The sequence below is a fragment of the Cajanus cajan genome, chromosome 9 (assembly GCF_000230855.2).
Source record: "Cajanus cajan strain Asha chromosome 9, NIPB_CcT2T_4, whole genome shotgun sequence".
Lineage (NCBI taxonomy): Eukaryota > Viridiplantae > Streptophyta > Magnoliopsida > Fabales > Fabaceae > Cajanus > Cajanus cajan.
The window spans coordinates 8,229,893-8,301,981 of record NC_138525.1 but is presented as its reverse complement, the minus strand read 5'-3'; the positions used below and the strand labels follow the sequence as shown (position 1 = coordinate 8,301,981).

General features: G+C 32.5%; 5 protein-coding genes across 8 annotated transcripts; 4 read left to right on the top strand and 1 right to left on the bottom strand.

The window, feature by feature from the left end:
• Nucleotides 1-8,923: 8,923 nt before the first annotated feature.
• On the bottom strand, nucleotides 8,924-12,843 carry LOC109795273 (protein neprosin). The gene is made up of 7 exons (XM_020354726.3): nucleotides 12,613-12,843; nucleotides 12,417-12,503; nucleotides 12,141-12,326; nucleotides 11,880-12,047; nucleotides 11,705-11,758; nucleotides 9,543-9,689; nucleotides 8,924-9,362 (listed from the first exon to the last, which is right to left on the bottom strand). Exons 1-7 carry the CDS (start codon nucleotides 12,757-12,759, stop codon nucleotides 8,988-8,990), a joined length of 1,164 nt encoding a protein of 387 aa, XP_020210315.1. The 5' UTR covers nucleotides 12,760-12,843; the 3' UTR covers nucleotides 8,924-8,987.
• A 21,440-nt stretch (nucleotides 12,844-34,283) lies between these two features.
• LOC145951912 (uncharacterized) lies at nucleotides 34,284-42,996 on the top strand. The gene is made up of 9 exons (XM_083064099.1): nucleotides 34,284-35,244; nucleotides 35,316-37,300; nucleotides 37,495-37,983; nucleotides 39,448-39,726; nucleotides 39,769-40,584; nucleotides 42,544-42,627; nucleotides 42,764-42,776; nucleotides 42,872-42,879; nucleotides 42,976-42,996. The coding sequence occupies exons 1-9, from the start codon at nucleotides 34,284-34,286 to the stop codon at nucleotides 42,994-42,996; spliced, it is 4,656 nt and encodes a 1,551-aa protein (XP_082920225.1).
• On the top strand, nucleotides 41,315-47,223 carry LOC145951632 (uncharacterized). Of its 2 annotated transcripts, XM_083063160.1 has the most exons (8): nucleotides 41,315-41,427; nucleotides 41,499-41,624; nucleotides 42,544-42,627; nucleotides 43,277-45,532; nucleotides 45,627-45,965; nucleotides 46,058-46,157; nucleotides 46,243-46,985; nucleotides 47,098-47,223. In XM_083063160.1, the coding sequence occupies exons 4-7, from the start codon at nucleotides 43,290-43,292 to the stop codon at nucleotides 46,948-46,950; spliced, it is 3,390 nt and encodes a 1,129-aa protein (XP_082919286.1). In that variant the 5' UTR covers nucleotides 41,315-41,427; nucleotides 41,499-41,624; nucleotides 42,544-42,627; nucleotides 43,277-43,289; the 3' UTR covers nucleotides 46,951-46,985; nucleotides 47,098-47,223. The 2 variants fall into 2 exon arrangements, with proteins under 2 accessions (XP_082919286.1, XP_082919285.1); XM_083063159.1 differs by lacking the exon at nucleotides 41,315-41,427 and having other exon boundaries at nucleotides 41,434-41,624.
• A 513-nt stretch (nucleotides 47,224-47,736) lies between these two features.
• Nucleotides 47,737-58,236, top strand: LOC109794389 (uncharacterized). The gene is made up of 7 exons (XM_083063161.1): nucleotides 47,737-48,131; nucleotides 48,208-48,300; nucleotides 48,414-48,518; nucleotides 48,835-49,137; nucleotides 49,213-49,277; nucleotides 54,893-57,788; nucleotides 57,989-58,236. Exons 1-5 carry the CDS (start codon nucleotides 47,973-47,975, stop codon nucleotides 49,246-49,248), a joined length of 696 nt encoding a protein of 231 aa, XP_082919287.1. The 5' UTR covers nucleotides 47,737-47,972; the 3' UTR covers nucleotides 49,249-49,277; nucleotides 54,893-57,788; nucleotides 57,989-58,236.
• Nucleotides 58,237-59,652: 1,416 nt separating this feature from the next.
• On the top strand, nucleotides 59,653-69,838 carry LOC145951630 (uncharacterized). 3 transcript variants are annotated; one of them, XM_083063134.1, is made up of 3 exons: nucleotides 60,404-60,769; nucleotides 62,602-63,718; nucleotides 69,642-69,838. In XM_083063134.1, exons 2-3 carry the CDS (start codon nucleotides 62,896-62,898, stop codon nucleotides 69,650-69,652), a joined length of 834 nt encoding a protein of 277 aa, XP_082919260.1. In that variant the 5' UTR covers nucleotides 60,404-60,769; nucleotides 62,602-62,895; the 3' UTR covers nucleotides 69,653-69,838. The 3 variants fall into 3 exon arrangements, 1 of the variants encoding a protein (XP_082919260.1); XR_014429443.1 differs by lacking the exons at nucleotides 62,602-63,718; nucleotides 69,642-69,838 and adding an exon at nucleotides 62,142-62,338 and having other exon boundaries at nucleotides 59,653-60,769; XR_014429442.1 differs by lacking the exons at nucleotides 60,404-60,769; nucleotides 62,602-63,718 and adding an exon at nucleotides 67,105-68,269.
• The last annotated feature ends 2,251 nt before the right edge of the window (nucleotides 69,839-72,089 follow it).

The window sequence follows — 72,089 nt, the reverse complement described above, 5'->3', positions numbered from 1 at the left end:
AAATTTGCAAGAAATTTTAATGCAAAATTTCTTGCAAAAAAAATTCGCAGGAAAGTTTTCTACGAATTTTTTCTCAAGAAATTCTTTAAGAATATTTTTATGAAAAAAATTAAAGAAATTACTACAAATTCTATCAATAATTCTTCAACTTTCAAATGCCCATAATGAATTCATCCGAAACATTTGTTTCCACAAATTCAACATGTGATACATAATCTTTTAAACACTAAGATCGTAATTGTTTTATTTTCAATCAATGTGGGACTTGAAGTTTTTTTTTAAATATTAAACTTATAAATTTAAATATATTTTTTTATTTTCCTGCAGATTAAAATTGGTAGGAAAACTCGCAGGAAAAGTTACCTGTGAAATTTTTCTACCATTTAGTAAAGATTACTTGCGAATATATTTTTGTAAGAAAATTTGCAAGAAATAAAATAAAATTCTTATAATATTTTATGCAAACTTTTACCATGGAAAAATTTTTCCATGATCATTAAAGTTGTAGCAAAATTTGTAAAAATTTCTTGTAGATTATTTTTTATAAAAAAATTTGTAAGAAATATCTGTAAATTATTTTTTGCAAATAAATTCATAAAAAAATTTGTGAAATTATTATTGCAAGAAAATTTGCAAAAAAATTATGCAAATATTTTTTTTAGAAAAATTCACAGAAAAATAACATTTTTTTAGTAGTGACTTAAGCTCAAAGTTTCATAAAAAAAAGTTGAACATCTACTCTCTAATTCATTATCATTCATCTCTAATCACCAATAATCATCATCTAATTTCCTACAACATTTATGATCAACTTATACCTTAAGGTTACCAAACACTTCGTTTTAAAAGAACTAAATCAAAATTCTTTAAAAATAGGACTCTCGTTGGATGCTTAAAGTCTTATCATAGTCCCTCATTGAGTGAGTTACTCTTGAATTCATTATCATTCATCTCTAATCACCAATAATCATCATCTAATTTCCTACAACATTTATGATCAACTTATACCTTAAGGTTACCAAACACTTCGTTTTAAAAGAACTAAATCAAAATTCTTTAAAAATAGGACTCTCGTTGGATGCTTAAAGTCTTATCATAGTCCCTCATTGAGTGAGTTACTCTTGCTGGACAAGAGAAACTCTCCGGATCCATCCACTAGCTACAAGAATGTTTTAATTTAGAGTCGGCCAAAAGCCGACTCTAAATCATAAAAATCGACGTAATATTGTCGGTTATTCTTCGGTTTTTGGCCGATGCTAAATAAGTCGACACAATTTTTTTTGTGTTGGCTAAGTCGTCACTAACAAATTTATTTATTTTAATTTTTTATTGTTGGTTAAGCCGACACTATGTTGACATAAAATTTATTTTATTTTTTTCTTTATCTTCTTTTTCTCGCTTATCATTTATTCGTTCGTATTTTTAACATTCCTAGGACTCGATCCGTGAACCTTAAAGTCTTAAGTGAACTTGATAATCAAGTGTACTAGAGCACATTATGCGTATATAACATTGAAAAAATTATCTTTATCTCTTTCGAAGCACGTATATTATTTAAATATAACGTCCGCTTTTCCGACGCTAAACTTAAAATAAATTTAATTTAAATTTATTTGAAGTTTAGTGTCGGAAAAGCCGACGCTATTCTTTAAATATAGTATTGGCTTTTCCGACACTAACTTAATTTAAATTTAAATTAAATTAGTATCGAAAAAGCTGATGCTGTATTTAAAGAATAGCGTCGACTTTTCCGACACTATTTGCATCAACTATTATTCGACGCTTATTTTTCGCTGCTTATTCACCATTTTCTTGTAGTCCCATGCCAGTAAGCCTTGTTGATTATTTTTCTTGCATGTTTATTCCTATTTGGTTGTTTAATTTTTTTTTTTATGAAATCTAAAGTTGCTTTTTGGTTTAGGTTTTCGTTTAGGACATGTCCTAATCAAATATCTTTCGTTCCCCGACGAAGTTCATTGCAAAAGGTTTTGTGCTTCTTTCCAATCTTGCGATCTCGAATCCGTTTTCTCTTTAGTATTGTTAATTATTAGAATACTATTATTCTTGTAGATAATCATAATGCTTGGACCGTTGTTAGTGTATGGTTGTTGTAAATACATAAAAAGAGAATATTTTGTTCTCTTTTATTTTTCTTTCTAGTGGGGAAACATTCTTACTAGAGGTCCGTAAAGTATATAACATGTTTTGATTAGCTTTATTTGCATTCAAAACTAGTTTTTCAGCCAAAAGCTCTTTCTTGAGCAGTTTAAAATGATACCTTTAGGAGAGGTAAGTAATTGTTTTTGTTTAAGTTGTTGTGATTAGCCATCTGTAAATTTTGTTGGTAACATGCTTTGTTACTTTGCCCAACTGGAAAATTAGTCCTTTGACTTACAATTTGAATCCCTATTTGAAAGTCATGATTTAGAGATTATCATATTTAAGATAAGGAAAGAAAGGATTAGAAAAGTACTTGATTTATATTTAATTTTTAGGATTCCTTTTCTTTTGATTTGAAAGGTCTCGCAATAAATTATCTAATTAAGTTAATCATGCACTTAGTAAGTAATTAGTTTATCCCATGGTAAGTAGTTTGTAATCTCGATATGCCTAAAAATACTTTTTATTAGCTTAATTAAAAATTACTTATACAACTCAATTTGGTATTATTTTAGATTAATCTTCAATAAGGAGGTTACAAATATGGATACTACATGATGAATTGGATGTTAGACACAATTGAAGAGGAAGTAACAAATGATTGGGTTGAGGTAATATATATATATATATATATATATATATATATATATATATATATATATATATATATATATATATATATATATATTACTTTTAACAACATTGATTAAATTCTTTTAATGATTATGATGTAACTAATATATCATGATGTATGTAAATTACAACTTTTTGATGATGTTGCAATGTTGTCGAAAACTAAATTGGAAGACATTTAGAGTTAATGGAAAAAATTCTTTTTGGAAAAATTTAGAGATGGATCATGATTTTTCATGTAACTAACAGGTAAACATTTCAACTGAGTTGTATTGTTAAATTTCATTACTTAAACTATATTAATATTATGTTATATAATTATTTTAATATTTTAAATATGTTTATTATATAATTTTGATATTATTTAATAATTATATGAACTCTATTTTATTTATGAGACATGATTTGTAATTATTATTTTAATTAGTGATATATAGGTAATTTTTATGAAATGTATTTTGTTAATAATTGTGTTTATGTTATTTAATTAAAGGGAAGGGATATGTTTTAATTATATTATTTTATGAGAAAGGAAGGAATGATGTAGTAATCTTTTGGTAATTATTATTATTATTATTATTATTTTATTAATTGAGAAAAGGGAGTTAATTAGAGAAGTTATCAAAAGTTACAGAGTCATTTTTCACGTATTTACTTTTAAGCTAATTTCCTTCTTACGTCTTTTGAAGAATAAGGAGAACCTAGAGAAGATGAACAATCAGATTTTATTGAGCTTCGATTTCTGGTCATCAAGGTAAGGGGAGTAAGAGACCTTACTTGGGGGTGTGGGAATATATGTTGGGTAGTCAAATTGACCCTCAATCTCTTACCTGATGCATGCCTATAGGAATAGGCAAATTGTGAAAGTTTTCTGTTTGAATGTTTGATGTTTCTGTTGTGTTCCTTGATGAATGCTGAACATGAATGTGTGTTTAGTTTTGAAATTGGATATGTTTGATAGCAAGATTAGACCCAATCCTTTGACTGTTGTATGCCTATGGAAACATACATTTTATGAATGTTTTCTATTTTATTTTTTGACTGTTCTATTGCGTTCCTTGTATGATTCTGAGTATGAATATGTGTTTAATTTTGATATTGGATATGTTTGATAGTAGAATTGGCCCCCCAATTCCTTGTTTGATGTATGCTTCTAGGAACAAACAAAATATGAAAGTTTTCGGTTTGGATGTATGATGCTTCTTATGTGTTCCTTGTTGGATGTTATTCATGAATATGTATTTAATTTTGAAAATAGATAAGTTTTGATATGAACTAGAGTGCTCTGTGAGTTCTTGTGGGAAACCTTATGAGGAACAATGAGGATGTAACATCCCAAATTTTATACAATAGTTAATTATTATTTTTTATATTTATGAAAATTATTTTTCTATAGATATTAATTAATAAAAAGGGTAAATAAATAATAAAAAAAAATATATATATATATATATAATATTTTTTAAAAAAATTATTATTTTATTATTTAAAAAAATTATTATTTTATTATTAAAAAAAATTAAATTTGTGTAGAAAAATCTGCTCCCTGAAAAAAATTTGCTGCCCACCTTATCCTCTTATCCCTTAATTAATAAACTTTATCTCTAAGTAACTAAACTGTAAAGAGACTTTGAAATCAAACTAAAATACACAAACTTTCCATTAAAAACTAACTATGTAATCATTAAAATTGATACTATAAATAGGCTTGAACATGGAGTGAAAATGTGAACACAAGTTTACTGAGAAAAAAAAATAGTGAGAAGCAAGAGAAAAGAGAGAGAGAAAGAAAGAGAAAGAAAGAGGGAAAGAGAGGAAAAATGAGTAGGAAAAGGATCTTAAAGTTTTTACGCAGATAAACCGATGTTCTAAGGTAAGGGGGAGGAGAACTTTACCTCTTTAAAATTTTATATACTACTATGTTTATTTATTTATGTTATTTTTTTATGTATATTTATATAGTGAGGTGTCCCTAACCTCATTTATTTGCTTAACCTATGATTATTTTTATCCATAATAATTATTAAGGTGTTCATATTTTATATTGTTTAATTATTTTATAATGATTGTCATTTTTACTTATATCATTGGTACTTTTAATATATTCTTTTTACGTAAATATATTTATTGTAAATATATTTTATATAATCAACTATAATATAGTTGTGATAACTTGGACTCGTCTTATTGTTATTTCTTCATGTATTTATGAAGATAAATATTGTTCTATGGCCATAAAAGATAAAGTTTGAATTATTTATAACTGAAGGTTTGACCTTGGAGATTTAAATGAGTAAGAACTTATGGTGAAATATTCTTATGAGTAAGGAGTTAAGGTGAAATATCATTTTGATGGTTGATATTATGATGATGCTCATTTATCCTGACTAGTCACTACAAGTATAATTCAAATTTTATTGTATCATGAAAATCTAATATATGATCTGTATATATGTTTAATATTGATTATAAATAATGTTGTATATTCTTTTGAATTATTGTATTTATTGGATATTGTTCTCACTCCTCTTTTTTTTTGTTTTTTTAAAATTAAATATATTATAAAATAGATGGATCTACTTGGGATTCCAGATCATTTTGCAGTTGTTATTACTGTTGTCCTACTTGGAAGAAATTGGAATATGGAGGTTATTTGATGGATCTGTGATAATTTTATTTTCCAACCATATTATTTCAATTGTAATTTTCTTTTCACTATCAATGTAAATATTGTAATAGAAGTAGAAGAAAGAAATAATGTGTAAAATAATACATTATTGTAAATATTTTAGAATGATATGTCATGTAATAAATTCACAAAATATCCTTTTTCTTTATCTTTATCTTCATTAAACAAATATTGTTAATGATATAATTGCGGAAATATTATATAAGAAAATATATAATTATTATTATATAAATCGGGCATTACAAGGGACATGATCTTTTAATGAGATTTGAGGTGTTTAAGCAAAATTGAGTATGGATTTGTGTTTTAAGTGTCATATGAAGTATTTTTATCGATCAAATTGTATGATTACATGCCTTATTGTGAAAATCACATGGTTGGGGCACGTTGGGGGCGACCCCTGTTGATATTTACATGCTTTATTGTGCATTTGAAGGGTGAATCAAATGTAAATTTCCTTATTATCGATTCATTATGGATTATGCTTTTCTATGAACATTCTAATGATGAGAACCTTTATGTGCGTGACCTTGTGAGATGATTATGAAGATGTGAAATGTGATAAGTGATATGAGATATGATGAGACCTGATAAGTGAAATGTTGAGTCAATGAAATAGTGAATGCGTGACATGCATCATGTGCATATATGACTCCAGGTGTGCTGCTTAGGCCGCATGCCAGTGATGTATTGAGCTATTCCAGGTGTGCCGCTTAGGCCGCATGCCAATGATGTATTGAGCTATTCTAGGTGTACCGTAGATCACCAGTGATGTATTGAGTTATTTCAGATGTGTTGCTTAGGCCGCATGCTAGTGATGTATTGAGTTATTCCAAGTGTACCTTGGGTCAGCAATGATATATTGAGCTATTCTAGGTATGTTGCTTAGGCCGCATGTCAGAGATGTATTGAGCTATTCCAGGTGTACCTTAGGTCACTAGTGATGTATTTATGAATGAATGTGCCCCCAGGTATGTTGCTGTAGCAGCATGCCAGTGATAAGAAATGTGAAGCTTCTGTATGGCGCCACATGCATGAATTTATGAGTCGAGTCCATGACATCATTGCATGATAAGTGAATGTGCATGTGTTCTAATGTATCGATAACTTGAGAGTTGTGCTTGGTTATGTGTAACTTGTGTGGTATTTGTTATGGTTATGTGTGTTACTCTATGTGTATTTTTATTGTGTTGCAGGTGATCATCAACATAAGGATGTTGGTGATAAGGTTTAAGTCTCATTGTGGGGTGTGCTCTGATAGGACATGTGACATCGAGGTTTAGTTAAGATCAGCATAGGAGTTTCATTACTGTTATTGTGTTTTGGAAAGACTAATGTTTTATTTTGTTATCATTTTTGCATTGAACTACGATTTGTGAAATATAAATATGAACTCTATATCTATGTGTGTTGGAACCTTGTTTCGATTAAGAACTTATTTACTCAAGAAATATACTTTATATTTATTGTGTAATATGTATGTGAGGTAGAGGGTGTCATAAATAATTTTTAAATACCAATCTACATCGGTTCATATTTGAACAGATGTAGATTTGTCCTAATCTACACCAATTTTTATATAGAATTGATGTAGATGTGAATATTCTATATTGGTTCAAAAATTGATGTAGATGTTTATACATTTTCTAAGTCACCTTGTTTTACATTAGTTTTAGAACTGATGTAGATACCTTCACAAATTTGATGTAGATAATATGTCGTGTAGTAGTGCATTGTGAGGTTCTGAATTGTGGTGCTCTAAGAGTCCAATAATCAAAACCTTTAGTGAAAAGGTTAGCTATTAAAGTGATTAGTTTTTTTTTTAAAGTTGTCCCCTCTAAGTTCTTAAGTTGAATATAGTGTGGGAGCATGACCGAACCATACTTGTTAGAAGCAGCCAATAGATTAAGGTAAAAAGTTGGGAACCAAAATCCCTAAACGAGTGTTGGAAGGGTGCGTGGTACCAAGAGTATAGGCAACAGACTAATTCCATATGAAGAATTGGTTGATGCATACTAATATTGTGGTAAGTCCACACCCAAGTTGTATTATATGTGACATTTATATTGAACCTTCCTAGTTTAAATGGTGACATTTGAGAAACCATTCATGTGTTGTTTATTACCATTAAGCCACCTATGTTGTTAAAATGACCTAAAGAAAAAAGGTCTACTACATTATAGGTTCAATAGAGTCAGGTCTTTTAAACTGTTCACTTGTGTTGTAAGAAATCTCTTAAGTTGAAAATGTGTGGCAACACATAGTGTTCTTGAGTTGTATTACATTTGTCGCTAATAAGTTGCATACTTGAGTTATTGAGATGTATATATTTGTGTTGTTGAGCTTTATAATCGTTTTGTTGAGTTGTGTTCTAGTGTTGAAAAGTTGTGAAGGTATGGTGAAATGTGAATTGAAATGTTTATTGGTGTTGATGTGTTTTCTCTAACTTGAAGTTGTTAAGTTTGAGAAGTGATTTGAAGTTGATATTTAGTTTTTAGGTTTCTATCTTATGTTGTTGTTTATAAGTTTATCCTTGCATTTTCATGTATTGGACTACAACAATGATATTTGGTATATGAACAAGTCCGAATTAGGGTAGAGGGCAAGTCTAAAGTTGGATAGCATTTTGTAGAGTTGTTTTGGTACAACTTTTGTAGTTAAAATTGTTTGGGCCGTAATTTAGAATTTTATGTTTTGAATTCTTATAGTTATACATATTTTGTTGATATTTGTATATATGAAAGATGATTGTAACTTATAAAGGCCTTTATGTTTTTAGCATGATGAGAAGGAAATATTTTTATGTTTTTATTATCCATGTATATATTTGATGATACATATATATCTAGGGAGTGCTTGCATGAGAATCTAATATTAGATGACTTTTATGATTTTCGTTGCAATTATTTTAAGTTATTGTGTCATTCAAGTATGATAATCTGTCGAGTGGTTATAACAATTTTTCGTCAGTAATTATATGTCATTTTTATTATAATGTATTAACTATAAGTTTTTAATTTAACATTTTTTTGTTGGAGCCCACAATGGAAAAGAAGAAAAATCATATTATAGATTTTTTTCTAAATTGGGCCAGAACAATGATAAATGGACTTTTGTTGATTTGGTTTTATTTTTTTATCATCATTATTATTTAATTATCTTATTTTCCTTTAATGTTTTCTTATTTCTTTCTTATTTTTAGTTTTATTTAACTAGATGAAATTGGGTATTTGTGTTTTTTTACATGATGATTATAACAATTTAGATACTTTTAGGATTAAACAATTTCTTATGTAACTCATTAGTTTTATATTTTATAACTAAATGCTTCTCAATTATTTAATAGGAGATGTTCAACTTCATTTGTGAAACTTTGAGCTAAAATTTAAGATGTAAATGAATAGCGTTGTGAAATTACCAATATAGAGTGATAGAAAAAAAATCTTTAAAATAATGATAGTAACTATTTATTTTTTAAATTCATAGAATTACATTGAAAAACAAATTAATCACCACAATTGCCACCGGGTCCTCCAAATTGGAGAGAATATCCAACATTTGGTTTTGATCTAAATCCATAGTATATAACACCATAACAATCAGAGTTGTCCGTGAATGGTTTTACTCGAAATTTTTGAGGCCCATAATGTTTTCCTGATGCATCTTGAAATGAGAGAAAGCTAAAATAACATGCATGATCAATTTTATAGTCAGGAAAATGTCCGGATCCCATGGGAGGACTAGGAGTACCAGGAGGAGTTCTTGTTCTCCCACCCCACCCCACCACATCGGCAGAGGCCAAGTTGGAGAACAATGCTGCCGGAAAATACCCAACATTTATATCATTCCACTGGAACCACCAATTTTTGGTCACTATGTCCTGAAAACATATGTAAGCTTTTGTTTGTATATGGCGTTACATGTATCATACAATATTAAAAAGTTATTATTATATTAACTTAAAAATGTGTGGCTGGAAAATTAAAATAAATATTAAGTCCATGAGTTGTGTATAATTTTGTCTTTTCTTATAATGAAAATTTTATAGCATGAACAATACCTGGGAAATAGAAAGTTTAACCTCATACATAACTCCACCATATATAGATACATTGGGTGCACGTGCTCCAAGGTAAAACCCTTTACTAGTTTGAACAAAGCCCGGACATCGAAGATTGTAGCATCCTGTCCTCTTGTAATTATCTGACTGTGCTAATTTTAAACATCACATTAAATTTTAAAGAAATAAAATATTTTACATCCCAAAAATAAGAATAACTAGATTAATAAGATAAATAAATAAAATGAATGTTAAACTTTACTATTAGCCTCCTATTCCTGTAATATCTAATTCACAATTTTACTCCTCTAATTTTTAATTTTATAATTTTATAATTTTAATTATCAATTGTATAAAATTCATAATTTTGGTCAAACTCATTACTAAATGTCCATCTATTTACCTTTAAAATTTTAATGTTGACAATAATATAATATTAAGTAGATGGCATGCTATTAAATTATATTTTTTAATAATATTTAAGCTAAATTATATTTCATTATATATTTTTATCTTATAAAAGTGATAAAAAAATAAAGAAAAAGGAATAAAAGTGAATTTTAATGTAAAGAAAATTAAATATTAATTATTATATCATATTCTTATTATTTGATAATAGAAAATATTACAACTTTATCAATTAGCAAATAAATATTTATTAATAGAACCACAATTATAGATTTTATAAAATTAAATACTAAAATTGTGAAATTAAAAAATGAGGAACTAAATATTACGAATTGCGATTGAGATTGTAGTATTAATTATTGTACAGATCTAATATTTGAATTATAATAATATTATAATTTTAAAAATATTGTATAATACTAAAATAATTTTGTATTATATAGTTAAAATTCTAATTTTGTTAATTCGTAAAATTTAAACAATTGAATTATAATTTATTTAAAAACTCATTTGTAGTTTTAATGAAAAAACGTTGTTGTTATTTAAAAAAATTTATATCATGTCATAATGAGTTATTTTAAATACAAAATATTTAATGTTATATGATTTATTATCATTATGAACATTAAATAGCATTAAAACTTATTTTATTATCATTATATCTTACTTTTACGTTATGATATTTCATATCTTATATAATCTAAATCACCAAATAAACCTACAACGGTTATATGTATGTATAATTTTTTAATCCAGTAAAATTTAATGTAAATTTATGATGATACCTTCTTTGGTGTTACGAAGCATGTTTCTTTTGTTAGCCTAAAGAGAAAATAAGATTTGGTTGGAGTGAAATTGAAAATATTTGATGTCAGTATTTTTAGTCTGTAAAACGCATAAGTTAAATATTTACTATGTAGTTAAAATTTATAATAAATTATATATTTAAAATTTGTATAAATAGATATTTTAAATATATAATTTATATTTTAAATTTATAATAAATAATTTATATTATAGTATAACATTATTTTTATTTTCAGGTAATTTATTTTAAAATATTAAAATTTAATTAATAAATAATTATAATAAATAAAAACTAAATTATATAAAAAATTAAAAGAATTCATATAAATCATCTTTTTCAAAAAAAATCTCTTAAAGTTTTTTGCGTAAGATAATAATTTATGTTTTATATCAATTTTTTTTATATAAACAAATTTATCACACACACACACACACACATATATATATATATATATATATATATATGGATTCAAATAATATTGGTGTAATTTTTTTTATCAACTATTACATTATTTAATAATTTTAAATTAAATGTAAATTTTATAAAATTTACCACTAAATTTAAAGTTACTTTCTCCTAAATAACATATAAAAAATTTAATATTAATTCAAGATGATTTAATATCTTATTCTTATAGAAGAAAATGACATAATATATACGTTTTAAAATATACTAAAATATGAATATTTTGATTATCTTTAAATTTTGTTTAATTTTAACAAAATTTGATATAAATATATAAGGTGATATTAAGTTATAATTTAAATAATTAGATCAACAAAATTCACCTTTCATATAAAGTTGTTGAGAAATATAATAATTAGTAAAAGTTATAACCCCATCTTTTATATATATATATATATATATATATATATATATATATATATTATATTTCTCTTATAAGTGAAGCTAATATTAATAAAAATGTAATGGCATCTTTCCTTACCGTCCATGTCGAGTAAAAATATGTTGCATCATTACCATATAAATTTGGAAGTACCTGGTGCCAATGTGTGAGATTAATTAGGTATAATTTTCTACATCACCAAATTGACACAACTTAAATAACTCAAGTATAAATATTTTGACAAGTAAACAAAATTGTAGCAATTAAAACTCACATGCCAACCAACAGAGATTTTGTTACCAGCATCTCCTTGTCCATTCTGAACCCATAAATTTGAAAGGGAGATTTGATCCGTCCTATTAAGTTTTGGATTGTAAATACTATTTGTTCCGGTGACTCCATAATAAGGACCATAATACGACGAGAGGGATACTTCTGCAAGCTACAAAATTCATCCTATTAACCCTTAGATTTGATGTAAATTATAATAAAAAAATCATGAACATTTGAAATTTAATTTTACAAGAGCACTTACATGAATACCAGGAGCTTTTTGAGTCATGATCATATGATCATTTAATAATGATTTTTCTCGAATTAGATCATCTTTTGTGGTTCTCCGAATAGGAACTGTCCCTAACGGACATTTGTCCTTATCAAGCCCAAATATGGATCTAGCTGGTGAAGTCTTCACACTTGTTTTTCCAAAGTTGGGTTTTCTCTGTAATAAAAGAAATAGAAAACAAATATTAAAACTAAGGAAATATAATCAAGGTTAATTATATTTGAGGCAATTTAAAGGAATGTATACTTGCAACTTATGATCTTTTAGTAAAGGATGGTCAAACGCTAGTTGCTTGTTAATATCAATGCAATCAACAATATCCCCAAACTTTGTCTGTAGATTTCAAATCACAACAAATATAAATCAAATTATTAAAGGACTTAGTGAGATTGAATTCAACAAAAAATATTATATGATGATATATAAAAAGGATATTGAATACATGAATACTCTTGATTGGAGGCTTGTTAATGAGTTTTAGTTGTTTTTCCAGTTCTAGATCTTCTTTGAGTCTATTCTGAATATCATAAATTACATGGCTAACACTGCCAGTCACCAAACACAAGACAACGATCAATGTACTGATCATTTTTTTTTCCAGATTCTATTGAAAATTAAAATGTCTCAAGGATCGATCCCCTATCGTACTACTTATATTTATGCTGGAGAGTTAAAATATTATTAAATTTAAATAATATGATATATTTATAAATATAGTATATGTATTAAATGCGACATTATAATATTAAATTTAAATAATATGATATATTTCTAAATATAATAAATGTATTAAATGTTACATTTAATATATATATATATATATTAAATTTAAATAATATGATATATTTTTAAATATAGTATATGTATTAAATGCTACATTTAATATATATATATATATATATATATATATATATATATATATATATATATAGACTTGTGCTCGTACATTGCATGGAAAATAAATTATTTTAGTTAATAAATTTTATTTTAATAATTAATATATATAAAATTGTGAAAATTAATTAAACTCAACGCAGCATAAAAAAAGTATTTGAATATACAAATAAAATGACAATGATAAATGATTGAAAACATGATAATATGAAATATTAGAAAAACTAAATTGTATTGTGTCTCAGCTTCAAAAACATCAACATCTACAATATGAGATAATGCATTAACCTGAAGAAAAAAAATCTTATAATTAACTTATAAGATGTGTAATATTAAAATTTTATAAAGATGTAATAATTCAAATAGAAAGAAAACAAAATTAATTTTTTACCTTATACAGTAATTATGTAATGACTCCTGAACACATCCATCATGGAAAATAAACTTGGTGAAATGCCTGAATAATTGGTAAAATTAGAACTAAAGTAGACATGTTTTCCTTTTATAATGTTATTATAAAAAAAATGCAAGTTACCTATGTCAGAGTTTGAAAGACTTCTTTATAAACTAAATTAGTAACAGATGTTGAACCATTTACCTCATCGTCACAAATAAAAATTTTCAGACCACTGTAAGATGTGACTCGAGATATTGCGACATTTAATTGGCCATGTGAGAAAACAGGTTGTGGAAGATAGATGACAACATGCTTCAATAATTGTCATTGGCTTTTATTTATTGTCATGACAAAGGAGACATTTATTAGAAGTTGTCTATATTGAAATTTGGAAGGAATTCTCTTATCTGATAGAATTAAAGACAATCGAGGAATAAAAATCTTTTGTCCAATATATCACTTTTGCCTCCAAAACATATTTACCCAACTGAGTTATGATAAGTATAGTTCCATTACACAACCTAGAAGATTGATCTATATTTCTCAACAACATTATTAGAACACCAACTTTCAATTTCATCTCATGATTTGGAAGTCCGGAAGCAGTGATAATATTAAGGAATTCAGAGGTATGAACATCATTATGTGTACCTAATTGCCCTTTAGTAGAACATGTAACACAAAGAAAATCTAGGGTTTGTTGGATTGTAACACTTTTGCACTCTCTTAGAATACTACATCATTGTTCCACATTCTTAGCACTCACAAGTAGGATCACCAATATTGTAATAAACAGTTTATTATTATAAGAAAATAATAAGCCTTCATGTAATAAATAGATTAATGGTTAAAATATGAAACTTAGAATAAAATGCAATATTGAAGACATACAATCAGTAGTGAAAACATCTTCATGTATATACCATCAATGAGTACATTTTGCTTTGAAGTTCTAATTAATCTACCATTTTTCCATATTAATTTTTGTGGTCTTTTTCCTTGTGCATGGTTATTATGATTTGATTCATATTCTTTGAACAACATGTCATCAAATTCATTGTTTTGATTTGATGTGCGGTTTGCTCTTTGGCTAGATAATATATTAACTATAAAACAACAAAATAAAAGGATAATCAAATAAAAAATGGTAAATATAAATATTATAAAATTAAATAATATAATTATATCAAAAGACATAAGACTCTATAAATTGTCATTTGTGACATTACACAATGAAGATTGAGTAAATTGTTCTATCATACATACACTTCTTCTAACAACTCTATTTAAGACAGTGTTAGATCGATATGCATTATGTCATTATGTATGCTATCATTGACTGAAAAAAAAAGCCTAACCTTGTAAATAAGTTTCTCTATAAATATTTTTTTTAGAAATAACAATATATCAAAAAAAATTTGTTAGTATTAACCTGTTAACCTGACAATTGTTACATAGGTGCAACTTTACCAAATAATAGTTTATCTCCAGCAAAAGAGGGAGAAGCATTTTGACTGTTGGAGCCTAATAATAATGATAACAAAATATGAATAATCATTAATTTTCAAACATATAAATAGAATGAGATATCTTTTACAAAATTTAATTTTACCATTAGTAATATCCGACAATGGAATACTACATAATTCTACTTGATTAGATGCACTTCCTCTAATAAAATCATTTAGATAATGCTCACAGGAATGATCACTTAGAATATTATTTCCTGTAATTGTAGAATACACACTCATATATTAATTACATTTTAAAGTTCTTTATATTATTAAATACTTTGGCAGAAAAATATTTCTTATTGTTAATATGTAACATTGGGACATATTATCACTCACCATTGGTGTTGAATGACACACTTTGACACATTTACTGCGATTACAATATTGAACATCTTCACCAGATGATTTTGAGTTATTTCATTTGTTTCCAATATTATCATCCATAACATCGTTTGTCTATGAATACTCAAAATCTAAATAAACTAAAGAAAATGTTAAATATCTATTATAAACAATTTATAATATTTAGCATTGAAAGAAAATTTAAGAAGTTCATCCTGTCAATAAATAATTATTTATTTATTTTCTTAAATAACTCTCGCTTGGGAGCCAAATCTAAAAGGACAATACTACTGGGAGGGTATGCAATGTATTAACAAAAGCCAAATGCTCACCTATTAAGTTCCCTTTTTCCTTTTAAATTAACAATTAAAATCTTCTAAACAACCATAAAGAGTTAGTGGAGGTTTTTACCCTCCGCAAAATAAATCGCAGAGGTTTTTAAAAACCTCCGCAGTTACATTCGCCGCAAGCAATTAACAGTGTTTTTTAGAAACCTCTGGTATTGTGAGTGTTTAGCGGCGGTTTTGTTAACGGAGGTTTTAAACCTACACTAATAGTGGAAGTTTTTTAAAGGAGGTTTTAAACCTACACTAATAGTGGATGTTTTTTAAAGGAGGTTTTAAAGATATGCTAACTGTAGAGGTTTTTTAAAAGAGGTTTTAAAGCTATGCTAATTGCAGAGATTTTTTACTGGAGGCTTTGAAGTGGAATAACAGTAAAGATTATTTAGTGGAGGTTTTAAAGTAAATTAATTATTACGATCATTAATCAATATATTTTTGTGGAGTTTCTAATCCTCCCTATTTTCCTGTATAATAATTTTTATACTCATTTTAATTGTATAATCTACATGTATTACAATTTCCCATTTTCACTTTTGATATTTATAAGAAACTAAATGAAAAAAAAAAACACATAAAATGGATGAAGAAATTCCATTAATAACCAAAAACACAACATATAGTTCAAAGATTTATAATTCAAACTTCTATTATAAATCCAAGTACAACATAAAATCCATAACATTGTAAATTAGCCTCATACTAAACTTTAAATCCAAAATACATTATATGCAAACTAAGGGTTGCTAGCACCAGATGATCCTCTTGCATCCAAAGGTGTATTAGGAACACTTGAAGCATCGTTTGGCTGAAATAAGAAAAGAAAAAACACTCAGTCAGGAAAAATATATATAAAAACATTATATGATAATGACAATTCCAAACACCCATGACTATATTAGCCAAGGACCAAAACAGACCAACCAATTAATGTAACCAACAACATAACCCATAGTTAAAACTAGAACTACAAACCAACAACTCCATGAAGCCAAAACCATAATAGCAACACCAAACTAGAGATGTGTAGCAGCCAACTAGTTCCCAACCCAATAACCAAGGACTGAGAGTAGTCCATTCAGACTCTGAACAACCAAAACTAGAACTAAACCAACAAAACATCCAGCCAAACCAAAAATTGTAATAGAAATCATGAGTGATGAGGCAATATGGGAAACTCTTCCTGTAAGGATTTGTAGAAAAAATAGGTATAGGCTGCAGTGTTTTCTTTTTATGAATGACCTAAATATAGTTTATTTTTCATGTTCTTTGTTGGGTTCTCTAATATAAAAAAATAGAGAAATCAGTGCAGTACAATTATTATTAATTGTAAAGATCTCAACAAAAATGATTTTTTATTACTGTTTTCTATTAAATATATTTTAGAAGTTGTATTTAATTGTAAATAATTAGAATTGTGCATGTCCATACGAGAAACACTTGTCACTTCTCAATGTTCTCATTCCAGATATATAGTTTGTATTCCATAAAATTGACAGCGGAAAAGGTATTAAATAAGGACAGAGTAAACCATACCAAATTCAAAAGCAGCAAAACAGTAATTACGTAGAAGCTAATGAAGTACAAATAGGTCCAAGAAGTTCCAGTTAATTCCTTGTAGCTCTGAAAAAGAAAATCACAGAACCTATGTTGTAAGTGCATATTGAAATCATAATTTCGCAATTTTAAAGATGAAGATTTCATATAACAAGTGGTTGCAGCAACTAACAGATGTGAATAAGCATCCTATAATAATGCAGCAAGTAATTTATGCATATATTAGATGTATTATTGTTAATTTCAATAATAGTGCTTTACAAACAACCCAACATTGAATGGTCAATGCAAAAAATGCTTGCTAACTATACATAATCAAATTTATCTTGACTTGATAATTCGGTTCATTATTGACTGAACTCTCTAAAGAGAGACTTGTCCTTTAGCAAAAAGACAACTATGAAAAACACTTTTTAATCCTATGTTAGCATGAAATATAGTTGAATCCATCATTTTGTCAAACACAGCCAATAAGAGGGAACTGAAAGCAGATACACTGAGACCAGATAATACTCTCAAGGTATATAAATGGCCCATGATATGTTGTATACAAGAAACTTATATAGTAATTTTTTTTTAATTCAGCTTATATCAGTTTAAGTTGTCATACTGATAGTCATATTTTAGTATATCTTTCTTTATGTGTTTTTACCTTATTTGATTCTTTTTAGTATCCTATATTCATGTTTTAGTTTAGATTTTCATTAGTGAATCATTTAGGAATTAGTTATAAATTTTACTAATTTTCTGTAAGAATTTCCTATTTTGACACAGTTTCTTGTACAAGCCATATCTGGAACTATTCAACTCGGAATTTGGAAAACTTGGTGTCCCTGTAAAGATAAGACAGAGATCTACAATTCTCATGTTGGACGAAAAACCCAGTTTGGACATTTTCAGACCTAAAATCGTGCTTTAAAGTCGCGGCTCTGCACTGAATTGTTCAGCTTGTCATGAAACTGTTTACTTTAGTTAATTAGGCTTTTGAATTGTAATTCATAGGAATGATTACATAGTTCAGTTGTAACTGAACTCTAAAAGAATCAAAAACAGAAAACTAAGAAAAGATACAATGCAGCACGTCTCTATAATAAGAGCCTGCACCAGCTCTACTTAAAAGTTAAAACGAAATAAAACTGTATTGATACAAGTGATATTCCAAGTATTTCTAACAATTCATTATTAACTTTCACTACAAGTCAGATATATTTTATAGAAATTACTTGTTTGTCATGCATAACAGCCCAAGTTAAATGATAGCTTGAAGACAACTTGTATGAGGAATTCATATAAACTATTCTAAACCTAACCCAGCATGCAACCAAAAGTAACAGGTCGATAACATAGGCAGGTTGTAAGTGATCATGTCACAGAACACAATCAAAACATGCCAGCAGGCATCATGCTTCACAAGCACTTTGGTTAGCACATCAAGTTTTCCACATAACAGCTGATGACGAGCCCATCTAGATCTTTCCCACATATAACGATTTTAATAAATTAAACCTCCTATTAAAAAGGCATATTAAAAGAGAAAACAAGGGCTACACAGCATCAGAATTCAGACCACCACATGGGCAGTATAAAGATAATGAGAATATCCACTATGGAATTAGAAAATTCCTAAGTAGAAGAAAGGAGTGAATTTGGTAAAAGAGTGACTAATGAAGAGGCAGACAGAGAAGTAGGTGGAGTAGAAGATTAGGAAGTTGCAGCCCCTCAACATTTTCTCATTTTTATTTGTTCTTTTTAAGCTTAATTCTATAAATTCTACAATTTTGACTTGGAGAAGCAAATACAGGAACATGTATATAAATACTACTTAAGCAATTTTCACTTGGAGAACCTAATATCATATTAACTATTAACTATATTCTAAATTGAAACTCACTGTTTCAGTGGTTTGAGGTGCTTGATGGGTTGTTGGGTCCGTATTGGAAAGCAGTGGGGTTGGCTTTCAAGTGTACTTTCCTTCTCTTTGGATCTGTGATTCAGCTCATAGGATGTGCAAGGTCAGATCCTTTCTTAATTTCTGCAAAAGAAAAGGGTTAATCTTATATGGTTTTGTTCTTACACAACACAACACCTTTAACACTCTCTATTGGTTCCTGTTGCAAAAACAACAATATATATTACAGGTTTCTGTAAAATAATATTACTATTATATATTCATGTAATAAAAGTTTATTTTAGAACTGTAGAAGCGATTTTGCTATGTTTTTTTTTCCATATATTTGCTTGCTGCGTAAATGCAGAAAGATATGGTACATTGTTGAGAGTGTTAATAAAGAATACAAAGTTAATCTGCTATACATTATGTCACAGCTTTGTTATGAAAACTCCACAACTTGAAAATACAGAAAAACTGTTACAGAATCCAAAGAATCACGAATTCACATGTACCTTAATCAATTCACAATCCACTTGGAAATATTTAACTAATTACATAAATAATACAAATAAAATTAGTATAAAAAATATTCCCTTCATCATTTCAAGTTCTAATATTTGAAACTAAGAAACAAATTAAGAAAATTCATTTTTATAATTAATAGAGAAAATAGGAAATGAAAATACAAGTGTTTTCCCATACACAAAAATCGATCTTTATGTTGTAAATGTGAATATTCTTGAAAAGTTTTCTATTTAACAGAGTGACAAAACCTAAGAAAATCCAATCTCCTGTTATACAAACTAGGAAAAGACATTATCTAATACTTTAGAATCATAGGTATAGCTAACTTAAAAGAATTTAGACATTTACAACTAATGTCTGTAAAGTACTGTATCAACATGTCTGTATTGCCTATTTGCTTTCAACGAAAAGTGAAGGGATTGTGTGATGGAAGAAACAACAGTCTGGCCACGAGTGAAAAACTAAGGAATGAAAGAGTAGGGAAGTCTTAAGGGTTTAGGTGGGATTGTTGAATGAGTGTTATTTACACATTCAACTAAAAGGTCACTCAAAATCCACCATATAACATAATCCATCAAAATTTATATGTTTTTTGAATGTCATAGGACTTTTCATGAATCACAAACATATCCTAGACTAACACTTTTCAGGCTCTTGGTCAATGTGAGAACACGCTAACAAAATTCGGATTGGTGCGAGAAGCAGTTGATGACACAGTTGGTGCTGCTAAGGTAAGTGTAGAATTATTGAAAGCTATTTAGCTGGTATCATTTTAGGTGTTTCTGTTGACTAATGGTCATGCTACAAAAAGAAATTTTTTTTTTCCACAAATATACTAAAATGGAAGAACGATTTCAAACTCGAATATAAAATCACATATTCAGTTTCCAACCAAACACATATTTTAACATTAAACATCACCTAATTTCCCATGAAGTGTAAAATGGAAGAAGGATTTCAAACTCGAATATAAAATCAACGCGCATGTCTACTCTGAGTCAACAAAAATAATGCAGAAAAACATACTGGCAGGAGTTTAATCTTCGACCATTATTAAAGGGTTTTCATTTACCTTTTGAAAGACAGCAGTGCGCAAGAATCGCCTGATGAGTAAGTATGTGCAAGAACTGGGCACCCAACTCAGCGTCAAAGATGACCCAATCAGCCCAAACCCCAATTTGTAGACAACCACCCAACTCAGCACGAAATGCAACAGCAGCGTGAGCACGGAGATGTAATTGCTGGGTGCCACCACGCTTCACTACGAATGCCACTCGAACGTCGTTTAGGGTTTCACATTTCACAAAAGAGAATTCTGATTTTTAAGAAGAGGGACGCGCGGGTTTAAGCGAAAAAATAATTTATTTTAGAGAAAAATGAGATTTAAGCGGGAAAATATTTTTTAATTAGAAGAGGTTAAAAACCTCCGTAAATTAATTTAAAAAAATTGCAGTATTTGCACCTAATTTAATAATTTAAGGAGGTTTTTAAAACCTCCGCAAAATAACCTCTATTATTTAATATTTTTTTGTAGTAATTAAAATCATAAACATTTAGAAAACTATAGTTTGGCAAGCAAATAAAAGGTTAGATAATTTAAAAATTACCTGCACGGTATATGTTTGACAGTAAATAAATGAGGCAATGAGATCTTTAGCATTGAAAGAGAAAAAAAAGTCATATTGAGAGAAGAATAGTCATAGAGGAAGAAATATATATACATCAGAATTTTTCAAAAAAAAATTCAGTATATGTATGAGGCATATCATGTTCAGCTTGAATGGTGATTAAATTTTAGAAACCAATACTCACTCATGGTATATACGATGCATTAAATAAATCCAACAATCGAATCATTTGTGTTAAAAGGGAGGAAAAAAAATAACATTGAGAGAAGAATATTCAGAAAAGGAGAAATAAAAAATAAAGAGAGGATAATAATATTATAATAATATATTTTAAATAAATATTTTAAATAAATATTTTAAATAAATATTTTAAATAAATAATATAACACATACCTCTTTTAAAGTATAAAGTGTCTATCATATGTCATATAAATAACTCTGTACTACCTATGACATAATAAAAAATGAATAGCTTCTAACATAACAATCTAAATATAATGGGACTTTAATATTTTAATATGAAATACCTTTAATTGTTGTTGCAACCATTAAAAATAAAAATGAAGAGTTACTCACCTTTTAATCATGAGCTGCAAGAAACAAACACCAAATGCTCATCGAAGAAAGCAAAATCCACATGCTTTTATTAATTGAATTTATCTAAAAAAAACTATCCACCAAATGCTAGTAAAGCCTGTTGAGATTTTCGTTGACATTAGTTTTTGTCTTTGTTGTAAATCCTTTTTATTCTATCAACGGACTCAAACACGACAAGTATATCGGCCACTCAAGTAGTAAATTTAAATCATATCCACAGGGACTAGTAGGTAAAATAAGCATTTATTGACTATTTGTGACTAAAGAATAATTCCAATTTTTCATAGATTGTCATGCAATTCAAATAAAGGTTATGACTATTGGAATTTCAAACCTATAATATACTTTGTTTTTGTGTGGAAGGGATAAGAAATGTATTGTGATTTTGTAAGATTGTGGGGTTAGACATCACCGAATTTCACATTGATGAATCTTTATTCTCTTGTTACATTCATTGCTTAATCAACCCATAAGTTTACTCAAACCTAATCCCTTAGAGCAAGAGCCTAGGTGCAGGTAATGAATATCAATTCCTTGAATATCCAATACATACACCTGCATTATAGGTTAGGGTTTTAGACTATTAATGAGCCACGCTCCATTCCTAGATACATTTTCCACTAGGCATTTGTTTCAGAGCTAGTTTCAAAGGTTACTTTCCAATACCCAATGGACTCTATATCAAGCAAAGGAGAATCAATCTAAAACAAGCATTAAGAATAGAAACATAACACAACAATGAATGAAACATCATATATATATATATATATATATATATATATATATATATCATTGATAACATGAAGATTACATAAGAGTTAAGTTAGTTACATCTAACCCCACAAAATAATGGATAAAATCGCTAAAAGATAATGAGGGTAAAACAAAAATAGAGATGGAAGAACCGAAGGAAAGACCTACACATGAACGGTCTCCAGTACCGAGAATCCCTTCCACAGCTCCTAGAAGTCGCCCAATGTGTGAATGAGGGAATGAGCCTCGAAGATTTGATCAAATACGAGCTGGGGAGATAGGATAGGGTTTACAAGCCCGACGCGTTATACTTTGCGCCCGATGCAAGGTCTTCCAGAGAGGTAATTACTCTCTATCTAGAATCACACCCAGCGCGAATGAGCCTACGCCTGGTGCAATGTCTTTTAGAGAGTTTTGAGTGCTCTTTGTTTTGAATCACGCCCGACATGGATGCTCTTGCACTCGGCGCAATGATGCTTCTTCTGCTCCTTAGCTCTTTCAATTTCTAATCTAATGGGTCTTCAACCTCAACTCTGTAACTCAATACCTGCACATAAAATGAGGTGTATCAGGGTATTGTTAGATGAGTTTTGGGTTAGCTATATCTGCACAAAAATTGAATAAGAAAGAGAACAATTATATTGTAAGAGTGCATGGGGTGAGTGGAATTATTCAATAATTCCTATATAAACATATGTATAAATGAGACTTAACAAAGCCACCCTTCAAAAGTTTTTATTTTGTTACTTTAAAGCAACTAGCAACCAAATGCTTTAATTATCTGATGAGGTAGTGATTATTTTGGCTTATTTTCTTTAACCAACCATCAGCGATCAAAAAATATACTAACCTTTGAATTTTTTTCATTTTATTTGTGTAACGTTTTAATTTTGTAGTAATTGTTTGATATTCATTTATTTTTCTTTTTTACTTGTGTAACATCTTTACTAGTAGAAACCTTAGTTTAATTTTTGAATCAGTAATCAAAAGTATAAAATCTAATTATTTTGAAACTTATTACAGAAAAAAAAAACTAAACAAAATTTATAATATTTATTTAAAAATAAATTGTGTAAACACATAAATATAATTAATATTACAATATATCTTTATACAATATTTTTGAATAATTATAAATTATTTTTATATTTAGAAATTTTATAATAAAATTTAAAAGATAATTAAGAAAATATGAAACAATATTATTTTTTTTATAACATATACGTTTGGTGTACATTTATATTCATGGTATTATATGATTGTGTTCAGATCTCGTGCAATATTTCTCTGTTAATAGGAATTATCAATTGATATTAAAAAGTTGTAATCAATACATAAGAAGTTACGTATAAATACTTTTCATTCATGTTAAAACAATATTATCAAAATAAAAATTGAAGTGAAGGACATGTAATAAGTTGGCAGCAAAATAAAAAGGTCAAATTGGAAAAATCCAACAATACTACAAAGAAATTCATCAATTAAAAATGCAAGAATACAACATGACTATTGTAGTAATTAGCCTTAAACAAAATGATTTGTACATACAAAAGTGACGGTAAGTCTTTTTTTAAAAGATATTGAGTTGTAGGATTTGGCTAAAAAGAAAAATTGAAAAATTTGTATTAGACTAATTTCATTTGTTTTAAAATAAGGTTATTATTTGAATTATAATAGGTAAAAAAAATTAAAAGAATAGAGGGAAAAATACATTATCTTCTAAAAGGTAGTCATGTTGTATTTTAATAAAAAAAAATTGATTAAAAATATTATTTCATATCTTAATTGAATCAAATCAGTAAATTAGCAATTACAATAAGGTCATTAGTAATTGTATGTGATCAGTGTTAACTCACGTTGTAACATCCCAAATTTTATTCAATGAAAAGAAATATTTTTTTATGTATTTATTATGTGAATAAGTATTTTATTTATGTATTTTACTATTTACGTATACGTATTTTTACTATTTATGTATACGTATTTTACTATTTATGTATATGTATTTTACTATTTACGTATACGTATGTATGAATAGTATTTCACTATGCAATTGCATAGTGAAGGGGCGGCTGCACGAGGGACGCGAGTTCAAATTTTTTAATAAATTTGAATATAATAATGAATAGTGCATAGTAACTTATAATATTATTTTAATGAATAGTGCATAGTGCATAGTAATTTATAATATTATTTTAATGAATAGTGCATAGTGCATAGTAACTTCAAAAATTCTATAAATAGGGACTTAAGGTTTTGAAAATTTAGAATTCTAGAGAGAAGGAAAATTCTGGAGAAATAGAGAGAGAAAGTAAGAGAGAGAGAAGGAGAAAGAAAAGGAGGTTCTGCTCTAGTATCTTGTTTAAGGAGAAAGAGGAGGAGATTCTGCCCAAATTTTTGTAAACCCAGGTAAGGGGGGAGTGGGAAAGCTCGCTTGGGGGTGTGGGAATAATTGTTAAATAGTTTGTTTGTTGGATTGGCTCCCGATCCCTTGCCTGTTGTTTATTTCTTTGAATATGTATTATTGATGTGTTTTGTTTTATATCTTATTTATTTACATATTAGAATCTGTTATTTGAATGGAAGGCTAAGCCTCCTAAGTATTTATAAATTTGTCATCTATTATTTAAATGGAAGGCTGAGCCTCCTTATTATCTTATATTACCTTTTAAGCTTCCTACTTTACTTAAAAGATCTTAATATATTATTATTGAAAAATATGATACCTAAGCAACCTCTGGACTGTTGGATTGTTGGACTGTTGGACTGTTGGACTGTTTGGACTGTTGGACTGTTTGGACTGTTGAACTATTGGACTATTAAATTGGATTATTGAAATAATTCTTAATTATGAAATATGAATATGATATGTGTAACATGCTAAAGGTTGAGTCTGTGAATGTATGACATGCATCATATGCACATATTACTCCAGGTGTGCCGCTGAGGCCGCATACCCACGACTAACAAGGTGTACCTTTGGGTCACCCACGATATGCTAACGAGGTGTATGAACACCAATGATAGGTGTACCTTAGGGTCACCGACAATTGTATAGGTGTGCCTTCGGGTCACCAGTGATGAATTCTGCAACTTCCGTATGGCGCCACATGCATACATTAGTGAGTCAAGTCAAGAAAATCATTATACATAAGCATATATGTGAGATTGATTATATATGTGAATTATATTGTGTGTGTGTGTGCTATTTAACTTTTATTTCTATATCTGCAACTGAGTGAGAAGTTTCTCACTCCCTTGTCATTTTTGTGTATATTTAAATTATGATGCAGATAATTAGCATGAGGCTGAGAATGTTGGTGGTGAAGCTTAGGCTTCTGTTTGGGTTTCGCTCTGATAGGATGTGACATCGGGATTAGCTAGACTTATTGTTAAATTATTATTATTTTTCTTTTGTAATTTTTATGTTATTTATGTTGAAAGTGTGTATTTTTGTCATATTATAATTTTACTAAAAGATTATAAGTTAATTCCTAACTAGGAGGCTCTGCCACCTTTACTGGGATTAATCTATAATCTTTATTTTATTATTTCTTGACAATTTGATACTTACAGTTGAAAATTATGAATGTGCATCTTTTACCCAATGATACTTGAGATAATTATTTTATATTAGACTAAGAAAGAATTTATATATAGATGGTTTATATCTATTGTATTTATGTTGGGGTAGAGGGTGTCACATTTAGTGGTATCAGAGCAAGTCGAGTTTATCAACCGTGTGTGTTATGTGCTTATCATGACTCTGTTGTGTACTCTGACTATGTCTTGTTTGTTGTGTACTATGATGATGATGTTCGTCCTGTGTTGATATTGTTGAGTTTGAGATTGTTAAGTTAGTTTGTAATCAGAGGAATGATAATCATGATAGTGTTAGCCAACTCGAATTATTAGAACCTTGGATGGGAGGTGATATATTGAGTGTACTAAGAGTTTATGATTGGTGAAGTTTCTGACATCTATAGTTGTAGCAGGTTGAATCTAAAGGTGGTTGTCTCTTTGGTGAGAGATCGAAATGATGTTAATTCCCTTAAGTGTTATTATTGGTATGTTAATTATTTATGGTTTAGGTAGCATGTGAGTTGTTTTGATTGAGAAAAGTAAGGAGAGACTTGAATGAGAAATTAAGTAGTGAATTTGGAAAAAGTTGAGGTATTTTGTGGCATTAGATATATTGATACATTATTGCTATTTGGTGTCGAAAATATTTTCATTATAGTTTGTTATGATAGTATGAGTATTATATCGACAAAATTTATATTTTGAGGTCTTTATGAAGAATATGGCTTTAGATATTATCTTTTCAATAGAACTAGGATAAGATGAAACAAAAATCTAGAACTTCAAGTTATGACTGCCTTGGTGATTAGAAATTTAGTAAGCACTGAATTTATTAGTGGTGATATTTGAATCTTTAGCTAAAGAGATGATCTCTTGGAAATTTTATGTCTTCATAAAGAGTTGTAGCTTATTCACTTAACTTTCGTTTGAGATAGGTTTGAAATCACTTGGATGAATACAACTCTGTGTGTCAGGCAGATATATGCTATCATGATATTTTGAGTTGTTAGGCATAAAAATATGATTATGACTTGGGTGAAGATGAAATGGTGAAACTAGAGAACTGATATGGATACCGAGTGTACAGTATGCTTAGGTACCTGATCTTTAGAATTGATCATAGAAGAGTTTGAATTGGTTGTAGATAGAGTAGTAAAATTAGTGATCTGATATGTGTATCTAATGCTTAGGTGTTGATGTTGTGGCAAATATCTGGATTACAATGATAACCAAATTATTATTCTGATGATTTAAGGATTGAATTTGATTGCAGAATTTAGAAACTTATGCTTGATGTGTAAGATTACCCTAGTAGCATTGAATTATTTATGTTGGAAGTAACTATCAGATTAATAGATGAGATTAGAGGAACTAGGAGTTAGATCCTTTATTAGTGACCCAAATAAGCAAGAGATTAGAAAGGACACAGTTGGATGTTTAGTTATAAAACTTGAAAGGACATAAGAGTACTCTTAACATTTATTTAGGAGTTACTAAAATGTATCAGAGTGGCGCAGGGGAAGCGTGATGGTCTAATATGGAAAGAGAAGTAGAGAACTTGAATCAAGATATGGAGAGTGAGTTTAAATTTGGAGTGGATGGAGTTTTGAGATTTAAGGATAAGTTGTGCATTCCTAGTGTGCTAGAATTTTATAAAGCAATCCTAGAAGAAGGTCATAAGAGTATCTTTAGTATCCATTCAGAAACTACTAAGATGTACCAAAATCTTAAGAAGATATTTTGTGACCTAAGATGAAGAGAGGAGTAAAGCAATTGTATATTTATGGTTAGCATACTAGAAGTTTTTAAGAATCTTGTAGCACTTAGATGCTCCATTTTGGAAGTAAGATGGTGAATAGATAGACCATAGTGGAAGATTTGTCTAAGACGCTTAAGAAATTGATTTTGTTTGTGTTTAAGTGGATAAATTCGTCAAGATCTTTCCCTAAGCAAATCCTTTGAGGAAATTGATAAAAGTTGTACATCAACAAGGTAGTGATGTTGCATAAGAATTAGAAGTAAGAATGCGAAGAGTTTACCATTGCAAAAATTTCGGGGACGAAATTTCTAAAAGGAGGGGAGAATTGTAACATCCCAAATTTTATTCAATGAAAAGAAATATTTTTTTATGTATTTATTATGTGAATAAGTATTTTATTTATGTATTTTACTATTTACGTATACGTATTTTTACTATTTATGTATACGTATTTTACTATTTATGTATATGTATTTTACTATTTACGTATACGTATGTATGAATAGTATTTCACTATGCAATTGCATAGTGAAGGGGCGGCTGCACGAGGGACGCGAGTTCAAATTTTTTAATAAATTTGAATATAATAATGAATAGTGCATAGTAACTTATAATATTATTTTAATGAATAGTGCATAGTGCATAGTAATTTATAATATTATTTTAATGAATAGTGCATAGTGCATAGTAACTTCAAAAATTCTATAAATAGGGACTTAAGGTTTTGAAAATTTAGAATTCTAGAGAGAAGGAAATTCTGGAGAAATAGAGAGAGAAAGTAAGAGAGAGAGAAGGAGAAAGAAAAGGAGGTTCTGCTCTAGTATCTTGTTTAAGGAGAAAGAGGAGGAGATTCTGCCCAAATTTTTGTAAACCCAGGTAAGGGGGGAGTGGGAAAGCTCGCTTGGGGGTGTGGGAATAATTGTTAAATAGTTTGTTTGTTGGATTGGCTCCCGATCCCTTGCCTGTTGTTTATTTCTTTGAATATGTATTATTGATGTGTTTTGTTTTATATCTTATTTATTTACATATTAGAATCTGTTATTTGAATGGAAGGCTAAGCCTCCTAAGTATTTATAAATTTGTCATCTATTATTTAAATGGAAGGCTGAGCCTCCTTATTATCTTATATTACCTTTTAAGCTTCCTACTTTACTTAAAAGATCTTAATATATTATTATTGAAAAATATGATACCTAAGCAACCTCTGGACTGTTGGATTGTTGGACTGTTGGACTGTTGGACTGTTTGGACTGTTGGACTGTTTGGACTGTTGAACTATTGGACTATTAAATTGGATTATTGAAATAATTCTTAATTATGAAATATGAATATGATATGTGTAACATGCTAAAGGTTGAGTCTGTGAATGTATGACATGCATCATATGCACATATTACTCCAGGTGTGCCGCTGAGGCCGCATACCCACGACTAACAAGGTGTACCTTTGGGTCACCCACGATATGCTAACGAGGTGTATGAACACCAATGATAGGTGTACCTTAGGGTCACCGACAATTGTATAGGTGTGCCTTCGGGTCACCAGTGATGAATTCTGCAACTTCCGTATGGCGCCACATGCATACATTAGTGAGTCAAGTCAAGAAAATCATTATACATAAGCATATATGTGAGATTGATTATATATGTGAATTATATTGTGTGTGTGTGTGCTATTTAACTTTTATTTCTATATCTGCAACTGAGTGAGAAGTTTCTCACTCCCTTGTCATTTTTGTGTATATTTAAATTATGATGCAGATAATTAGCATGAGGCTGAGAATGTTGGTGGTGAAGCTTAGGCTTCTGTTTGGGTTTCGCTCTGATAGGATGTGACATCGAGATTAGCTAGACTTATTGTTAAATTATTATTATTTTTCTTTTGTAATTTTTATGTTATTTATGTTGAAAGTGTGTATTTTTGTCATATTATAATTTTACTAAAAGATTATAAGTTAATTCCTAACCAGGAGGCTCTGCCACCTTTACTGGGATTAATCTATAATCTTTATTTTATTATTTCTTGACAATTTGATACTTACAGTTGAAAATTATGAATGTGCATCTTTTACCCAATGATACTTGAGATAATTATTTTATATTAGACTAAGAAAGAATTTATATATAGATGGTTTATATCTATTGTATTTATGTTGGGGTAGAGGGTGTCACACACGTCTCAGCAAAGAGTAATATATAAATCAACTAAAAAGAATAAATTTATGTCGTAAATTAAGAAATTTGAAATGAAAAGGAAATAAGAATTACTTAATTTTAAAACCTAGTAATATCAATCTACTTAATTAATAGTAATAACAATGAACTTAAAAAATATATTAAGGAAAGGCTAATATCTATTTAATATACAATCATGTTAAAAAGTGTTTCAAGTTATGTATAAATACTTTTCATTCAGGTTAAAACAATATTATCAGAAATTTTTTTTTTGAACTTTAGGTCATGTAATGATTTGACAGCAAGATAGAAAAGTCAATTTGAAAAAGTATCTAGCAATAATAAATAAGATTTTATCAATTAAAAATGCAAGAATATAATCCAGAAATAATAACTATGAAGGAAAGGCTATTAAGTAAAAGCTAATATATTAATATGAATAAAAAATAAAGAAATACAGAAATATATTTACAAAAGGGTTATTATTTGAATCATACTAATTTCATTTATTTTAAAATAAAGTTATTATTTTAATTATAATAGGTAAAAATAATTAAAAGAATAGAGGAAAAAAATACATTAACTTCTAAAAAATAACATACGTGCAAAAAAATTTATCAATGTCTTTACTAAAATCATTGACTCATTGCAATTGATTCTAAAAATAATATCCTTACTAATCATAATTTTTTGGTAAAGATGAAAATTTCAAACAGAAACAAAAACAAAAAATTACACTATTCAACAATGAAATTTATAATTGTTATAATTTGTGAAGAAGAAAAAACCTGTTCATCCACTAAAATCATCTCCAAGAAATTTGTTTGCAATAGATTCTTAAACTCTTGTAGCCTCCACAATCTTATTATACGAACTCTTATCTTCCAATCAATTTTCCCTGCTGCAATATTCTTTAATAATGTAAACTTCTGAGCCATGTCCTTTAAAAAGAAGATGACAGTAAAAAAGGATTATTTTTAAAAATAAAGCTATTAAAGAAAAAATATATTAATATGAATAAAAAATAAATAATTAAAGAAATATATTTACAAAAGGGTTATTATTTGAATCAGATTAATTTCATTCATTTTAAAATAAGGTTATTATTTGAAGTATAATAGGTAAAAATAATTAAAAGAATAGAGGGAAAAAATACATTAGTTTCTAAAAAATAACAAACGTGCAATTTTTTTTTATCAATATTTTTATTAAGATCATTGACTCATTGTAATTGATTCTAAAAACAATATCTTTACTAATCATAATTTTTTGGTGAAGATGAAAATTTCAAATTGAAGTATAAACAAAAAACTACACTATCCAATAATGAAATTTATAATTATAATTTGTGGAAAAAAAAACCTCTTCATCCACCAAAATCATCTCCAAGGAAATTTGTTTGCAATGAAGTTTTAAACTTTGGCAGCCTTCACAATCTTATTATACGAACTCTTATCTTCCAATCAATTTTCCCTGCTGCAATATCCTTTACTAATGTAAATCTCTGAGTCATGTCCTCTAAAAAGAAGATGAAAGTTAAAAGGAAGAAACTTTTAATAATATGTTTACTATACATCAACATTGAAACAACCAACCTTTAAAATTAAAACTTCATACAAACACACCTAAAAATGATTTTCCTATGATTGATAGAAAAAAGTGTGAATCCTCATAAAAGTACCTAAATCAGAAAGTAGACAATTTATATATGGAGAGAGTACTTTTAGAAATAGAGAGTATGATGGAATAGGACAATCAGAATGAAGTTTTGAAAATAAAAATGCCTTAAATATTACAAGATAGTTGAGATCAATTGGCATTGAAAAACTGGAACCAATACATAGGAAATAAATATTCATAATTGCTTCTCTGAGTGGAAGACAAAGTGCGCAAGCAATTTGATGGGAAAGGTATGAAACAGAGAGGAAGAGGAAGGGTTTATGGTATTATATGCTTGAGTTCAGATTTCGTGCAATGTTTCTCTGTTAATAAGAATTATCAATTGAGATTGAAAAGCTGTAATAAATGCATAAAAAATAAATATCAATAATTACTTATTTGAGTGGAAGCAATTTGATAAGAAACGTATAAAGTAAAGAAGAAGAGGAAGGGTTTTTCTTCTGTTCAAAAGTACTAAAGGTTTATAATTTATTAAATTAAAAAATAAAATTTAGAATAATTATGATAAGATAAATTTAGCAGGAAAAGAGAGTCACAAACTTCCTTTCTTTTATTATAATAAAGAATAAAGATATCAAAATCAATGATTTAAGTGAGAACACTTGTTAATATGATAACAATTAATAAATTTAGATTAAAATAAATAATTTAGATGAAAAAATTATAAATAAAATTACCATACATTGTTATCATCGTAATTATTTATATCATTATTGTCCTTATTTCCATCATATCCACTTCTACCGCACTTCTAACACATCATCACCACCTTCATTGCCACCATTACAACAACCGTCATTGACATTATCGTTGTCACTACTATTGCCACCACCACTTCTACTATCACCATTGTCACCACCATCGTTGACGGTAGCGATGATGATAATGATGATGACAGTGGTGACAACAATGCAATAAAAATGATGATGGTGATGACAATTGCAATAATGAGGATAAGAACAACATTGATATAAAGAACTATAACGACGACAATATGTAATAATTTTATTTGTATTATTTTAATCAAACAGGTTTATTTTAATTAAGAATTGTTATTAGTTGTTCTCTTGTCACATTAACCAATGTTCTCACTTGAATCATTTTCTATATCAAAACTGATATGTTTTAAATATTCTTTTATTACATATAAAACATGCAGGATTTGACTGTTTAAGTTTGATCTTTGTAAAAAGGTTTCTTCAGTTTCCATTCATAAACTCATTATTATTTTTGATACTATAGTCATGTGAGAGTTGCTAACTAATCATGTATTTACTGATATGGTCAAGTAATGATTTTAAGCAACATCCACTAGTACTATTTGTGTTATCATATTAGCACGTGACATCTCTATAATTTTTTTAAATTTTTAAAATCGATGTTATTAATCTCTATTAAAATAGATGTTTGGGAACAAAAATATTAATTTTATATTTTAAAGAGATAAAAATTTTAAAAAAATATTTTATAAAAATATAACCAAAATTTTTTATAAAGAAAAACATAAATATTAGAGAATTGAAAAAAAAAATAGAGGTAAATAACAAAACTCACTATTATAGGACCCAAATACTTGAGTCATAATATATTATACTACTTTCAGTCTTTATTATAGGATCCAAATTAAATAACTAATTCACCATAACTAAGAAAAAATTAATCTTTTTGGTTAAGATCAATAAACATATTTTAAATTTTTACTTCTTTCCACCACTCCTAAATTAGTAAGTCACAATATATATTTGAATTTATTATTTTACATTACTAGAATAAAAATAGGAGACTATTTGTATTTTAAAAAACATAAATTAAATAAATTTCACTTGTTAAATTTAAAAAATGCTTTTAATAAAGTTGTTTTTGTAAAAATAAAATAAAATAAGAATATATTGTAATAAATTGAGTCTTAGAGCATCTGTAATGGGGGTTGCTTATAAGCAACCCCCATTGCAGATGCTCTTATAAAAAAGGAACAAGTCAATTTAAAAATATTTAAGTCTTATAATAAGGATAGAAAATAGTATTTAAAATTCACTATCCAAAAACAATTAATACTATATTTATGATATATTATTTAATATAAAGTGTTTATTATATAGTCTTTATTTTTTTCACCATATATAGTCATTATTATATAGCATTTATTTAAAATATTTATTATAAATTATTTATTATATATTATTCTGATAGAGAACCAAATAGTCCAAGCCCAAAAGTGAATAGGCCCAAAAGTGTCATATCCAAACCTTGTTGGATGAGAGACTATGTCTAGTTATTAAGATTTTATTTGGCTTTTAATAATTGCTAGTCCTACACGTGTAGGGATAGATTACATGGTTATTTTACATATATATTGTAGTGTTTATCATGGAGAAGGGCATGAATGAATTTCCTGAGTTTATTTTCTTCTTAGTAGTACTAGTGTAGCCCTAATTCTCTTTCACTCATCTATCATTTGGTGCTTTCATCGTCGTTCTTCATGCCTCCAAAAAAAGATGCGGACTCCAAACAAGGTGATGATGTTATTTCTGCTTTATCTGCCCAAATCAGTGCTCTTCAATCTCAAATTGAACAACAAACCCTTATCCATGATACACGACATGATTCATTGACATCCGTGATTGGTTCTCTGGTAGATCGTATATCAAACCCTACCCAACCAAACCCTTCATCCCTTCCTTTCTCCCATACCCAAAATGCCTTTATCCCTTCTTCCCCCACCTTTTCACATTATCATCCGCCCTTCATACCACCATCATTATCCCAACCTTCACAAACCCTTCCCAGTACAAATCTTTTATACACTGCCCCTATTATTACTACCCAAAACCTTCCTCCACCTTTTGACACCTCTGGCCCCTTTACATCCCCTATTTCAAGTTCAGGCCCACCACCCTTTATCCCCACTGTTCCTCACCCATCTCCTTATCCTTTTCCGCATGCACTTCGTCCACCCAAATTACAATTGAATCAATTTGACGGTCTCGAGCCCTTGGATTGGTTGTTCCAAGCAGATCAATACTTCATGTTTTATCAGATTCCTTGGGAACAACGTGTTTCTATATCCGCTTTTTACATGATAGGAGAGGCACTTAGCTGGTTCAAATGGATGTTCAATAACAATCAATTGGGAGATTGGACTTCTTTCAGTAGAGCTTTACAGCTCCGTTTTGGCCCCTCTTCTTACGAGAACCATCAAGCGGAATTGTTCAAACTGAAACAAGTAGGTACGGTTTCTGAGTACCAATCTGCTTTTGAAAAGTTAAGTAACCAAGTTTGTGGGTTGCCTCCTGTTACATTTATGAATAGTTTTATTTCAGGGTTAATTCCTGAGATAAAAAATGAGTTAGCAATCCTAAGGCCCCAATCTGTTTCTCAAGCTATTGGGTTGGCTAAATTAATTGAGGCTAAACTTCAAGATTTCGTGTCACGTCAACATCGTACCAATCCATCTTCGACAAACCCATCCACCCGCCATCATCAGACCGCCCCATCTATTAGTGTTTCACAGGCCTCCACACTCAAATCATCCATTTCTACGTCTTCCTCATCCTTACACCCATCAAGCGCCTTAATACTCAACAAATTCAGGAACGCCGTGCTGCTGGCCTTTGTTACAATTGTGATGAGAAATTCTACCCAGGCCATAAATGCAACAAACCCCGATTTTTGTTACTTTTGTGTGATGAGGAGCCTAATCCTGGGCTCGAAATTGCAGATCAATTACAAGACCAACTTGAGACGGAACAGGTCTCCCCAGCCATCCACTTTCAACTTTCCAGCCATGCACTTACAGGGTCTCCATCATTGCAAACCCTCAAGTTTCGGGGTCACATTCAAGGCTTTTCAGTGGTGGTTTTGATTGATACGGGTAGCTCCCACAATATTATACAACCACGCATTGCCAATTTTCTTCAGCTTCCATCTGTTCCTACACAACCCTTCAAGGTTATGGTGGGAAATGGTGACCACATTTCCTGTACACATTATTGTCCTAATGTTCCAATTTCATTTCACCAAACTAGTTTTCCTGTTCCGTTATACATCTTACCAATTGAAGGTGCTGATGTTGTTTTGGGTCTTGCTTGGTTACGTTTGTTGGGACCTATCATGGCCGATTTTTCAATTCCTTCCATCACTTTCACTCATCAAAAGAAACCCATCACCCTCACAGGTGAACCCTTCCATACCCCCTCCCCCACTTCCTTCCACCAGCTTCGTTCCCTTATACATCAAAATTCTGTGGCTTCATTTCATTACCTCACCATGGCCCAACCACATTCACCCTACTGTCCTCCCAATATTACCATTCCTACCCTAGAGACTGAGCCTTCACCAACATTTTTTTCTTCCCAACTTACCAATTTGCTAAATTACTTTGATAATGTTTTCCAACCACCTAAAGGTTTACCTCCAGTTCGCCCTCATGACCACCACATACCCTTACTACCAAATTCTACCCCAGTTAATATTCGACCATATCATTACCCACATTCTCAGAAATCCATCATGACTACCCTTATCTCAAATATGTTACAGGAAGGAATTATTACTCCTAGCACTAGCCCCTTTTCATCCCCTGTTATTCTTGTTAAAAAAAAAGATGGCACATGGCGCTTTTGTGTGGATTATCGAGCATTAAATGCCATTACAGTTCGGGATCGATTTCCAATCCCTACAATAGATGAGTTGTTAGATGAATTAGGGGCAGCACGAGTATTTTCTAAGATTGATCTACGCTCAGGTTACCACCAAATTCGAGTTATTCCATCAGATACTCATAAAACTACTTTCCGTACTTTTGATGGCCACTATGAATTTCTAGTGATGCCATTTGGGCTTTCCAATGCCCCGTCAACTTTCCAATCTGCAATGAATGATTTACTAAGACCGTTTTTGCGAAAATTTGTTTTGGTTTTTTTTGATGACATACTGGTCTATAGTGAATCATTTTCTGCACATGTCACTCACCTTCGTTCTGTTTTGCAGCTCCTACATTCTAATCAATTTTACGCCAAGTTACCTAAGTGCGTTTTTGGTGTTACAGCGGTTTCTTATTTAGGTCATGTTATTTCTAGACAGGGGGTTCATCCTGACCCTGAAAAAATACAAGCTATCCTAGATTGGCCAGAGCCTCGTTCTCTCACGACATTAAGAGGATTTTTGGGTCTTACCGGTTTTTATAGGAGGTTTATTTGCGGTTATGTAGCCATCGCCACTCCCCTCACCGATCTCCTAAAAGCTACTCAATTCAATTGGAATACAAGTGCTCAACAAGCTTTTACACAATTGAAATCCCGAATTACTTCTGCTCCAGTCTTGGCTCTCCCTGATTTTACTTCTTCCTTTGTGGTGGAAACTGATGCTTCTGCAACTGCCATTGGCGCTGTTTTATCTCAAAAGGGCCACCCAATAGCCTTTTTTAGCAAGAAACTCTGTCCAAAGATGCAATCTGAATCAGTATATGTGAGAGAGATGTTTGCCGTTACTGAGGCGGTAAAGAAATGGCGACAATATTTAATTGGGCATCACTTTCAAATTATTACTGATCAACAAAGTTTAAAAAACTTACTCTCTCAAGCTATTCACACTCCAGCCCAGCAGAAGTGGGCCACCAAGTTGCTTGGTTTTGATTTTGATATTATTTATCGTCCTGGGAAGCACAATCTTGCTGCTGATGCTTTGTCTAGGCCTGTCCTGCATTGTTGGTGTTAGCTGTTTCCAACCCGGTGGTTCCTTTTATTGCAGAGTGGAAGACATATTTTGTTACTGATCCTGATGGCATGGAAATTAAAAATAAATTGTTGAATGATCCTAAGGGTAGAGACCTATATACCTTCCAGAATGGCTTGTTGTTTTTTAAGGGCAAGTTATTTGTTCCTGATGTTGCTGATTTTCGTCGTAAGCTGCTTTTGGAGTTTCATGCTACCCCCGTGGCTGGTCATTCTGGTGTTAAGCCCACATTGAGTCGCCTGGCTGCATCATTCTATTGGCCCTCCATGGCTGTAGATGTTCGCCAATTCATTCGTCACTGTCTTGAGTGCCAACATAATAAATACCCTACAAAAAAACCATTGGGATTACTTCAACCATTAACCAGCCCCAACAGAGTTTGGGAGGACATCACCATGGATTTCGTGACCCACTTACCTAGTTCCTTTGGCCACACCACTATTTGGGTGTTGTGTGACTGTTAAGTCTCAATTTTACCTCTTTTTGGATGAGACTTATTGAACAAATTCCACTCATCCTTTGAACCATTGCAATATAATTGTTCTCTTTTTGGTTCATTTTGTGTGCAGATATAACTAACCCAAATTTAGCTAACAATACCTTAATACACCTCATTTTTGTGCAGGTATTGAGCTAGAGATTTGAGGATTGAAGATCTTTTGGATTGGAAACATAAGGAGCCAAGGAGCAGAGCAGAGTGGCTGCGCCGGGCGCAAGATGACTCCGCGCCGGGCTTGAGAAGAACAGAGCAGTGGACTTCTGGAAGTCATACATGCGCCGGGCGCGAGACTCCACCCACGCCGGGCGTGATCGAGGCAGAGAGTACCTCAATACTCTCTAGAACGAATTGCGCCGGGCTTAATAGAGAATTGCGCCGGGCTTGCTCTAAGGCAGAGAATGCTTGAAAGCCTCTGGAAGACACTGCGCCGGGCGTAAAAGTAATTGCGCCGGGCTTATAACGAGGCAGAAAGTGCTCAGAAGACTCTGAGCCGGGCGCGAAGACTTATGCGCCGGGCGCGAAACCCTAATCTGACCTCCCAGGCTCGTATTTGAAGCCATTTTCGAGGGTTTCTCCCTCATTCTCACATTGGGCGTCTCCAGGAGCTGCGAAAGGGATTCCCAGGGCTTGGGATCGTCCGTGTGCGGATCTTTCCTTCGGTTCTTCATTTCTCCCTTCATCTCTATTTTGTATTTACCCTCTTTGTTGAGTGGTTTCACCCATTTTTGTGGGGTTAGATGTAACCAACGAATTCTATTGTAATCCTTACGGTTTTTATGATATATATACATGTTGTTTCATTCATTGTTGTTTATGTTTCTATTCTTAATGCTTGCTTTGGATTTAATCTCATTGCATGATATAGGTTCCATTGGGTATTGGAAAATAACCCTTGAAACTAGCTCTGAAACAAATGCCTAGTGGGAAATGTATCTAGGAATGGAGCTTAGCCCATTAGTAGTCTTAAACCCTAGCCCGTAATGCGGATGTAGATATTGGGTACTCAAGGGATTGATATTCAATATCCACATCTAGGCTCTTGCTCTAAGGGATTAGGTTTGAGTAAACTATTGGGTTGACTAAGCAATGAATTTAACAAGAGATTAAGGATTCATTAGTTTGACGTTTGGTGAAATCTGACCCCATAATCTCACAAAACCATAAAATCATTTCTACCCTTTCCACTCACAAACCAATATTTATTTACAGCTTTCATTCCAATAGTCTTAACCTTGAATTCACATGACAAATTATGAAATTGGAATTATTTTTTAGTCACGAATAGTCAATAAATGCTTATTTTACCTTCTAATCCCTGTGGATACGATATTTTTACTACTTGAACGGCCGGTATACTTGCCGTGTTTGAGACCGTTGATAGAATTAAACTAAATTTCAATTATAACAAAAGTACTTCAACGGAAATCTCAACAGTGACAGATTAAGTAAATATGCTCACTTCCTCGCATTGCCAACAAAGTTTAGTGCTCCTCAGTTAGCCCATCGATTTTCGGTGGAAATTTGTAGGTTGCATGGCATGCCGAAGTCCATTGTTTCTGATAGAGATCCAATCTTTATCAGCACTTTTTGGAAGACCCTTTTTCGTGCTCAAGGTACAACATTGCGATTTAGTTCGGCATATCACCCTCAGACGGATGGCCAAACAGAAGTGTTGAACCGTAGTTTGGAGGCATATTTGCGCTGTTTTACTAGTGATCTGCCTCGCTCTTAGTATAAGTTTTTGCATCTGGCTGAGTACTGGCACAATACCACCCTCCACACTAGTATTGGCACCACTCCATACCATGTTCTTTATGGCCGGCCTCCGCCTTCCACGGTGGACTTCATTCCTAGTTTGTCCGCTCCCACCTCAGTTGCGGCTATTCTACGTGAGCACAAACACATTATTAGCATTGTTAAGGCTAACTTACATCGCACTCGACAGAGAATGAAAGCTTATGCCGATCAGAGTCGCCAGGATTTTACCTTTCAAGTGGGAGATTGGGTGCTTTTGAAACTCCAGCCTTACCGTCAGGCTTCAGTTTCTCGTCGTTCTTCAGCAAAGTTGGCAAAGCGTTTTTATGGTCCTTTTCAGGTGCGACGCCGCATCGGACAGGTGGCGTATGATCTCGATCTTCCATCTTCATCTCGCATCCATTCCGTAGTCCATATTTCTAAGCTTCGTCCATACCATGGCTCAAGTCCTCTGGAACATTACAAGCCTCTTCCACCGCTTTCGTTTGATAATGAAGAAGACCATTCACTTTTCAAGGGTGGTCATAATGTGTTTCCTTCGTCAAATTCATCTACACCATCGACCCTTAATCCTACGGCTTCAATTTTGCCAACGGATCCACCAACCAACTTTAATGTTGTCCCATCAATGTCTCCCACCAAGGAAGTCCACGTGCAACCACCACTTCCTGTTTCTTCGTTGGATTTGGTACCAAGAAACACAAATACATCTCCGTCGTCCAATTCTTCAATGATTCGTGCCATTCCTCCCTCCACTTACCCGCAGCTGCCACGTCATGACCTTGAGGACAAGGTCCCTTGTGAACGGGTCGGAAATGATAGAGAACCAAATAGTCCAAGCCCAAAAGTGAATAGGCCCAAACGTGTCATATCCAAACCTTGTTGGATGAGAGACTATGTCTAGTTATTAAGGTTTTATTTGGCTTTTAATAATTGCTAGTCCTACACGTGTAGGGATAGATTACATGGTTATTTTACATATATATTGTAGTGTTTATCATGGAGAAGGGCATGAATGAATTTCCTGAGTTTATTTTCTTCTTAGTAGTACTAGTGTAGCCCTAATTCTCTTTCACTCATCTATCATATTCCCTCTAAAAAAATCATATTTTTTTCTTAAATATAAACAAACTAGATATAACACTACAAGAAAAATGATCTATACCTACACACAATTTTACCTACACACATGAGTTAATGTAAGTAAAAACTCAAAAATACTTTTACCTACGCATGTTTAATGTATGTAAATCACAAAAACATATACCTATAGTCACTTAATGTAGGTAAAATTTGAAAATTATTAATAAATATTTTATTGATAGCCAATATTTTATTTAGTTACTAATAATTATTTAAGTAAGTTACTGAGTTTATTAATAATTATTGATTTATAAATATTAAAAAATTATGGTGTAAAAAAATATTAAGTAATTATAAATTATTTATAACTACTTTAGTCTATTTTATTTCAATTTGACTAGTCACGTATTTTTTTTCTTAATTTTAGTTAGTGTAATTTGAAAAGAGAGATTTGCGTGGAAATTGAAATCGAAATAGTCACAGTAGTAAGAGTGAGATTCACTTTTACTTTACATAAGGGTTTTTTATCACTTCAAACATAAAAAATCTAAAGGTATGATTTCAAATTCTTCCTTTCTCTCTGTTTCCTACCGTAACCACTAATTTTCACAGCTCATTAAGCAGCGGAGATCGAAATCAACATAACTTGCATTGGAGATCGAAATCAAAATAGCTCGCAGCGGAGAGAATGAAGATCACTTTTACTTTTCATAGGGTTTGTTCATCGCTTCAAACTTAAACAATCTTAAGGTCTGATTTCATATTCTTCTTTTCATGCCTTTGTTTCACACATTATTTATTCAATCTAAAGGATTGGTTCCAAATTTGTAGATCTCGTAACACTTGTGTTCTTATAATCTAGGTTTTTTTTTCTAGAATCCTTTATTTCATTGCGATTTGCTTTTTGAGTTGTTCTTTTGCTCAATCTCTTAATAGCAATATTATTTTTTATAGTTTTAGACTTTTTTTTTACATAATGTTGTAGATGTAATCACTGGCTCTGTTTTTCATCAACTACGCGTTCCCTATGTAGCTGAGTTGTTCTGTTCTGTCGGAATTCATGGTTCATTCATAATCTTTTAGGTAATAACTGCCTGTTGTGCAAATTAGTTATGTTTGATATTGATCACAAACTGTTTGATGTATGTTCTCAATCATGGACACACGCTTGAACTCTCGCACACAAGTTTCTGAGTTGGGATTTCTGGAAGGTGAAATGTATTGTTAGTTATTACTGATAAGATCATAAGCCACGCTTTAAGGATAAGCATTTGTATTACATTTTGCAATTTAACAAATCTCAGTGTTCTCCTCCGTTTTTTCCTGCAAATGTCATTTCTCATACAATGGGTGTAATTTAAGGATAAGCATTTACTCATCAATCATCATTATTAGTAGTACATGTTATAAGTTTGGGTTTTAATAGAATTAAAGCCTTGGAATAGGACCTCTATTTCTTTTCTGGTAATTTTTCCGTTTACTACAATGGAAGCCTTTATTTTTTTTTAGTAATTTTGCTTAGTCACTTATTAAATGTTTGATGAAATGTCTCTTATGTTTGATTTCAAGTAAGCTCTGTATTTGATTAGGTTCTTCTGCCAAGTTTGTATTGACATCAATATATAATGGGTCACTGAATATGTACTTTTTCATCTCTTTCCCTTTGCAGGTTAGATTGCAAGTGGAGGTGCCACCGTTGGTATGTGAGGATTGTTACAAAAGGGTCATAGCAGAGTTTATGAAGCAAGCAAAGGTGCTATTGGTTAATCTTAGCTTATGCTTTATATAGTTATATAATATAATGCCTTTCTCATATTCCGGCTCAAAGAAAATATATGCAGCAAATTATTGTTGTCTATGAATACATTGCTCTTTATTTTGTCTGTCAGGAGGATTTCCAGTGTATGATTTTTAGTTTCTAAATTTGAAACTATAACCTCTCTAGTCTTTATTGTTTTTCATATAAATATGTACATTGCTCTTTATTGAACCCACAGGCTACAAGGTTACAAAATAAAAATGATGGTTGAAGTTGCTGAAAATATATTCAATCATATAAAAATGTAGTTATGCCTTGGACTGAGTGGTGTGCTTACTGCAGTATACACTTGATTGGCTCTAGCTTCAACAACCTTGGGTAGCTATAGGATTCAAATAATATAGTGGTTTTAAATAGTAATCATTTCAGATATTGTTGTCTTTTTAGCATACTAGCTATATATGAATATATTATTTGGATTCAAATTTTGGTTTGAAAAGTGCAAATGAAGATCTTGGATTTGTCATTATTAGTTAGTTAAATTTTCTTTTTATGTCACTTAAAAATAGTCACTTAAGAATAGGAAATATGCATTTATGTATCCATTTATTTTTGCTAATTGGAGTTTTATTTTATTTGTCAGTTTGTTGTATCAAATGGATAAGAGTTGGATTTGTGAAGTCTCTTTAAATAAAGAGAAGTATATTAGAGGGGTTCTAAATTTTCTTGATTATGCTTTCGAAAGATCATCTAAGGATGGAAAAATTTTATATCCTTGTACCAAATGTGTAAATTTCAAGTGGCACTCTCGAGTGAATGTCTACGAACACATAATCAATCATGGGTTTCTAAAAGGATATATTAATTGGATCTTTCATGGAGAACAAGTTGGCTTTTCTAATTTTGTGAGTACATCTCAAGTAGAAGGGGAGTTTGAGCATGACATGGATACATTGATTCATGATGCTTTTGCTATGTATACAAATAATAATAGTGATGATACATGTATAAATGATGAGGATAGGGACTCTGGAGCATTTATTAATGAACACAATGTTCAACAATCTGATGATAGAAACAATCCAGATAAGTTCAATCAATTTTTAAAGGAGGCTGAGCAAAACCTTTATCCTGGTTGTAAGAAGTTCACAAAATTATCTTTCATCATACACTTGTACCACTTAAAGTGTCTCAATGGGTGGACTGACAAAAGTTTTTCAATGTTGTTAGAGTTGTTGAGTGATGTATTACCAGAAGAAAATACTTTGCCTAAATCATTTTATGATGCAAAGAAGATTATTTCAGGATTGGGTCTATCATATGAAAAAATTCATGCTTGTCCCAATGATTGTGTATTGTATAGGAAGGATTTGGCTGATGTTGAAATTTGCCCCAAATGTTTTTCCTCAAGATGGAAACATAACTCTGATGGTATTGAAGGTAGAAGAAAGATACCTGCAAAGATTCTTCGATGGTTTCCTCTTATACCTAGACTTCAAAGACTTTTTCTATCATCAAAAACAGCTTCTTTTATGACATGGCATGAGGATGGTCGAACTAAAGATGGGCTTATGAGACATCCAGCTGATTCTTTTGCATGGAAGGACTTTGATTGTCGATATCCTAATTTTTCTTATGACCCTCGTAATGTTCGATTAGGTTTAGCTTCTGATGGCTTTAATCCATTTAAAACTATGTCAATTACTCATAGCACTTGGCCCATTATCTTGATTCCATATAATCTTCCTCCATGGATGTGTATGAAACAACCCAATTTTATACTATCGTTGCTTATTCCTGGCCCAAAAGGTCCAGGTAATAAAATTGATGTTTATATGCAACCTCTTGTGGAAGAATTAAAGGAATTATGGGAAATTGGAGCAAAAACTTTTGATGCATGCAAAAAAGAGTCATTTCAAATGCATGCTGCACTCATGTGGACTATTAATGATTTCCCTGCATATGCAATTTTGTCTGGGTGGAGTACTAAAGGAAAGTATGCGTGTCCATGTTGTGGTCTTGAAACTGCCTCTAAGTGGTTGCGTTATAGTAGAAAGTTTTGCTATGCTTGTCATCGTCGTTGGTTAGAGCCCAACCATAAATGGAGATACAATAGAGTAGATTTTGATGGAACGCAAGAATTTAGAGCTCCACCTGAGCCGCTTAATGGAACTATTTCTTTAAGGCAATTGGAAGATCATGGATTTGGGAGTAACTTACCTTGGAAGAAGAAAAGTATTTTGTTCTCATTGCCTTATTGGCAATATAATGTTCTTCGTCATAATCTTGATGTGATGCATATTGAAAAAAATGTTTGTGATAACATCATTGGAACATTGTTGCATTTAGAAAAGAAAACAAAGGATAATGATAAGGCTCGTTACGATCTTGTAGACATGAACATTAAAAGCCAACTCCATCCAAAGATGCATCAAAGTAAAGGTAAACAATATTTTCCTAGAGCTTGTTACCAAATGACATCAAATGAGAAAGAATCATTTTTGGAAGTTCTTGAATCAATAAAAGCTTCAGATGAATATTTATCTAATATTTCAAGATGTGTACAAGTGAAACAACACAAAATATTTGGTCTCAAAAGCTATGATTGTCATCTTCTAATGCAAGAGTTTCTTCCTATAGCTATAAAAGATTGTTTGCCTAACAAAGTTAGTTTTGCTATAGTTGATCTTTGTCATTTCTTCAAAGAACTATGTAGTAAAGTGCTTAATGAGTGTAATTTGGAGCACTTGGAGCATCGAATAGCAAAAACAATGTGTCAATTAGAGAAAATTTTTCCCCCAACTTTTTTCACTGTGATGGTACATTTAGTAATCCATTTGGCATATGAGGCAAAAGTTGCAGGTCCAGTTCATTACCGATGGATGTATCCCATTGAAAGGTTTGTTTTTTCTCTCAATAATTTATTAAAATTCTATAGTTATAAAGTAAAATGACATTATCATATTACATAGCCTAAATTTTTTTTTCTTCAGATTCCTTTATACTCTAAAGTCATTTGTTCGTAATCGGGCACATCCAGAAGGTTCTATTGCAGAGGGATATCTAGCTCATGAATGTTTGAATTTTTGTTCACGATATCTTTCTGGGGTGGAAACTCGTTTTAATCGATCTAGTCGAAATGATGATTCTCATTTTGTAGAGAATACAAGTCTACTAAACCCTAGAGGTAGACCATTGGGGAGAAAGAGTCAAGTTGGGTTCAACATGAAGAAAAGAAAAAGAGTTTGTCGAGAGTCTCTTGATAAGAAAACATTGCTACAAGCACATAGATATGTGCTTTTTAATAATAGTAATGTTGACACCTTTCAAAAGTAAGATCATTTCTTTCATTCATGTATTTAGTTACTGAAATTTGGTTTGTTATACCTTCATTTGTTTTTTAATTTCTTTTTAATTTACATAGAGAACACATTAATCTTATTAAGAGACGAAATCGTCGACTATCTCCGTATGAAATTGACAAAATTCATAGTCAAACATTTTCAGATTGGTTTCGTGAACGAGTAAGTGTTTAGAAACATCCATTAATAATATTGAATTTTAGAATCATTTGAAATTTGTGATTAAATGTTATTAAAATTGTGGTAGGTTGCACGTTTGGAGGAGCAAGGTAGTGTTATTGTCACAGATGATATCAAGTGGCTAGCACGTGGTCCACTAGAAATTGTGAGGAAATATAGTGGTTATATTGTTAATGGAGTTAGATTTCATACAAAGAAACGTGAAAGATGCTTAAAGACTCAAAACAGTGGCATTGTTGTTACTGTTAAGGCAAGAAGTTATGCTAGCACAAGAGATAAGCAACCTAGGGAAGGGGAAATAAATTACTATGGTGCATTGACAGATATAATTCAATTGGATTACTCGGGAAGATATAAGGTTGTACTTTTTAGGTGCGATTGGGTTGACATAAATAGGGGTTGCAAAATTGGCAATTTAGGCATGTCATTAGTAAATTTCAATTATTTGCAACATACTGGGAATGATATTTGTGATGACCCATTTATTTTTGCATCTCAAGCCAAGAAAGTATTCTATGTGGGAAATAAAAGACAAAATGATTGGCTTGTTGTTGTGCATGCTAAAGTTAAAGATGTATATGACTTGGGTGATGAGATGTTCAATGACATAGATCAAGGGAATGAACAAATCTTAGAAGAGATAACTGGAAATGATTTGATCAGATCAGAAATTGATGATATTGATGATGTTATTGAAGTTACAACAAATATGGAAGACATTCTCCAAAATTTTGAGGATGAAGATGGTACAAGTGATGAAGAAGACTTTTTCTAAATTAATGTACTTTTTCTAATTTATTGTAGTTGCAGGTATGTTTTTTTTTAATCTATAACTTTATATGGTATATGTGATGACAATGTTTCTTAAATCCTTTACTTACCTTACAAAAGTTTAAAACTAATTTTTCTTTGATATTTGTAGGAAATACCATGAGGAGACGCAAAAAGTTGAATATTATTAAGAAAAATAACCAATCACAAGAAAGAGAGCATTCAATTGATAGCTTTAATGAAGTAATCCAAAATCATCACCCAATAATTGGAGAAGGTATATAAATTTATAAGCTCATTTTTTTCCCTTTTATCTTGATTTCTTTATAATAGATATAAAAGAAAATATAATGAGATCTCAATTAGGACAAGTACAAGATATAAGCCATGTTGAGATTCACACTTCTTTTGGTAGTACAAGTGAAAGTTCAAGTAAAGGTAATAATTTTATTGCCTATTTAATTATAAAGTATATAAATTTTACTTGAATATTTCATTAATGTGACATTCATACTTGATTTAGGTAAAAAAAGGACTAGAGGTTATACACATATGTTAGATGTGTGGGACATGCCAGATGAAGAATTTATACTTGTTGAAGTGGATGCTTTGGGAAATCCTATGGGTTGGGAAGGAAAGACTTTATTAAATGCAATAGGGAGCTTAGTAAGGAGACATCAATGTGCTCCTATCAATTTTCTTAGCTGGAAAGACATGCCCGAGTCTTACATAACTAACATGCTTGATTTGATTCAGGTATTGTATAAATTTTTATCATATCTATTTCATTTTTAAAAAATTGGATGGAAAATTGATGTCAGATGAAGAATTTATACTTGATTCAGGTATTGTATAAATGAAATAATAATGGGTGATTTAGTTTAGGAAGTTAAGTATTGAGTGATGATAACAACTTTCTAACAATTTAGTCATTAATTATTTATTTTCTAACAATTTTCATAATAGAGTAAGTTCCAATTTGTTCCTGAGTTGACCGAGGAAACAAAACAAATATTAAAGGATAACATGAGTGGTAAGTGGAGACAATTTAAACATGATTTGAAATCAAAAGGATACGATGAAAGCAAAACTGAGGTAGAAATGGCTGCCAATATCCCTGATACAAGAGTTGATCCTTCTCAATATCGTGCTTTAGTACATCATTGGTGTTCCAAGAAAGGACAGGTATGTGAATAGTATTTAAATACAATTGTGTAATTTTTTCCTTTTTTATTCTTCACTTTTTATTCAATGTTTATAGGAAGTAAGTCATATCAACAAAAATAATCGTTCAAAATATGAAGATTTACATTGCATGGGAACTAAGAATCTCCCAAGGCACATTCATGAGATGGTTTGTTTCATCTAATATTTCATTTTACTATGCCACTTGTATGACTATTTTTAATTAGTTATTGAGCATATATAAAATATAAAATAATTGACATTTTTACTTCTTAATATTAGATAACAAAAGCTGAAGGAGTGCAACCTTCACGGGCTGAAATTTATATTGATACTCGAACTCGAAAAGATGGGAGTATTGTGACTGAAAAAGCAGCTCATGTAATTGTAAGAATTTTAATTGTCAAGCATATATATTAAAGTTTGTGCAACTTAAAACTCTCCGAGATTCTATTTTTATATTCCAATCTTAGTATCTAGTTCTCCTTAATTAGTTGCTATAGTGAAAATATTCATTACTTGTGTGCAGTGCACTCCTGGAAAATCTACATTCCACTGTCATTTAATTTCTTTGATTCTTTCATATTTTGCTTGGATGTGAAAAAATGGGATGAACTTATTATACAAGCAGTTTCAATTTTTATAATAGTTATATATTATCCAAATCTTAAGTTTTCAATGAATATAATGTGTTTTTGTGTAGGATGAACTAAAGAAGCATATGATAGAGGCAGAAACCTCAGAAAACCCACATGCCACAATAGGTTCTACAAATTGGAAGAATGACATATTCTCAAAAGTGAAAGGGCCTGAAAAAAGAGGACGTGTACGTTGTCTTGGTAAGCTTCCACGACGTGTAAATTCAAATGTTTCATCTGAAAACTCCAATGCAGAAAATAGAATACAAAAGTTAGAAAAGTTGTTGGGAAATATTGTTGTGGTCTTTCAAAGAAAATTTTCAGAAGATCCAGAAATCAATAGTGTTTTACATGCTGTAGCTCAAGAGGTATGAATGCTTACAAGAAATATAATTATTACATGACATTGTATAAATGAATAACTTTTTTTTTTCTTCATTTAGATACCTGATATTGCAAATACTAAAGATTTCTGTTAGATCTTGATGATAGTAGAGACTTGGTGAAGGTACATATCATTTTTCATTTGTCTTATTTCTCAATAACGTATATTCAATGATGTTTGGGAATTACAATTATGATTTTTTTTGGGAGATTAAAAATATTATCTTGTTTGATTTTGTTTAAATTGCGATTATTTCGATCAAAAGTGTAGTCTTTGTGAAATATATAATGAAGAATGACATGATCACTTCCATTTCTTATTTTATCCATTTTTCTTTGTTTGTATTTGTTCTCTCGCTCTCTCTCTTGTATAAATTTATTTTTCAATAAAAATTTCCTGAGGGTGGCACTAGACGATGAAGAAGAATATAAAAGTTTAAATTTGTCAACTCGTGGTAGCAGGTATATATATGCTTTGATTCAACACATTATTAAAGTCTGGGCAGAGTAAAATAAATAGACATGACGGAAGAGTTAGAAGGGTTTCTGATTTGCACAATCCAAGTTAGGTCCAGTGTTGATGGAAAACTTGTTGGAGACCTGGATTGATGTTGAGTTTCCTTCAAGCTCCTCCCTAGATCTTGAACTCCTTGATTCTTCCTATGCTCGGTTAAGGTCTCCTATGGAGGAGGAGGCCTTATGACCACCACGGTTGGTGGAGAAACTCTCCCAAGAGGCGCCACTCCTTGTTGTAGAGATAAGCCCCTTCAATTCTCACCACACTCTTCTATGAAGGGATAAGAGAATTGGATGCACTCAAAGAGGTTTAGGGACTTTTGGAAGAGATAAATCTGAACTCTATTCAGAATATACAATCTCAATTACATCAAAAGTGTTTTACAAAGAAGGAAAAACGAAATTATAGGAGTAGGAAGCTTGGAGAGTAAGCTAGTCTTAACCATGGTTCACTAGGAACCATGGTAAGTTCTAGCTAACTACTCATGGTCTAGAGGCTTGGAGAGCAAGCTTCTCTCTTAGCTTGCTTGGTAAGCTTGCTAAGGAGAAGCTTGGGCTTCAAGCTTCCAAGCTTGGGCTTCAAGCTTCCAAGCTTGAGAAGCACCAAGCTATTTGGCCAAGTGTGAACACAAGTGTGAACACATCTAGGTGGGCGGCTCTTTGGAATTATTTCACTCCAATCACGTTTTAAAATTGTTAATTTGGTTTAGTTAGGTTCATCCAATGTGAATGGAACCTAGCTAAATCAAATCTATGAAAAATTAGGAGTAAAATGAGTCCAATATGTAAATTTTAGCCTAGGACCACCTTTTGGCTAAATTGCTAGGAACACTCTCTAGCTTACTAGAGACACTCTCTAGTTTGCTAATGCCACTCCTATTCCTACTACTAGAAAACTAAGAAAGAGTGTATTTCTAGGTTAGGTTAAATGGAGTCAAAGTGCCCAAGTAACCTACCCTAGAAACAATATACAATAGCTACTAGAAAGGAAATAAAGTGCCTCACAAATACAAAGGCAAAAATACACCTATACAAGTATCTACTATATACAAGGTACAAGAAAACAACTATACAAGTATGTACAATGGAAACTTAAGAGACTAATAAGAGGAACTATAATCAATGCTCATGATGAGCAAAGGTCTTTGAAGCACCTCCTCTTTAGAAGTCTCCTCTAGCTTCCTAACCATGGACCTAGTTAAAGGCCCAATGGTCTTCATGGGTGAGCCTCCTTGGATCAACCTTCGCCTTTCTTGGTCTTACTTCTTCCAAATGGATCCTTGGGGATTAGATTTCCATCATACCCTCCCCCTTCGAAAGGATTTGTCCTCAAATCCCGTGGCCCTTCCACAAGGATAGCATCACCTACAAAAATAAGAAGCAAAGCATTAGTAATAAAATATGCATATAATACATGTGGAAAGTGCACCCTATGAGGAATCCCTTCTATAGTCCTACCAAGGGTTCTTAGACTTGGATGGATGGGTTCTCTAAGCATAAGAATAGGATCCTCACTATGGTGTATTCTAAGTATAGAACTAAATCCTAAAAATGTGATAGTGCTAAAACTATAAGAAACTAATGAAGTACTCCTACATTCTAAGGTATCTTGCCTAAAGTACCCTATGTAGTAACCTAGGCTTCTACAAGAAAACAAAGTGAATATAATAAGGAAACTACCTAGACAACCTTTGATCATATTATATGTTAGATACATCATGGATGAGGGTGTAAAGAGTTTAAAAGAGTCATAGACTCTAATTTGGTCTTGAAGGGAAGTAGTCAAGTTAAGTTCAAAGAAGTTTGAACTTCCCTAAAGATCAAAAATAGAAAATAAAACACCTTGAGATGTATCTAATAAACAATATAAACCAAAGGTTGGGTGCTTTATTAGAACAACTAAAGAAAGAGAAGTCCTAAATAAACAATGGTTGTCTACTTTGGGCACCACCAAAGTAGTAGCATAAGAAGTAGAACTAGGTGAAATCCACTCCTTCTTCACAAGACTAAGAACTTGAGATCCTTTATTTTCAAAAATGTTTAGGTTGTGGATCTTAAGCTCTAAGGTTGTGGCAGCATTAGAAAAAGAGCTAAAATCTTTGTGAAGAAGAAAAGTCTTTTTGCAATCATTTTTAATAGAAAAGTGACTTTCCTTTATCACAAGATTTTTGGAGGAGACACTATCCTCCTTACTCTTTTCCAAGATTAGTGTCTTTTTAACATAGAGAAGGAAAAGAGTTTGTTCAACTAGAAGACATTGTTTTATTGAATGATTTATTGAAAATTGACTTCTAGGAACAACTTCCTTGGAAGGGACACTTCCTTCCAACTCTATAAACTTTTCTTCCTCCTTTTCAAGACTTAGGAGGTTTTTATTTTCTAATTTTTCTTTTTCTAGTGGTCTATCCTTTGAATATGAGGATTGACCCTCCTTGAAGTCCTTCCTAGGGTATGAGGTAGATTCCTTCCTAAGGCTAGGATTTCTCCTAAGTTGTTGCTCTACCCTCACACAAAGTTGAACTAGTTCATTTAGGTCTCTATAGGGTAGTAGTTCAACCTTGTCCCTAATTTCTAGGTTTAGACCACTTTGAAACCTAGCAATGGTGGTTCTCTCTTTTTCCCTAATTCCAGCCCTAAGCATAAGAAACTCCATTTTTTGCCTATATTCCTCCACACTAAGGTTCCTTTGTTGGAGTCTTTGGAGCTTGTCCATTAACTCCCTCTCAAAATAAGGAGGAATGTGCCTTCTCCTTAAGGCACTCCTAAGTTCATTCCAATATTGAATGGAGGGCTCTCTCATAATTTGTTTTTCTCTCATTAGGGAAGTCCACCAATGCATGGCACTCCCTTGAAAACTAAGGGTGGCCATGGGAACCCTTCTTTCTTCACTCACATTGTGGCAAGTGAAGAGTTGTTCAACCTTCATCTCCCAATCTAAGTAGTCATCAACATTGTCTTTTCCATGGAAGGGAGGAAGGTCAAACCTAGGTTCTCTAGAAGAGGTTGTTTCATGCCTAGGCCTATGATGCCTAGGGGGTCTTTGATAGAAGCCATCATCATGGTGACTACTATAAAACCCTTCACTAGAGGATGGGTGAGTGTGTGATTGATGACTATTGGACCTAGATGTTTCTTCTTCATGTTTATGCCTATGAGACCTAGAAGGCCTTTCACCATCATGTCTTTTGGGCTTGGAAGGCCCATGACCCTTATTGCCATGGGGTTTGCTAGTCTTACCCCCCACCACAAGCTTATTCAACAACTCTCTTATTGTTTCATTATTCTTTTCATTTTCTTTTTCTTTTCTCCTAATATATTTCCTAAGTTCTCTAAGTTCATCTTTAGTGCTTTTATGACTCTTAGGAGAATGATGACCATGCACACTACTCTTATGAGAATGATCACTCATTTTTGCAAGAGAAAGGTTTTCAAAAATCTTAAGAATTTTGCAAATGAGTGATAAAGAGTTTCACAAAAGATTTTCTCTTTTTGGTGCAATACTAAGTACTTTGAATATTGAATGAAATTTGAGAGCCTTTGGCCGAGTTTCCCCTTTCAAAGTCACCTTAGAGTTCATCTTCAAAACCTTAGGATTTCACCTTAGAATCCTCCTCTTTGAAGTGTGCTCTCCATTGATGCTTGAGCTTGGATGCTTCCCTCCTAGTTCTAGGTTGAGTACATCCGTGAGTTCTTAAGTTTCTAAGTGTTTTGAGTTGAAGAATCAAGCCTCCTTTGAAGAAGATCCGGCCTAAGCAAATCCATGGAGAAGAATACCTTTCACTTCTCCTAAGTTTGCTATCATTTTTGGTATCAAGAGCAAGGTTCTTCAAGGAGATAAGTGCTTCATCTTTTTGTGTCCGAATTTGTGTTGTTCATTGTGTTCTTCTTGTCTTCTTTGAGTTTCTATTCGGATCTAAGTGTTTTGAATCAAATTTGTTCCATAGATCCATTGTTGATTGTTCTTGATTTTCTTCCACAATCAATGTTTTAGGAACTATTTGCTTGTGCTTATTTTGAGTTTATTTTGAGTCTCTCCATTCCTTGTATGTGTCCGTGATTGGACCTCATGCATTGCATTTAGATTTTGGTTTTGAATCTATGTTTTGTCTTAGAAGTTTGTGTTTAGTCTTTATATGTTGCAAATTCCTTGAATAGCATGTTTAACCTAGTTTTATTTTGAACATTGTGTCTACATATTGCTCTCGGTTTTTGCTTCTCTTTTGCCTACCTATATGTGCTTTTTATTTTACCTTATTGTGTTCATAATTTGCTATTAGTCCTAGCAAGTTTCTTTAGAGTTAGGTTTCCATTGTGTTCTTAAGTTTTCAAATCACTTTCCATTGAAAATCTTATAAAAATTTTTGACTCAAAATTTCAAGTGCTTAATTCTACTTCTAGTGCACTCTTTCTTGTGGATTCAATTTTAAAAAAAAATTAGAGGCTGAAAACAGAGATAAAACAGAGCCTAAAACAAAAGAAAAGACCTAAAGTTCAAAAGAAAAAGAGTTCAAAAAGGAATCCAAACCAAAACCTAAAGACTAGTGCACTAGTTTCTCAAATTTACTTGAATTTTGACCTAATTTTTGGCTAACTTGTAGTCTCGGTTTCTATAGCTTGGAATCATAGAAAAATTTGAAACAAAAGGCAAACACCTTCTCTGGAGTCTTAATTTGAGACTAGAAAAAGAAAGAATTAAAAAAAAATTTATAAGACATTTTAAATTGAAAAAGCCGTGAGGTGTGTATTGATAGAAAATCATTTGATTCCTTGTTATTGTTTTGACTACTACTTTTGCTATACTTATCCAATTGCTTTCAAATTTTTTTTGTTTTGTTCATCTACTCTAGTACCTATCTAGGAAAATTCCTAAATGAGTGCTAGCTTTATTTGGAGTCTTATTTTCCAGTTTTACTTGTTGAACCTCTTTGAGTCTTGTGATATACACCTATTACTCTCAATTTTGGTATAAGCTTTCCAAATTGTGCTTCTATTGCTTGTCTAGTTTTCTTTCAATAATTTCCCTGTGCTGGAAGTGGCCTCAAATCCTTGCTTAAGGATCAAGCATTGCTCAACAAAGAGTAGGAAAAGTTTGGACACTAAGAACTAAAAATTTGACCTAAATTAGTGACCAAAACTTCTCCTAAACTTCCTTCACTTGAGTGACCATTCCTTTCACCTTGTGAGGCAGCCACCATTAACCTCTTTTGTTGTGATTCTTTGCAGGTCCAGGAGCATCAAATTTGAAGGATTAGTGGCGGATTAAGACACTTAAACAAGTGTTAGAAAAGTTGAACACAAAACCGTCACTAATTGGTCACCAAAACCGCCATTTATTGCTTTCTAGGCTAGTTTAAATTTTGCAATCTCTCTTGTATTTTAAAATCAATTTGTAAAGCTTGGAGGGAGTATTAAGAAGCTGGTCAGGTATATCTAAATCCTTGTTAGCATCCTCACGTGTAGTGCTAGTGGAAGTGGCTTGGAAATTTCATATGTTTCAAGCTTCCACTTAGGATATCCGACTAGTTGCTTACATTGTTTCCTTTAAGTTCCTTGTCTTTTAATTGCTTTATTTTGCTGCCTTGAAACGTCTAGTATTGTGTAGTTTTAATTGCTCACGCTTAGTTTAATCTCAAAAACAAACAAATTGTGAAAAGCATACAAAAAAATTTGTGAAAAGTTTTGGGGAATCAAAGATACCACAAAGGAGTTTAGTGATTTCCACTTGAAAAGGCTTGGTTATTAAGTGGTTCTTAGTAGCTCACCTCCCTTGATAGTGCAATTTGTACACTTAGACTTCCAAGTGCTATTTTTGTTCCTAGAAAAGTCCAAAAATATTTTCTTTTTGCATAGCATATACAAAAAAACTTCTTTTGTTTAAATCATGAGAAAATATTTCTCAAGTGGTAGTGAATTAAGCTCTCCAAAAGGTTTTTCACATTCTACTCAAAGGCTTAAATTACTAACACCTTGGACAAAGCAAGAAGCTTTAAAAAAAGAAAAAGAAAAACTTGAAAAAAAAGCACAAATTGCAATTTTAGAGAAAGAAATTCACATTATTAAACAAAAGAGAGAAAAACTTTTAGCAAAAGAAAAATTGAGAAAAATAAGAGAAAAAGAAAGAAAAAAGGCATTGCTCTTAGGGAAGAGTAAGGAGGAAAATAATTCCTCTAAAGGACTTGTGAGTGAAGAGAGTTGTTCTACCACTAAAAATCATTTACAAAATACTCTCTTCATAAATAAAGACCTTAACTCTTACTCTAATCTTACCACTAGTCATGAAGTAGAGATTCAAGAACAAATCATTCTAAAGAAAAATGAATCTCAACTTCAAGATGTAGTGAAGAAGGAGTGGACTACATTTAGTTCCACTTCTTGTGCTACTTCCTTGGAGGTGCCCAAGGAAGATAGCCTTCCTCTCTTTAGGAATCCTTCTACCATAATTGTTCTAATAAAGCACCCAAATTTTGGAATATATTGTTTGATAGATACATCTTGTCATATTTCATATTCTATTTTTGATCTTATGGGAAGTTCATCTTTATTTGAACTTATTTTGCACCCTTCCCTACAAGACAAAAATAGTTTATATGAGTTTTCAAGATTTTTCAAGACATTTTAGCTACCAAACAATATGATTCAAAATTGTTTAGGACGTTTTCTAGTATTCTTTTCTTTATATTTTAGGAAAAGCCTAGGCTACCATTTAGGGTATTTTAGGCAAGATATTGTAGTGTTTAAAAATCATTCTTTTCATTGTCTTAGTCATAGTGTTATTACATTCTTAGGTTTTACTTCTAGGTTATGCTTAGGAGAGGAGCCTATTTCTACTTTTAGGGAGTCTAATTTTGATAGTTTATTTTTTCTTAGGCTAGATATAAGGACTCCTCTTAGGATCCATAATCCATTTTCTCATCATAAACATGTCACCTCTTATACATGGTTTGTTGTGTATGTAGGTGATGATTCTTATTCCATGCATCCTCGTGATTTGAGGACAAATCCTTTTCAAGAGGGAGGGGATGATGGAATCATGCCTAGGAAGGCAAGAGGTGACATATTGAAGGAGCCAAGAGGAGTGGGCTAGACATGGAAGATTGGGCCAGTCTAGGCCCAATGGGCCCTATGGGCTTGGAAGGCCCAAGTTGAACTTTTCATGGGCCATATTTTGTTATAGCTATTTTCATATATTTTGTATACATCATGTTAGTATAGGTATCATATATTTTGGTCTTGTATTTTGGACCATATAGAGTAGCATTTTAGGTTTTAGGCTTGTTGGGCCTAGTTTTGGGCTTCATGGGCCTTTGGGCTTTTGGTACCCAATATTAGGCTCATTTTCATTCTTGTAATTTTTCCTTTCCATTGTAATTGTTTGACCAATGTAATTAGGTCATTAGAATAGGAAAATACAAGGAATACTAAAGTATGCTAATTAGGTTAAACTAGGTTTAATTTGGAAGCCATTTAAGTTACATTTGAGTCGCATGTTTTGCACCATTGGTGGCTGAACATGTGACACTCAAATTAACCCTAAATGACTCTCAAATCAGACCTAAATGCACCTTGGTACCTAAATTTTCGGACTTACACATGTGCACCAAAGTTTGAATTCAAATTTCAAATTTGAATTCAAACTTTAGGCGCCAATTTGTGTAGCTTTGGTTTAGGTACCTATGTGCTTCATTTCCGTGCATACTTAAGTCCTCCCTTCACATTTTTGTATTCACTTTTGAGAATAATGAAATTTGAGAGCTTATTCAGCCAAATTTCGTTCAAGAGTCACCATGAGAGAAAGCTTCACCTTAGGAACCCTCCTAGGATTTCCTCCTCTTTGAAGTGAGCTTTCCCTTGCACCTTAAGCTTGGATGCTTCCATCCAAGGCTTAAGCCTTCTTCCTATCCGAGAATCTCCTCCATCTAGTGTTCATCACGTTGGTTTCTATTTCCTTGAAGAAGATCCATGCATAAGGAGAGCTAAGGAGAAGAACATTCATCACTCCTCCTTACCATTTCCATCAAGTGTCCACGTTCAACAACTTTGTATATCTTTGAAAAAACCCAATGCGATCATTCACTCGTGCATCACCAAGAATACCACATTCAAGTCCACCATTGATTATGTTAGTCACTAAGCCATAACCAAGTTTTCGGTTCGCTGCTATGTCAGCTTCTGTTGGCTCATATGTCCCTCCCTCCCTAACTAATTTTTCTTGTGGAGATTGGAAAATGATTGTTGAAAATTTTTAGATTGTATTGTTGTAAAAATATTTTTATTTGAATTTTCATACTTTAATTTAATATTTACTTGTTGAATTTGCAGGTACAAAATTATACACTAATCGAACACTGTTGGACTTCTTGTTGAAACTTTGAAGCATAGAAAATACTTCTATGACTAAAGACCTTTGTGGCAATAAGGATAGAAAACTTATTTGGTGCTTTTGTGGTTTTGAATTCAATAAAATAAAAGAGAAGATTTTAGTATAGAGATAATATTTCTTTTAGAGCAAACTATGAGCTCATTATCGCTATCCAATATATCTGAATGTTTGAAGAATTATAAAGCTACATCCATGAATATATAAATAGAATATTACACATATAATTGAATATTACAAATAAAGTCATGGTTAAGTGTTTATATATTTTTGTCCATGCAAAGTTTGATATAGTACATTTTACAATTGTTTCTAATAATATATCTATAAATTTAATTATATTAAATTTTGTTAAAAATCAAATTTATTAATAATTAATATTGAAAAATTGTAAGTAATATTAAAAATAATTAAATTAGTTAAATAATAGTAAATGATAAATAGAGATTGTAGGTATAAAATAATCTTTTAAAATAATAAACAAATTACCTACAGCTAGGAATTGTAAGTACATATCAACAACTTTTACCTACAGGCAATGAACCAAATACAATAAATCAAAATTAAGGCTATAGTGACAGCTAAAAATTCTATAGAGACAAACGATAGTTGTTGTTATAGGACTCTCATAATGGACAGATAAAATGTCTGTGGGTCAATGTATAAATGAGTTATACCAACACTTTTTTAACTTTTAGTGACAGTTTTTGTCCATCTCTAGAAGTCAAGTTTTTTGTAGTGTAACATCCGTGCAATGCACGAATATATATATATATATATATATATATATATAAACTAATTTTTAGCTAAGGATATTGGTCAAATAAGCCCATTTTCAAATAACAATTCTTGTACTTGAAAGGAAAGTTTATGTAGAAAGTTATAAATCATATACATTAAAATTAGACACCACTAAAAAAATAATAAAATAATGACAATAGTTAATATATAATATTTTCTTAGATTTTTTTAAAAAAATTAAGGATATTTTAAAATTGAAACACTTGTTTTTTAATCGTTTAAAAATTTCTATCTATATTTTTATTGGAAATTAATTAAATGAATTGAATATGACTAATTATATGAGTAATTAAATTAATAATTTTAATTATATTATAAAATTACTAGTTATTTTTATGTCAGCATTTTCTCGCCTATCAAAGCATATTTTCCTACAGCATGACTTTACGTGTAGGCATTAGATATGTTTCGAAATTGTGTTTGTGTTGAATTATAGGAATCATACATGCAAGGATAAAATAGAGATAGCGACATGAAACTGAATATGATGTAATGGTATGGTTATTCCGTAAAACATATTCAGACTAATTAATACTCAAGCACTAATGTGATACCAGCTGTATTTTTATTATTTATTTAATAATTTCGACTATGGTAACACTATTTGAGTTATTGTTGTTGTTATTGATTTTTGTCACTTATTGATAGAAGGAAGCTAATCGCAAGGCCAGTCACGTAATTCCATACAATTTGAATTTGGATTTTTTTCTGTAATTTTCTTTTTTCATGAATATATCTAATGACTTAAATTTAATTTTATAATTAATGTAACTTTTTAAATAATTAAATTTGAGTCATTAGATATATTTCATGACTATTAATGTTACAGGAGAGAGATTGGAGAGAGAAAATTGCAAGGGAGGATCCAAATTCATACAATTTAGGAGTCTATTTGTATATTAATACTACATATATGTATGTTGAGTTATAAAGTATTTATCTCCTCTAAATTTATATTTTAAACTCATTGTTTTCATTTTATATCTTTTACTGAATAGTTCATTTCTTATATTTAGTTTCTTTTTAACTTATTTTCATTCTTAGAGAGTATTTTCTTCTATTTTTTTAATATATTTGTTTTGATTTATTTATATAATAATTATTTTTTAAAAAAATAAATAGTCTCCATTGATTAAGTTCCAAGTCCACCATAGTGTATACAAGTGTGCTTTACAGTTTTGAAATGTTCTCTTGACAAAAGAAGATGGAGAAAGGTTTATTACTTATACCATATCTGATTCAAGGACAAATGAACTATAAGATGATATTGCAAGAAATATAAAACTTTAATCTATAACTTATAATAGGAAAAACATATTTCTTATAGTTATTGTTATTAAACTAATAAATATGTAATTAATAAAGAGAACTTTTTTTTTTTGAGTTTTAGTCATTCTTTAAGTTTATTAGATGATGAAACACTACATATTTTTTTTTATAAAAAGACAAAACTCAATCCTTTACTTTATTATTATAATAATCTTCTATTAGTTTCTTTATAAAAATAATAAATTATACTTGTTATGACTCTTAATGTATAGTTGATAGAAATCCTATGCTTTATTATTATTATTGTGAGGCCCCAGATTTTTATTTTTTTTCTCTTTCTTTCTTCCCGTGGACCCTCACCACTCTCACTTGCACTCTCTTTTGGGTACTTAGTGGTTGATATATATTTTTTTTTCTTTTCTTTCTTTTCTTCTCTCAAGCTCTCAATCTCATCTCTCATGCACTCTTTCTCTCAAAACCCTTACTTCTCTTTTTCCCATTTCTCACTTGCGGAACTCCTCATAGTGGCTGTGGTGTTTAGGTGATGATGTTGGTGTGGGAAATTAGCTGAAGATCTCCTTCTCCATTGGTCTCCGTCTGCTTCCAATCTTCTTCCCATTTCTTCTTCCTAGAGTTCAGGTTTTTACACCAAGGTAAGGGAAGTTAGTTGTTTGTGATGGATTGTTTAGAAATGAGCTAAAAACTCACTTGATGACTGATTATTGTGGATTGATGGTGATGTTTGATGAAATTCCATTTTATGGGGTTTGATGAAAATTTGGGGATTTTGATGATTGATGCATGTATGTTGTAATTGTTGATGTTTTTGAGTTGTAGGTGGTTGGTAGATCATGTTTTGGGGGTAAACATTGATGGATTATAGTTGGAAAATGTAAAGGGAAGCCATGGAAGTGTAGAATTTCTGCACTTGGTGCTGAAACGAAAAAGGAAGCCCAGGAGAAAATGAGCTGGCAGAGAGTTACAGCTAAAGCGCTGGATTTAGCGCTGCAGCGGTGGGCCTAGATGACCGAATTTGGTCTTGAGGTCTTCATGAAAGTTGTAGCCCTGGATGTTAGATTTCCAATGGAGTTGGAATCACCCAAAAAGGAGGTCTAGAACTCTAGATATGGCAGTTTTAGTGAAGAGAGGTCAGGCTGCCAGCATTGGTTATAGCTGTTTCGGTTTTTATAATTTTTCACAAGGTAGATGAAATAATTTGGACTCGATGTCTTCATGAGAATTGTAGAACATCTTCTTATCTTTCATATGAGATAAGGATGAGTATGATAGGAGTACTATAACTCCATATATGTCTGTTTTAGTGAAGAGGGGTCAAGCTGCCAGTATTCCTTATAGTTGTTTCGGTTTTTATCATTTTTAACATGGTAGATGAAGGAATTAGGATTTGGTGTCTTCATAAGAGTTATAGGAAATCTTCTTATCTTTAATATGAGATAAGGATGAGCCTGATAGGAGCATTATAACTCCAGATATTCTATGATTAGTAATGGTTGTCACTTCACAATGAGTGATTAAAATATGTTGAAGGTTGTTTGGGATGTGTTATTTCATGAATATGTTGACTAATATTGATTAATGTTGTTGAGACGAGTTGAGTTGTATTAGTGGTACATTGTTGTAAGATGCTATTTTGAGCTGTACGGTTGTGTTGTGTTGTGTGTTAATATTGGTGGTTGTAGGCCGTAAGGCTGAGTTGTTGTAGGCCGAAAGGCTGAGTTGTTGTAGGCCGAAAGGCTGAGTTGTTGTACGCCGCAAGGCTGAGTTGTTGTAGGTCGAAAGGCTGAGTTGTTGTATGAGATCTCCGAGTTGATATGCATGACGATGCATTACATGAATATTGATGACCAAGTTGAAAAATCAATGGGATGTATGTTGATGAAGTGTTGATAGTTGTGGTTATTTATATTTCTTAAATTTTCTATATGTTATTTCTTTTATACTAGCTTACCCTTTTGTTGTTTCCATGTGGTTGGACTGCAATGATCATACTATGTATGGGAGCAGAGCAGGGATAGGTGGTGTATCTGTAGCTGGAAGGTGGAGCTGAATCCTTTAGGATGCTTTGTTTGTTTTTCAGTCACTTGGCATAGTGACTTTTGATGAAATGTTTGTATTGTACGCCCTAACTCTAGTTGGATTGGAACATTCGTATATATTTATATTCTAGATCCTATATTTATATACTTGTTCTATTCTACCTAGTGTTTCCGGTGTGCTGTGGTTGTGAGTGTAGTGGCCTGTCGGGTCGTTACACTTTAATGGTATCAGAGCAGTTAGAGTCTAGTGGACACTCTTTGGGGGTGGTTCCATTAGGCTTCTGTTGTGCTGAACTCTGAGTTGTGATGTTTTGTTGTGTTGTTTGCTGTGTTGATTGTTGTGGAGTCTTGTTGTGTTGTTGATTGTTGTGTTGTTGATGGTTGCTTGGTTTAGTTATTGCATACTGAAGATGTTGTTACTTCTGTAGACAATGACTATAACCAATGAGTTGATAGCCCGTGCCATAGAAATGATGGCTATGGCTATGCAGTAGCAAAATGCGTATTTTGCTAGGGTGGACGCTGAAAGAACTGCAGCTGGTGCATCAAGACCTGCAGGGTCACAGGAGAGCCGAGATCTTGCTGAGTTTAGGAAGTGTAACCCTCCGCAGTTTGCTGGAGATGGGGATTCAGAGGTAGCTGACCGCTGGATCCGTGAGTTGGAAAAGATCTTTACTGTTCTGGGATGTCCTCCAGAGAGGAGGATAGCATATGCTGTGTATATGCTTGTGGGAGAGGCTGAGCATTGGTGGAGAGGCACCTATCAGATGCTTGCTGCTAGAGGAGCCACAGTTGATTGGGAGTGCTTCCGAACGGTATTTATGGAGAAGTACTTTCCGGAAAGCGTGAGGCATGCCAAAGAGGCAGAGTTTATGCGACTGCATCAGGGAGGGATGACAGTTTTTGAGTATGCGATGAAATTCGAACACCTGGCCCGTTTTTATTCGCAAAGTATGCCTGAGGCTTGGAAATGCAGGAAATTTGCTAATGGTTTGAGATATGAGCTGAAGAGGATGGTGGTGCCTATGGCCATCACAGAGTTTCCTGCCTTGGTAGAGAAGGCAAGGGTGGTAGAGCAATTGGAGGGTGGTAATCGTATTGTGAGGACTGCAGGTGGGCCATCTGGGTCCAAGAAGGGTGAGAGTCAGAGGAAGCCATATGATAGGCCCCAATCACAACAAGGGGGTTCTTTCATTAGGCAATCTGCCGAGGCTACCAGAGGAGGGGGACAGAGTGGAAGTGTTGCCCTTAGATGTTACAGGTGTGGTGGACCCCATTTGATCAAGGATTGTCCCCACACTGAGAGCAAATGTTTCAGATGTCAGCAGATGGGCCATGTGTCTTTCAACTGTCCCACCAGGAGTAGACCAGAGAGGAGTACTCAAAGGAGTGATGCACAGAGAGTTGATACTCAGAAGAATAGTGTACAGAGGACTGAGACTCAGAGGGGTGACAAACCCACTACAGCCGGTAGAGTATTTGCTTTAACGGGTGCTGAGGCTTCGACTTCTTCTGACTTAGTGAAGGGGAAGGGCAAGGCTGCTGGTAAGGATGTAATGCTTTTGTTTGATTCTGGGGCTTCCCATTCTTTTATTTCCTATGCCTGTGTTGCTAGGTTGGGAGTGCCTGTGTGTGATTTAGGGTTAAGACTGCTAGTGTCGACGCCCGCTTCTACTTCAGTAGTTGCTTCTGAACTGTGTGCTAGCTGCCCCATTGTTGTGAATGGGAAGAAATACAAGGTGAACTTGATTTGTTTGCCTTTAGTTGATATTGACATAATCTTAGGGATGGATTGGTTATCTGCCAATCGTATCATTATAGATTGTGCCAATAGGCGGTTGATCTTTCCTCAGGAGGAGGATGAGTTGTTGATTTCAGCTAGCCAAGCTGAATTATTGTGGAGGAATGGAGCAAAGTGTTGCCTCCTTTTTTCTATGATGAGTGTGGAGACTGAGAGGGTCATTTCTGAGATAGATGTGGTGAGAGACTTTGTTGAAGTGTTTCCTGATGAGGTGCCTGGGTTGCCTCCTGTTAGGGAGATAGAGTTTAGCATTGATCTAGTTCCAGATGCGGGGCCAGTGTCGGTGGCTCCCTATAGGATGGCTCCTGCCGAGCTGATTGAGTTGAAAGGTCAGTTGGAAGACTTATTGGAGAAGCAGTTGGTGCGGCCAAGCGTTTCACCGTGGGGTGCTCCTGTGTTGCTGGTGAAGAAGAAGGATGGGAGTAGTCGACTTTGTGTGGATTACCGGCAGTTGAACAAATTGACCATTAAGAACAAATATCCTCTGCCCCGGATAGATGACTTAATGGATCAGCTGAAGGGAGCATCAGTGTTTTCTAAGATTGATTTGAGGTCAGGCTATCACCAAATTAGGGTGAAGGAGGGTGACATACCGAAGACTGCTTTCAGGACTAGGTATGGTCACTATGAATATGTTGTGATGCCATTCGGTGTGACCAACGTTCCTGCAGTGTTCATGGATTACATGAATAGAATCTTCCGACCATTCTTGGATAAATACGTGGTGGTGTTCATAGATGATATCTTGATTTATTCAAGAACCTGGGAAGAGCATGAAGAGCACTTGAGGGTGGTGCTGGAGATTTTGAAGGCAAAGCAACTATATGCTAAGCTTTCAAAATGTGAGTTCTGGTTAAATGAAGTGAAATTCTTGGGCCATGTGATTTCGGCTGAGGGAATTGCTGTTGATCCGGCTAAGGTGGAGTCGGTGATACAGTGGGAGCGTCCAAGAACTGTCACTGACATTCGGAGCTTTGTGGGTTTGGCGGGTTACTATCGACGGTTCATTGAAGGATTCTCCAGGATAGTAGCGCCTCTAACCCAGTTGACGAGGAAGGAGCAGCCGTTCATTTGGACAGATGCCTGTGAGCAGAGTTTTGAGGAGTTGAAGAGAAGGTTGACTACTTCTCCTGTGTTGGTGTTGCCAAATTCTGGTGAGCCCTTTGATGTGTATTGTGATGCTTCTCACCAGGGTCTTGGGTGTGTGTTGATGCAACACGGGAAAGTAGTGGCCTACGCTTCAAGGCAACTGAAGAACCATGAGAGGAATTATCCCACTCATGACCTGGAATTGGCAGCGGTTGTTTTTGCCTTAAAGATATGGCGACACTATTTGTATGGTGCACGGTTTAGCGTCTTTAGTGATCATAAGAGTCTGAAGTATCTGTTTGATCAGAAGGAGCTAAACATGAGGCAGAGACGGTGGATAGAGTTTCTGAAGGACTATGACTTCCAGTTGATGTATCATCCTGGTAAGGCCAATGTTGTGGCGGACGCATTGAGTAGGAAATCCATCCACATGTCAAGTATGATGGTGAAGGAGTTGGAATTAATTGAGAAATTTATAGATTTGAACCTTGGGGTGGAGTTAGCTCAGGATCACATTAGTTGTGGGATGGTCACCATAACTAATGAGTTCTTGAGGCAGGTTGGACTAAAACAGTTACAAGATGTGGAGATGGTGAAGCTTCTTGGTTTACTGGGTACTGAGAAGGCAGTTGGTTTTAAACTAGGAGAAGACGGGATCTTGAGGTTTAAAGGCAGAATTTGCCTACCCCAGGATGCTGAGCTGAAGAGAGCTGTGTTGGATGAAGGCCACAAGAGTAGACTTAGCATACACCCGGGTATGACTAAGATGTACCAAGACCTCAAAAAGACCTTCTGGTGGTCTGGTATGAAGAGGGAGATAGTTGAATATGTGGCGGCCTGTCTGACCTGTCAGAAGGCGAAGGTTGAGCATCAGAAGCCGAGTGGGTTGATGCAGCAGATTGAGATTCCAGAGTGGAAGTGGGATAGCATTACTATGGATTTCGTTGTGGGGTTGCCTAGGTCAGCTAGAAACAGTGATGCTATTTGGGTAGTTGTTGATCGTTTGACCAAGTGTGCACATTTCTTGCCTGTCAACATCAAGTGGTCCTTGGAGAAGCTAACACAATTGTATGTGAAAGAAATAGTACGGTTGCATGGGGTGCCTTCTAGTATTATTTCAGACAGAGATCCAAGGTTCACCTCTAGATTTTGGCAGAGTCTACACCAAGCATTAGGCACGAAATTGAAATTGAGCTCTGCTTATCATCCACAGACGGATGGTCAGTCAGAAAGGACAATCCAGTCCTTGGAGGATCTACTTAGGGCTTGTGTGTTAGACCACTTGGGTAGCTGGGAGGAGGTCTTACCGTTGGTCGAGTTCACCTACAACAACAGTTTTCATGCAAGCATTAGGATGGCACCATTTGAAGCGTCGTATGGCAGAAGATGTAGGACTCCTCTATGCTGGTATCAGGAAGGTGAGTCAGTGGTGGTAGGTCCGGAGCTAATCCTACAGACCACTGAGAAAGTAAAGATGATTCAGGAAAGGATGAAGACTGCGCAGAGTAGACAGAAGTCGTATGCTGACAAGAGGCGCAAGCCTTTGGAGTTTGCTGAGGGGGAACATGTGTTTTTGAAGGTGACTCCGACCTCTGGTGTAGGTAGAGCACTGAAAGTGTAACAGCCCAAGCAACCCGCATGAGGATATTGTCCGCTTTGGCCCACGGCCGCACGGTTTTGCTCTTGGCGATGACACGCATGCCACCCCAAAAGGCCTCCTCACAAGGAAGGTATCCACACCCATATATATGGCATGCTTCGTTCGCCTTCCTAACCGATGTGGGACTATATCCACCCCCCCTCAAGGGAGTCCAGCGCCCTCGCTGGCACACCGATCCGGGCCCCGGCTCTGATACCAATGTAACAGCCCAAGCAACCCGCATGAGGATATTGTCCGCTTTGGCCCACGGCCGCACGGTTTTGCTCTTGGCGATGACACGCATGCCACCCCAAAAGGCCTCCTCACAAGGAAGGTATCCACACCCATATATATGGCATGCTTCGTTCGCCTTCCTAACCGATGTGGGACTATATCGATATAGTCCCACATCGGTTAGGAAGGCGAACGAAGCATGCCATATATATGGGTGTGGATACCTTCCTTGTGAGGAGGCCTTTTGGGGTGGCATGCGTGTCATCGCCAAGAGCAAAACCGTGCGGCCGTGGGCCAAAGCGGACAATATCCTCATGCGGGTTGCTTGGGCTGTTACATTGGTATCAGAGCCGGGGCCCGGATCGGTGTGCCAGCGAGGGCGCTGGACTCCCTTGAGGGGGGGTGGATATAGTCCCACATCGGTTAGGAAGGCGAACGAAGCATGCCATATATATGGGTGTGGATACCTTCCTTGTGAGGAGGCCTTTTGGGGTGGCATGCGTGTCATCGCCAAGAGCAAAACCGTGCGGCCGTGGGCCAAAGCGGACAATATCCTCATGCGGGTTGCTTGGGCTGTTACAGAAAGCAAAGAAGTTGACACCGAGGTTTGTCGGTCCCTACCAGATAATACAGCGTGTGGGTCCGGTTGCTTATCGGTTGGCTTTACCTCCGTCTCTTTCGAACCTACACGATGTATTTCATGTATCCCAGTTGAGAAAGTACGTCCATGACCCGAGTCATGTGGTGGAACTAGATGATGTGCAAGTGAAGGAGAACCTGACCTTTGAGAAGTTGCCCATAGCTATAGTTGATCATAAGCTGAAGGAGTTGAGGGACAAGTCCATTACTCTGGTGAGGGTATTGTGGGATGCAACTACTGGTGAGGCTACTTGGGAGGTGGAGCAGCAGCTCAGGGAGCGTTACCCCTTTCTTTTCCCAAGTAAGTCTGTTTTCGGGGACGAAAACTCTTGTTGTTGGGGAGGATGTGAGGCCCCAGATTTTTATTTTTTTTCTCTTTCTTTCTTCCCGTGGACCCTCACCACTCTCACTTGCACTCTCTTTTGGGTACTTAGTGGTTGATATATATTTTTTTTTCTTTTCTTTCTTTTCTTCTCTCAAGCTCTCAATCTCATCTCTCATGCACTCTTTCTCTCAAAACCCTTACTTCTCTTTTTCCCATTTCTCACTTGCGGAACTCCTCATAGTGGCTGTGGTGTTTAGGTGATGATGTTGGTGTGGGAAATTAGCTGAAGATCTCCTTCTCCATTGGTCTCCGTCTGCTTCCAATCTTCTTCCCATTTCTTCTTCCTAGAGTTCAGGTTTTTACACCAAGGTAAGGGAAGTTAGTTGTTTGTGATGGATTGTTTAGAAATGAGCTAAAAACTCACTTGATGACTGATTATTGTGGATTGATGGTGATGTTTGATGAAATTCCATTTTATGGGGTTTGATGAAAATTTGGGGATTTTGATGATTGATGCATGTATGTTGTAATTGTTGATGTTTTTGAGTTGTAGGTGGTTGGTAGATCATGTTTTGGGGGTAAACATTGATGGATTATAGTTGGAAAATGTAAAGGGAAGCCATGGAAGTGTAGAATTTCTGCACTTGGTGCTGAAACGAAAAAGGAAGCCCAGGAGAAAATGAGCTGGCAGAGAGTTACAGCTAAAGCGCTGGATTTAGCGCTGCAGCGGTGGGCCTAGATGACCGAATTTGGTCTTGAGGTCTTCATGAAAGTTGTAGCCCTGGATGTTAGATTTCCAATGGAGTTGGAATCACCCAAAAAGGAGGTCTAGAACTCTAGATATGGCAGTTTTAGTGAAGAGAGGTCAGGCTGCCAGCATTGGTTATAGCTGTTTCGGTTTTTATAATTTTTCACAAGGTAGATGAAATAATTTGGACTCGATGTCTTCATGAGAATTGTAGAACATCTTCTTATCTTTCATATGAGATAAGGATGAGTATGATAGGAGTACTATAACTCCATATATGTCTGTTTTAGTGAAGAGGGGTCAAGCTGCCAGTATTCCTTATAGTTGTTTCGGTTTTTATCATTTTTAACATGGTAGATGAAGGAATTAGGATTTGGTGTCTTCATAAGAGTTATAGGAAATCTTCTTATCTTTAATATGAGATAAGGATGAGCCTGATAGGAGCATTATAACTCCAGATATTCTATGATTAGTAATGGTTGTCACTTCACAATGAGTGATTAAAATATGTTGAAGGTTGTTTGGGATGTGTTATTTCATGAATATGTTGACTAATATTGATTAATGTTGTTGAGACGAGTTGAGTTGTATTAGTGGTACATTGTTGTAAGATGCTATTTTGAGCTGTACGGTTGTGTTGTGTTGTGTGTTAATATTGGTGGTTGTAGGCCGTAAGGCTGAGTTGTTGTAGGCCGAAAGGCTGAGTTGTTGTAGGCCGAAAGGCTGAGTTGTTGTACGCCGCAAGGCTGAGTTGTTGTAGGTCGAAAGGCTGAGTTGTTGTATGAGATCTCCGAGTTGATATGCATGACGATGCATTACATGAATATTGATGACCAAGTTGAAAAATCAATGGGATGTATGTTGATGAAGTGTTGATAGTTGTGGTTATTTATATTTCTTAAATTTTCTATATGTTATTTCTTTTATACTAGCTTACCCTTTTGTTGTTTCCATGTGGTTGGACTGCAATGATCATACTATGTATGGGAGCAGAGCAGGGATAGGTGGTGTATCTGTAGCTGGAAGGTGGAGCTGAATCCTTTAGGATGCTTTGTTTGTTTTTCAGTCACTTGGCATAGTGACTTTTGATGAAATGTTTGTATTGTACGCCCTAACTCTAGTTGGATTGGAACATTCGTATATATTTATATTCTAGATCCTATATTTATATACTTGTTCTATTCTACCTAGTGTTTCCGGTGTGCTGTGGTTGTGAGTGTAGTGGCCTGTCGGGTCGTTACAATTATAATTCTCTATTAGTTCTTCCATTACGAGTCAATGAAATATATTTATTATTCTATAACATTTTCTTACTCTTTATTATCAAGCAATTAATTAGATAAATATAGTAATTAAACCAATCATAATTCTTATATCCATTTGAATATCTAAGAATTAACATCATTAATTATTTTAGTTTTTAACAAGTATTACAATTAGATATCTATATTTTCTTATATCTACTAGTACATTTTAATCATTCTTATTGAAGTTAATCTCTCTAAAAAAAAGTTTAGAAACAGAAGTTTGATATTTAGTTCTAAAGTGTAAAGCTCATTTTTTTTTAATGCTGAAGAATATAAGAAAACAAACAAACTAAATTCTAAAATAAAGAAGCGGGGCATTATCGGCTAACACAAAGTATTTCGCAAAGTTCAATTTTAAAAAAAAATTATTATAAACTTAATTAGAAAATATCCCTTGAAGAAAAATCAATCAAATTAGTAATATATACTTAAAGTAATATCAATTGTTACAAATCAATTTAAGTAAAGTGTCGACTACAATTAATTTAAAAGTTATCTGAAGTTGTAAATAATGTCATTTAAAAAATTAAAACAATTATTATGTGAACAAATAGAATATGAATCAAATTAGAAATATATACTTGAACCAGCATCAATTAAATAATAACATAAGTACTGCAAAAATCTTCTTTGTTTTTTTTTTTTTGGAAAGTAATGATTGTAATTAAAAATATAAATAAGTAAATTAACATCCATTATATGATTATAATTGAATTATACAATTAAAATAATATATTCTAAAAAATATTGCAATTTAATTATTTCAATTAACTCAATTATATGATGTGACATGTGATGCTCTTCTTCTCTCAATTATATGAAGAAGGGAGAGTCACACTTAGAAACATGTGTTTATGGATCAAATTTTTGAAAAGCAGTCTTGAACTCCCCTTCCCTTAGTTATGCTATCATCATCACTTCAGAAACAAGATAATTAACTTCCTCTTGAATAAACATGCTGCTGTAATTCATTTTTGAACCAGTTTAATTATGGACTTTGATTCACAACATAAGGGTAGGAACTTGCTGTAGTTGATTATATCGTGTTTGTCTTGTAGTTTTGTTTATGATTTGATTTGATTAAGTAAGCAAATCTCATTGATATTATATTTTACTGGACATAGCAGAAAGAACCCCGCCTTTAATTAAACATCACGTTGCTTTGAGGTGCCACCAACGTAGTGAGAAGATTAGTCACTGCTATCGGCGGTGGATACTCCAGGAACAAATAAAAAAAAAAAAACATAAAAGCAAGGCATGACAGACGATACTCTCATCTATCACGTAACTGAACTCACACACAGCGTTCTCATTGAATTCTTCTCTCAGTGGGAAGAGAGACGTGATAGTGTGCAATTACCCAATAATCGCTTGAGTTCATATAAACAAGCAAAAGAGTGTATATGTATGGAAGAAGTTGAAATTCAATTAGAATAAGGGACAATTCAACCATAATACTCCTTTGACTAAACAGAAAGTTATTTCAGATCTAAATACCAAACTTTTATTCCAAAATTTTTTAAGTAATCAGATTAACTTTTTTAAGAACGATTAAAATATACTGGTAGATTAAAAATAAATATTTAATTATAATTAATACTGGTTAAATACTAAAGTAATGCTGTAAAACAAAAAATAACAAAATAATTAATAATCCTAACTCTTAGACTGTCAAATAGATAAATAATCATTTTATAGTTTATTTGTCATTGAATGGATATAGTAATAGACCTCAAATATATATATATATATATATATATATATATATATATATATATATATATTAATCTAGTGGTACATTTAAATTATTCTTAACAAAATTAATCTCACTACTTCAAAATTTTAGTGACAGAAGTTTGATATTAAGCTCAATTGCTAATTTTGAATCAGATTCACAAATGAGCTTTCCTCTCCATGGATTTGTATTAACATTAAAATTAGAATTGTATATGCATTATGAGCGTAAACAATGCAACTGCATAATATGACAGTAAAACCGCTAATGTGATTATCTTGGATCACTTTATTTATTTTGGATCTTGACATGCATAATTGTATATTAAGTCTCAGAATTTAAGATACTGAAGCTTAATTAGGAAAACGTCAAATTGGTTTAATGGGTTTTTTTTTCTTC

What these genes read in the sequence shown, in the direction of transcription:
- LOC145951632 (XM_083063160.1), top strand. Translation starts at nt 43,290, where the DNA reads ATGGATAAGAGTTGGATTTGTGAAGTCTCTTTAAATAAAGAGAAGTAT. An exon ending in TGGATGTATCCCATTGAAAG is followed by an intron (nt 45,533 to 45,626) that starts GTTTGTTTTTTC and finishes TTTTTTCTTCAG; the next exon opens with ATTCCTTTATACTCTAAAGT. An exon ending in CAGATTGGTTTCGTGAACGA is followed by an intron (nt 46,158 to 46,242) that starts GTAAGTGTTTAG and finishes AAATTGTGGTAG; the next exon opens with GTTGCACGTTTGGAGGAGCA.
- LOC109794389 (XM_083063161.1), top strand. Translation starts at nt 47,973, where the DNA reads ATGAGTGGTAAGTGGAGACAATTTAAACATGATTTGAAATCAAAAGGA. An exon ending in AAAAAGCAGCTCATGTAATT is followed by an intron (nt 48,519 to 48,834) that starts GTAAGAATTTTA and finishes GTTTTTGTGTAG; the next exon opens with GATGAACTAAAGAAGCATAT. An exon ending in TACATGCTGTAGCTCAAGAG is followed by an intron (nt 49,138 to 49,212) that starts GTATGAATGCTT and finishes TTCTTCATTTAG; the next exon opens with ATACCTGATATTGCAAATAC.
- LOC145951630 (XM_083063134.1), top strand. Translation starts at nt 62,896, where the DNA reads ATGCTTGTGGGAGAGGCTGAGCATTGGTGGAGAGGCACCTATCAGATG.
- LOC109795273 (XM_020354726.3), bottom strand. Translation starts at nt 12,759, where the DNA reads ATGATCAGTACATTGATCGTTGTCTTGTGTTTGGTGACTGGCAGTGTT. An exon ending in AAAAAGCTCCTGGTATTCAT is followed by an intron (nt 12,048 to 12,140) that starts GTAAGTGCTCTT and finishes TGAATTTTGTAG; the next exon opens with CTTGCAGAAGTATCCCTCTC. An exon ending in AAATCTCTGTTGGTTGGCAT is followed by an intron (nt 11,759 to 11,879) that starts GTGAGTTTTAAT and finishes CATTGGCACCAG; the next exon opens with GTACTTCCAAATTTATATGG.
- LOC145951912 (XM_083064099.1), top strand. Translation starts at nt 34,284, where the DNA reads ATGCCTCCAAAAAAAGATGCGGACTCCAAACAAGGTGATGATGTTATT. An exon ending in TTTCGTGTCACGTCAACATC is followed by an intron (nt 35,245 to 35,315) that starts GTACCAATCCAT and finishes AGTGTTTCACAG; the next exon opens with GCCTCCACACTCAAATCATC. An exon ending in TTGGCCACACCACTATTTGG is followed by an intron (nt 37,984 to 39,447) that starts GTGTTGTGTGAC and finishes TTATAACAAAAG; the next exon opens with TACTTCAACGGAAATCTCAA.